Source organism: Podarcis pityusensis, assembly GCF_964106645.2.
Source record: "Podarcis pityusensis genome assembly, chromosome: 1".
In the NCBI taxonomy this organism is placed as follows: domain Eukaryota; kingdom Metazoa; phylum Chordata; class Lepidosauria; order Squamata; family Lacertidae; genus Podarcis; species Podarcis pityusensis.
The window spans coordinates 40291401-40363489 of NC_138028.1; the positions used below are offsets into that span (position 1 = coordinate 40291401).

The 72089-nt window shown below is 40.8% G+C and overlaps 2 long non-coding RNA genes across 3 annotated transcripts in view; one reads left to right on the forward strand and one right to left on the reverse strand.

Moving 5' to 3' along the window:
* Window positions 1-3418, reverse strand: part of LOC308462578 — a 7007-nt gene extending 3589 nt beyond the window's left edge. The window contains exons 1-2 of the long non-coding RNA XR_013979218.1: window positions 3313-3418; window positions 1791-1986 (exon numbers count right to left, since the gene is read on the reverse strand). This is a non-coding gene — a long non-coding RNA (uncharacterized lncRNA). The remainder of the gene's footprint in view (window positions 1-1790; window positions 1987-3312) is intronic.
* Window positions 3419-32924: 29506 nt separating this feature from the next.
* Window positions 32925-46805, forward strand: LOC308462629. 2 transcript variants are annotated; one of them, XR_013979237.1, is made up of 4 exons: window positions 32925-32948; window positions 34174-34213; window positions 40109-40281; window positions 46450-46805. It is a non-coding gene; the product is annotated as an uncharacterized lncRNA (long non-coding RNA). The 2 variants fall into 2 exon arrangements; XR_013979238.1 differs by lacking the exons at window positions 32925-32948; window positions 34174-34213 and adding an exon at window positions 33354-33462.
* Window positions 46806-72089: the final 25284 nt, after the last annotated feature.

Sequence of the window (72089 nt, forward strand, 5' to 3'; positions counted from 1 at the left end):
CTCTGCTTCATCTCTGAACATAACCATAAGTATTTAGAAATCAGTATTGCAGGATCACAAATAGGTGTGTGTGTGTGTGTAGCTGGGTAATTGCTTAACACCCTAATCACAAAAACATTATTTCATTGGAATTTAATTCTGTTTGCCTAATTGAGGTGCATGTTGGAATTCCCTAGATCCTTATTCTGAAACTAGCTACACTGAAGTGCACCTCATACTCATGGCATGCATCTTAACTTCCTTTAGGATGCTGTCATTAATTAGTCCTGCACAGGCAGGTAGCAGCTGCTAAAAGATTGGGCCATTATTGTGCCGCAGTAGTAACCTCCACTTCGCAGAACATCTAATCCAAAATTCTTGGATTTTAATCAGATCAGCTACTGTGGTTTATGATACAATTAAGCTACATTTCTCAGGGTTGTGGATTGGGCTGTAATTTGCAAATCTGTAAACTGTAAAATTGTATTGGTTTGATTATAATTTACTGACTGATCTGTTAATAATCATAAATATTGTTTAATTTACAAATAATTTTATAAGCAAATGAGAGTTTTATTAAATCCAACTTATTTTTCCTACTCTACAATGGGGGGGGGGGGGATACTTGGAGCCATTTCTGAATAATTCAAACCCAAATGTAGATGTATTCTCTCCTAGTTTTGTGAGAAACCCTTAAAGTTAACTTGTCACAGAGACTAAATTGAATCTATTACCTACAGAGCAGTAGAAAAGAAGATGAAGGGAGGAAAAAAAGAGCAACCACGAGATTTATCTGATGTTTGGTTGATGTATGGGTATATAAAATCTTAAGTAATACAGATAATGTCACACAATATTGCAACATATATTTCCAGTTCAACATTCTAAGACAATAAGGCATAAATGGAAATTAAAGGAAAAATCTGAACGGTTGTCAGGGAGCACTTTTTCATTCAGAGAATCATAAACATATGGAATGGTGTGTCAGGCAAAGTTTCTGAGATAAGACTAGTGGAGTAATTACAAAATGGATTTATATCCTGGGAAATAAAAGTGCAGACAATGGAAAAGAGCTTGAAGTCAAATGATTTCAACCCTCAAAAATGTTCTAATCAAAAAGTAACTTTTCCTAAGCTGTAGCTGGGCTTCTCTTCTCTGCACTTGCCACTGTTTGTCTTTCTCTCTGTGCTGATTAATTTTATTTGAAGAAGTTTGTCTCCAAATGCTTCTACAAACAGGGGTTGGAGCACCCTTTTCTGGGTGAATTTGACTCATTTTTCCTTCACCCCTCCAATGACACACAAACTTGTTTCTGTATTGGGCTGTCAACATTCCTTTAAAAAAATCTTCGTTTGATATTAATTATTTTTATTATCATATAACCTGAACATCCAGGAGGTGAGAATGAGTTCAAAAAGGGCTTGTGCTGTGAACTGCCCTCTTGGCTGAAAACACACAGAATGGGTATTCTAGCAGAAGGCGTGTTGAGGTGGTGTTCCTCACCTGGCCATGTCACTGCTACAGACTGGAAGGTACAGTAGATCCGGGGAGAGGGTAAGGTGGTGGTGAGGTTGGTGTCGTTGAAGAACCATGTCAAGAGCACAACATTGACACTGCCTATGAGTTTGTACCATGCTGACCTTGCTGATGGCTCCTCCCTCCCTCTCTACCTTCCACTAAGCAGCAGCAACACAACTGACTGCAGATCAGGTGAGTGGCAGCACCTCATCATGCTGTCAATTGCTGTTGCTTGAGAGAAAGCTGTACAGGTACATAGAGCTGTGTGCAAATGGCCTATCAAAATTCTCTACCTTATTTGTATGAAACTCATTTCATGAAGATTCTTCAGGGGTGTGGAAATTCTCCAACAATTTGTTGGGGGCAAAGCCCACCATTAGTAGTTGCAGTAGCATAGTTTCTTCCTTTCTCTTTTACTGACATTGTTTTTGCTTTGGTCTTGTTGCTGATGATACACCAATTCCATGCTGATGGCAATGATATCACAGGCTAGGGGAAAAGAAAAACACATTTTAAAAGAAGGAAACTCTTTTTTCAATGCAACTCGAAATTAAAGGAGATGAAAATTACAAATAATATTTTGAAATGGCTCCCTTAAACAAGTGTCTCTGTAGATTTGTTTCTTAGAGGAACATTTTATTGTTTAAGACTCAACAATACCACTAGCTGCAGAGATTCCATATTTCCCCATAAACACCCAATTTATAAACACATTTCTCTGTCAGATACAATATTGTCAGCAATATGTACGTAAATACTCTGAAGAGCCATGGAAGCATATGAGTTAGACACAAGAATGTGTGAAAAGCCCGTCCGATAATCCAGTTCAAGAGCATACAAAGCCTCATTTGATTCCTCTCAAAGTCTGCCTGATTTAACAGCCACATCCTTGGTCGCCATATTCACTGCTGAAAGTGCTCCAGCAAATCATTACCATCTCTAAAGGCTTGCATCTAAAGATCCACACACACAAAGAAGAAGCATTTCTGCACACACACTGTGTGACTGTGTGTGTGTGTTAGCTGATTCTTCTTCCCAGTTGCAGCCCTCAACCCCCACAAACGCTCTTTTCCAATTTCCCAAATGTTGTCTCTCCTTGCAAAAGAGGGTGCAATTTTTCTACCTCATTTGAAGAGTTTTAGAATCTTCAATATCTCTTCATAATGATTATGTTCTTATTTATTTAATATAAAGTAAGGTTTTGTAGGCCCAGAGCGTGAGGTTGCTTACTGGTGAATAGGCTAAGGCACAACAACATAGGAACATAAGAATCCACCTTTTAGTTTGTTCTTATCTCCAAAACATAATAATTGGAGATAATATTTAACTCTATAACTACCAATTACTACAATAATTTTGGCAGTTTCAGGGTTGAACTTATCAACCTGAAGTGGCCCAGGCTTAACAATCAGTCCCTCTTCCCAGGGAACTCTGGGAATTGTAGCTTGTTAGTAGGGGTCGCCTAACAACTCTCAGCACCCTTAACAAACTACAGCTCCCAGAATTCTTTGGGAAAAGCCATGACTGTTTAAAGTGGTATGATAAAGGTTTGATACCGCTCTAAATGTATGGCATGAATGTGTCCAAGGCGTGGAAATCACCCTGTACAAAGTGCTCTAGAAATATGTATTAATAGGAAACAATATGGCATAAATATTCAGAGCAGACACATTTTACAGGATAAAAAGCAATACGAAAAAGTCATTTGTATGGTTTGTCCTTCAGAAGCTACAAGGCCACCTGTGTCTTATTATTATTTGGAGCCATCTGTCCTGATCCACCACAGTGTGATCTGCTTCAGATATCTTTTCATACCTTATTTTCCTCCCATTTTCACTGCCACAGCAAATGCGGTCTTACTCCCCTTCCCCTCTCACTTAATTGTAGAATCTGTGCCCCAAGCAGTACTGTAAGAACTGTGTGCTGTCAATTAATAATATATAATACTGATGTATCTATGGTTCGTAATATAGTAACTCAAGTAAATGTATTAGGATAATTGTAAATCTATATCAATCCAGGAGCACACTTTGCAGCATTGTTCTTAAAATGGGACAATATAGGACCAGCCATTACAAAAGCAGCAAGCCCAGGTTGCAGTTAATTACTGGGTTTGAAGGACATAGTGCAGAAGATCAACAGAATTTCTTCACTGGTGGCTTTGTTCATTCATTTGTTCAAGGAATGGTATTTTACCCCAAAATATGGCAAACCATTTTTGCCCTATTATTATTGCATATTTATTCCTATCCCACCGTTCCCCCTAACCAAGGACTCAAGGCAGCTTACCGATGAAATAGGAACAGCTAAAAACATGGGGGGGGGGGGGGAACTCCAATCATTAAAAAATATTCAAACATTCAAAGAATCCAAATTATATAAAAATATAAACGGTCTATTAAAACTTACTCTAAGCAATGACCTGTTACACTAATGCTGATGTGTTATTACTCTCTATGGATAGACCCCCAAAAGGTACTGACTGGCTTCCTTAAGACTGCCCTGTAGGGATGGTGGAGAAATTAATTCAGATCACATTGAAATGTGAACCTACAGAATCTGCATTTTCCAAAACAATTTGTGAACCAAAACACTGTTGTCCTTCATAGAATTATAGAGTGGTAGAGTTGGAAGGGATCTTGAGGGTCATCTAATCCAACCCCTTGCAAGGCAAGAATCTCAACTAGATCATATGTGACAGGTGGCCATCCAACCTCTGCTTAAAAAACTCCAAGGAACAAGAGTTCCACCACTTCTTGTGTGAGTCTGTTCCACTGTCAAACAGCTCTTAATATCAGAAAGTTCTTCCTGGTGTTTAGTTGGAATCTCCTTCCTTGTAACTTGAATCCCTTGGTTTGGGTCCTACTCTCCAGAGTGGAGAAAACAAGCTTGCTCCGTCTTCCATGGGAAAGCCCTTTAGATATTCTCCCAATTTTGCAATGTGGTTCTTCAGCCAACTAATGTGTACAAAATCAGAAACTCGACAGAACACTATTGAGCCTTCAACTGGGATTGAAATTAAGGGTATGTTCACATTACCCTTTGCTGCAGCTCCAGCAGGCTCTCACCACTGGTTTTTTAAGGGGAGAAATGACCTTGTAGTATTTCAAACTGCTAATAAGAACACAGCCTTAGCTTTTCTTCCTAGGTTGAGTTATGGTGCTAGCAGGGTTGGCCCAAGATATTTTGGCACCTGAGGTGAAACACAAAATGGCTTCCCCTCCAGTTGCCAAGGAAGAAGGGGTGAGTGAAGACCTACATCAGAAACAAGGGGGAAGGTGAAGATCTACTTTGGGAACAAGGGGGCAGCAGCCGTGGGCAATGCATTCCTTGGAGGCCAGATGTGCTGCCCCTGTGGATTCTGTTGCCTCACCTTGCCTCATAGGTGGGCTAGCCCTGCATGTGTGCACCAAGTCCAAAGAAGGAGTGGTCTGAAAAAGCAGACGTAGCTCCACTTTTCTTGTGACTGTGACATTCTCTTTCTTAAAATTAAGAGGTGTGCCTGCCTCCATTGCCTCTCTAGATGGAAGACCAAAAGGTCACTCTAAGCCTGAGTGGCTGTGGTAGATGTTCTACATAAGGGTTTTTTTTGCTGCATTTAAAAAGCAGACATGTTTATAGGATACCATTCCCAGACCATCCTCAATCCTTAATATCTGCAGGCTGCAACTCGTTCTCTTTCGGCTACCTGGTTGTGCCTTTTCTTTAGATGCCACAGCTATGACTCCTTCTATAAATAGGGAGTAGCACGTTGCTGACATTTCAGTTCCTCAGGATTTTGAATAGATTTTGGCATGACATTGCTTCTCCTTAATATCCCTCGCAATCCTTTTGTAGGCTATAGGAAACACAGACTACACAAATCTGACAAGTAACTCAACTTGCAGTTCTGGGTTGCTTTGGAAGGGAAATATATATATATGCTTTGTTTCATCTGTAGTGAGAAAAAAGGAGTTACACAGATTTGTAGTGTAAAATCTAGGGAGGAAGTGCTCAGAATTAATGACAATTGTGGGAAATTGTTTGTTTTCTCCTCAATACAAGAAGGGTCAAGTTGTTGTTGTTTTTACAAAAAAAATCTTTTTTAGTTTTTGCTGTTAAATATTGCACACAGCGCATAGAGCTCTGATTACCATATGAATAATCCAGTTTACGAACAGCATCAATTATTTACACCCAAATTATGCCCAAGAGTTCTTCTCTGCATGGAGCACAAAGAGAGCTGTTGACTTTGAAGGTCCTGATAAAACTATAAAGCAGACACCAGTTGTTTATTCTGAAATGCCATATCACTCCAGACTAAATAGTTTTAAACATTAATAATGGAGAATTAGTAGGAAAGGATGGCACTAAGGACTGGGCAGCCTCAAGGACAATAATAATTAGTGAGTGTCGTCCATACATTAGCATGCATTTTCAGAAATTACAATCACAGCCTTTAAACAACATTGCACCACTGACCTTAATGGGGTTATCCTAGAATCTTGGTTTGAAGGCTGCAGTCTTTAAAGGACTACAGATCGTTATGGTTATAGTAACTGGGATCAAACATAGATCATTAGAACTCAGATTTTTATAAACATCTGCCTGTTAACCTCTTCACTTTGTCTCCTGGAGTTCTTCCTTCATAGTGAAAAACCTATCCCCATAAAGGATAAAGTTTTTGTCTAAAATGGTAATTCCTGGGTGAATACAGACTATCATTTACAAGTAGTAAATGATTACAGAGTGCACTTGTAAGCCATGTTGGTAAACCAGCTGGTTGGATTGTACTGCCAAGTGATGAAGAGTCATTCAGCATAAATGAATTATGCTTTATTTTCAGGACCAATAAAAAGGCATTTCTTCACCCATTATCATATGGGTTTGTTGCCATTACTGTGGTGATTGCCAGCGGTATGGGCAAAGTCACGGAGAATAGACCTGTCACAATCCCATACCCTTGCATTGAAAGAACATGTAAGGGAGTTGTGAGGCCAGGGAGCTAGCCCCTGAGGAGATTTCACCCCTCCCATATCCAAGAATCTGCTGATGTTCTCTGCTGATTCTCCAGAGAGGAGGGGCGGTTTCGGCTCTCTACTTATTTCGCTCCAGCCTCACATCAGAGAGAGAGAGAGAGAGAGAAAGAAAGAGAGAGAGAGACTGAGTGTTAGAGAGAGATCGTGTGTATAGATAAGGTTGCTGCTAAGAGCAGCTGCAGACACTCAGTGCAGTTCAGCTTTTTCGTTTAGACCTCATTTAGCTCTGTATATAGTTTGTATGATAGTTGTAGATAGAATAAAAGTAGTTATTCTACAGAGCTGTTCTCCGAGTGGTTTATGCTCTGCTGTACTCTGCTGTGCAATGACTGTCTTCGGAAGTGAATCTGGTGCTCACAGCTCTGAGTTGTGAGTCCACAGCACTTAGACCTGTTCCTGTGCAGAAGGTGGTCTCTGGAAGCCTACCTTGATTTCAGCAAGGCATTTGACAAGGTGCCCCATGATATTCTTGCAAAGAAGCTGGTAAAATGCGGTCTTGACTATGCTACCACTCAGTGGATTTGTAACTGGCTGACTGACCGAACCCAAAGGGTGCTCAGCAATGGTTCCTCTTCATCCTGGAGAAGAGTGACTAGTGGGGTGCCACAGGGTTCTGTCTTGGGCCCGGTCTTATTCAACATCTTTATCAACGACTTGGATGATGGACTCAAGGGCATCCTGATCAAATTTGCAGATGACACCAAACTGGGAGGGGTGGCTAATACCCCAGAGGACAGGATCACACTTCAAAATGACCTTGACAGATTAGAGAACTGGGCCAAAACAAACAAGATGAATTTTAACAGGGAGAAATGTAAAGTATTGCACTTGGGCAAAAAAAATGAGAGGCACAAATACAAGATGGGGGACACCTGGCTTGAGAGCAGTACATGTGCAAAGGATCTAGGAGTCTTGGTTGACCACAAACTTGACATGAGCCAACAGTGTGACGCGGCAGCTAAAAAAGCCAATGCAATTCTGGGCTGCATCAATAGGAGTATAGCATCTAGATCAAGGGAAGTAATAGTGCCACTGTATTCTGCTCTGGTCAGACCTCACCTGGAGTACTGTGTCCAGTTCTGGGCACCACAGTTCAAGAAGGACACTGACAAACTGGAACGTGTCCAGAGGAGGGCAACCAAAATGGTCAAAGGCCTGGAAACGATGCCTTATGAGGAACGGCTAAGGGAGCTGGGCATGTTTAGCTGGAGAAGAGGAGGTTAAGGGGTGATATGATAGCCATGTTCAAATATATAAAAGGATGTCACATAGAGGAGGGAGAAAGGTTGTTTTCTGCTGCTCCAGAGAAGCGGACACGGAGCAATGGATCCAAACTACAAGAAAGAAGATTCCACCTAAACATTAGGAAGAACTTCCTGACAGTAAGAGCTGTTCGACAGTGGAATTTGCTGCCAAGGAGTGTGGTGGAGTCTCCTTCTTTGGAGGTCTTTAAGCAGAGGCTTGACAACCATATGTCAGGAGTGCTCTGATGGCGTTTCCTGCTTGGCAGGGGGTTGGACTCGATGGCCCTTGTGGTCTCTTCCAACTCTATGATTCTATGATTCTATGATTCCATGATTCTATGATAAGTGCTACCCCAGCTCGCCTGGCCCAGTCGGGGCTGAAGTGGATGAGTCTAGTCGGTGGCACTGGCTCAAGGGCGATGCTGACATAGTGTGGGGGGCCCACAGGGGCAGTTGCCCCAGGTGCAAAATTGTTAGGGGCACAAAATTTCAACACCTGGTGCTGCCTCAATACAGCTGTGGGCTTCCATTGCTGGGTTCCATTGAAAACAGCTTTTCTATGCGAACCAGGAAGTGACCTCTCCAGACAAGGGAACGACTCTTCTTATCTCTGTAACTGCAATCTTCTGGGTGACACGGACACCGTCAGGAGTTGAATGTGCATGCGTACTCCACCATTTTCACTCTCTGCTCTCCGCACAGCCCCAGGAGCTGGCAGCCCAGCTTGGGTTGTGTTCAGAGTTGTGCTAAGTCACTGCCCTGTCAGTACAATGATTTTTCCATGCTCAATGGAACGTTCTCCCCCCTCGTCCCTCTGTGTGTCCCATGAATCTGTTCAAGGGGACCCCCCAAAACCTCTGGATAAGATCTGCAGAGGGTTCAGGGTGAGAGGACAAAAGGATGGGATTTATAACTCTATTTCTTTATTTTAGGTTTGCAGTGGCCCTTTAGTCACCACCAGGGATATTCCTGTTTTTCTCTGCGTTAAGTTCTCTTGGAAGTAAGACAGGCAGCAGTCACTCTTTGTGGATTACACTCATATCTTCATAGTGGAGCATGGCTACAGCTTTTTTGCTGGAGCATGGCTATATTTGCCGCCTTTCTTGTGTTTTATGCTATGCCTGATAGCAAGTGTCAAACGACATTTAAAATTATAGTTCATTTACTGTAGTTAAACATAAGGAAGCAAAAGCAATTACCCACATAAAATGATGGAATTAAAGATTCTTCGTCTGACCTAGTTTGCTATTTAGTGTTCAGTGAGTGTTGCAAAAGATAAATACATTCTTTATAGAGGGCTGTATCAATCTCCAATCATGAATGAAAGCCAGTGAACATGATTTAGATATAAAATATATGGTTTGCAAACAAAAATCAATCTTTGACTGTGAGATAAGAGTTAGCTGACAGTATGGTGTCCCTCGCTTGTTTCTAAATAGGAAAAAAAAACCCACATTCTTTAGTAGAGAAGCATATATTGCTTTACATAGCAATTTAAAATGTTATACGTACACATACACACACAAAGGGACATTCCGTTTTAGAAAGACATCAATGCAGATGTTCTACAGGAGGATGGAGATTCGTTCTAATAAAAGAAAATGTAATACAATGGGAAAATGTTAATTAGTTTAATTTAATTACAGACTTAGTACATGCTAGAAGCTTAAATTTAATGGGCTGATGATTCAGATTTGATTGATCATAAAAACGAGTATATGTATTGTTGTGATGACTACCCTAAACTCTCCTTGGATGCAACTGTAATTTAATCTGCAATCACTCTGCATTAATACGCTGCACATAAGAAAAGGTGACTGAATCCTATTTAAGACAGCAAATAAAATAATATAATAAAACAGAGTAAATCTGGACCTTAAACATTATTGCCAAATGTATGCTGTGTTTGCATAAAAAAAGGGCCAAGGAAAGAAAATTGTCAGTATCTGGACACACATGTTAGATATCAGTCTGATTTCTGATAACCGCATTCTTATTATGATTTTCCAACTTGGTACCTTTTCGAGGTTAGCTGACAGATGAGTTTTATTTATTTTTATTTAAGAAGTCCACATAGGATTATTTTTTATTTTTGTAGGTGAGAAGGCGAGTGGCCTTTTGAATGCTTTGTCACGTTGCATGATCACAACCCTACTGCCTCTGTCCTAGCTGCTACCAAGACGTAGCTGTGATTCCTACAGGGGTTTGATTAGATGACCCTTGGGATCTCTTCCAATTTGTACAAATTCTATAGAACAGGATGACATCTAGTCTCAAGAACAATAATTTGCATTTCCAAAGCCAAACCACTTCAAGTACATTATCTTGGTGTGCTATTTAAAACAGCCAGCAATATTAATTCCCACATAACTGATGGGGGTTGGAGAACATGGTGAGGTTCAAAAATTACAGAGAACCATGGTGCCCTGCTAAACCATGGTATGACTAAATCCCAGAGAGTCTTGAGCTGATGTGCTTCCCTTCCCCACTCCATCTGCTGGAGAAGGCCAATGAAAGCTTCCACTTTAAAAACTAAGCAGAGCTCCTCCACATGCAGCTGTTGGGTGACCTGGGGCTAGTCAGACCTCTTTGACGTCTCTCAGCCCCACTCACCTCACAGAGTGTTTATTGTGGGGGAGGAAGGGAAAGGAGAATGTTAGCTGCTTTGAGACTCCTTCGGGTAGTGATAAAATGGGATATCAAATCAAAACTCCTCTTCTCTTCTTCCAAACCTGGAGAGCAGTGTTGTTGTTTTTAAAAAAACTCTTATTAACTTATTAACTCTTCTTAATATGAAGGCTCTTGACTGTGTCGACCACAGCAAACTATGGCAAGTTCTTAAAGAAATGGGGGTGCCTGATCACCTCATCTGTCTCCTGAGAAAACGCTATGTGGGATAAGAAGCTACAGTTAGAACTGGATATAGAACAACTGATTGGTTCAAAATTGGGAAAGGAGTACGACAAGGCTGTATATTGTCTCCCTGCTTATTTAACTTATATGCAGAATTCATCATGTGAAAGGCTGGACTGGATGAATCCCAAGCGTGAATTAAGATTGCTGGAAGAAATATCAACAACCTCAGATATGTTGATGACACAACCTTGATGGCAGAAAGTGAGGAGGAACAAAAGAACCTTTTAATGAGGGTGAGAGAGAGAGAGCACAAAATATGGCCACTGGTCCCATTACCTCCTGGCAAACAGAAGGGGAAGAAATGGAGGCAGTGAGAGATTTTACTTTCTTGGGTTCCATGATCACTGCAGATGGTGACAGCAGTCACGAAATTAAAAGACGCCTGCTTCTTGGGAGAAAAGCAATGACAAACCTAGACAGCATCTTAAAAAGCAGAGACATAACCTTGCCAACAAAGGTCCGTATAGTTAAAGCTATGGTTTTCCCAGTAGAGACGTATGGAAGTGAGAGCTGGATCATAAGGGAGGCCGATCGCTGGAGAATTGATGCTTTTGAATTATGGTGCTGGAGGAGACTCTTGAGAGTCCCATGGACTGCAAGAATATCAAACCTATCCGTTCTTGAGGAAATCAGCCCTGAGTGCTCACTGGAAGGACAGATCGTGAAGCTGAGGCTCCAGTACTTTGGCCACCTCATGAGAAGAGAAGACTCCCTGGAAAAGACCCTGATGTTGGGAAAAATTGAGGGCACAAGGAAAAGGGGATGACAGAGGACAAGATGGTTGGACAGTGTTCTCGAAGCTACCAACATGAGTTTGACCAAACTGCGGGAGGCAGTGGAAGACAGGAGTGCCTGGTGTGCTTTGGTCCATGGGGTCACGAAGAGTCAGACACGACTAAACAACAACGATATGAAGGCTCAAATTGTTGTTTCAGATCCTAGCTTGCTCAGCAACTAGTATTTAAACTAACCCCAGTTAAGATTACTCAATTGTTTGCAATATATTGTACATACTATGCAATATTATTTTCAGAATTTGTACAATGTTCCCATCCAGCGCTATCTTACTTTAAAAAAATGTTTGCACATACCTTGTCTATATTGTTCCAGGAGAAACACTGGGCAGTATTCCATTTACACAATGGGAATTTCCCCTCTACTATCTCTGCATGTCCTGCACCCTCCCCAAATCTTCTCCAGAGGGTTGGGGAAACCCCCAAACAGATCTAGGGGTGCACGGGAGAAGAGAATGAACATTCTATTGTGCACGGATAAATCATTTTGCTGATGGAATGATCACATAGCTCTATGTTGCATACAACCCTTTAATAGTATGCCGAAATAACATAATGTATATTTAAAGGAAATGAAAGCTAAGCATTTAATGTGGTTGTAGAATGTACAAATTCAGCCAAGATATGAACATTCCCCCCAAAACCTATTGGAGATTATGCATAATGACTGGAAAATGTCTAAATTCAGTTGACACAAAAACATTTTCAAGACCCGTTGAAGATTATGTATATTGACCGGAGAATGTGGTCAATTTCCTCTTCATGGAGAAATTGTATGCACATTCTCCATGAAGCCTGAGGAATGTGCACAATGGCTGGATATTATGCACATTAACGGCTCAAGAGTCCCCTTAACATACATATAAACATTTCGTGCTTTAGTTTGATATTCTACTAATCTAGCTGGTTTAATTTCTAATCAGTGGGTTGGATCCAGTGACATCCTTCTGATCGTGCCAGAGATAGGAGCACCTGGTATGATGGGACACTTTCACTAGTGCACACCCACACAATCCAACCTCTGCACCATCCAGGAAACATGGCAGTGATGCCCATGCTGGTGTGTGTGTGTGTGTGTGTGTGTGTGTGTGTGTGTGCCTCTGCAGCAAAACTCCAACTGTGTTAGCTTCTCCTGACCAAAGAGGGTTCCTGGTTTCTGCCAAGTCCCTCTGAAGTAGTAACTTCCTATGACACATTGAATTCCATTCTATAAGGTTTTCTAACTTCACTTGGCGGGTAGGTACCAGTGATCGTAGTACAAAGGGGGGAAAGAGTGGAAGTCCACTTTTGGGTCCTAAGAGCCAAGCTGTTATATTCATTTGCTTGCTTACTTCAGATTCCATTTTTCTTCTCCAATTTCCCAAATGTTTTCTGTCATCCTTGCAGAACGGTTCAAAGGTTTTTTTGTCCGAAACATATTGAAATCCAGTAAATTACACAGAAAAGCCAGGGCAGAGCAGGTTGGAGAGCTTTTCTTTAACTAGCACACAAGGTTGAATATTCACATCTAAACAATGAAACAGACCTCTCACGTTTTGAAAGATTTGCTCTTTATTCTAGCTGTTCCTCTCATTTTCTTTAATGGCAAGTTGGGTGGCAAGCCGGCCTCACAAACTGTTTGAGAGGCAGCAGGGAGATGTTCTGCGCTTTTGCTGTGGGAAGGTGTATACGAGAGACAGGAGACAAATCCAACAGTGCATGAAATGAACTGCTAATCTCAAGGGTTCATGTGCAATTTGGGGTATATTTTCTTCTCCATGCACATGCAATTGTAGATGTAATTGCCACCCTGGAAGAAAAGTAAACCTGAAAAAGATATATATTGTAGCACATAGATGTAGTGCCTGAAATACCTCATAGTCAAATCATTTTTCATTTTCTCCCCCAATGGAAACCTGTTTTTTGTGGAGGATAGGGAGCAAAAGAGCTTTTTATGGCTACCTTAACTTTTTGCGTGTATTAACTACTTTTCTCAATTATATACCAGTATATATCCTTCACTGTGTCTGTTGTTTTTTCAACCCTGCTTAGGAAAGTATCCCCAAGAAGTAGTTTTCACATGCATTTGCAAATTCAGAGCCTCCATTCTGTTGAAAGCATTAAAGCTGTGTGGTTCAGAGGCAAACATTACAGTAAATACTATGTTCTGGATCCAAAGATCTACACAAGTAGTTCTCTTGTCCAGGGGCAATTTGTTGCTTATGTTTCTTGAACAACAATACTACCACATGTGACATAAAATACTTATTTTGAGTCTGACGGGAATTTTAAAAGCAATTAGAAATGAAAAACATAGTTTATTTTTTATTTTCACTGAGCGCACACAAGTCTTCGGGCTCCTCTCTTAATACCTAAGCAGGCTGACTCCCGCTTACTTAATGGCCTTAAGCCAATACAAGAAAAAGTGAGCTGCAGTGTTATGCGTTCAGTGGTTTGTGTTTGCCTGAGCTTGAGTCTGGACTAAGGATTATGAGCCCCATTGTTCTGATTCAATACATGATATCCAATCACAGAGCATTTCAGGATTTGGGCTTCTGCCATTGGCCCTTGAGCTCTGACTTATGATTCGAATCATGTTGGGAGTGGGAGTGGCCCAGGCCTTCAGAAATGTATATAAGCAGTTGCTTTGCCCTTGTTGTCCAGCTCTGCTTGTTCAATAAAGGTTCTTCCTGTTATCACTGTGCCTTGCCTTGTGGGAACCCACCGAGACTTCATGCAACATCTAAATATGACTACATCACATGCTCCCCACTTCTTCAACCAGTGAAGAAATTACAGGGGCAGCATTTACCTGGGTATGGATTAAGAAGAGCCCTGCTAGATCAGATCAAAGTTTCATCTAGTCTAGCATCCTACAGTGGTCAAGCAGCTGCCTATATGAGAAGCCCACAAGCAGGCCATGAATGCAACAGCATCTGCTCAATTTGCAGATCTCAGCAACTGGCACATAGCACCAAAGTGCCTGCAACAGTGGACCTAATGGCTCCAGCCAAAAAACATTTCTCCATTACCAGGCCTTGGGCTGATTAAACAATCTAGGGCCTTTTAAATGCATTTATGGGAGGGGCAGTGTGTGTGTGTGTGTGCGCGCACACTTTGTGTTCTCATTTTGTATTTTTATGTTGTGAGTCACCCTGTGATTTTTGGATGGAGGGCATTTTACAAATTTAATACATTTAATAAATAATAAATACATAGTGTACCACCATTGTTAATTGTTGCCATCAATAGCCTTATACTCCAAGAATTTATACGGAGTTATCAACTGCAGTTGAAGGAAGAAGAAGAAGAAGAAGACCTTTGTCTGGTTTCTCAAAAGCCATAGCATAGGTGCCAGACAAACTTCTCTGGGGAGCACATTCCACCATGAAAAAGACCCTCTCCCAAGTAGCCACCCATCTTACCTCATTTGTTGGAGGAACCTTCCTGGAGAAGGACATCTTACAAAGATCTTAAGGCCCAGGCAGAAATGGCATGCCCCCAAGCCATTTAAGGCTGCGATGGTTAAAAGCAGCACTCTGAACTGGGCCCAGAAATGCACTGAAAGGGCAGAACTGATTTCTCTCCAGTGTTTTGGTGAAAATCAGTGAGAAAGGAAATTTACCACCTCTCAGGCAGGTGATTTCTTACCTGCTATACTGTTCTTATAGTTATGTCTTCCTTAACACGGAACTTAAATGTACCCTGCAGAGTTTAAAGTCATCTCTCCCTGTCCTTTCTGTTGTGTCCCTCAGGGCTGCAATACATATGAAAATGACTTTTGGGCACAGAGCCTGGAAAAATGTAATTGGGCCATGACAAAAGCAGGCTTAGTAGAAAAGCATCAAAATCTCAGGGATTAGCTCCAAACAAGCTAATCAGTAGTCATCCCCTTCACATATATTGCCAGAAAGGTTAATGCTGGAAATATTGAGGAGCGTTTGATGCCTGTGAGAAGCTGTGCTTAGCCCTGATTTTTCAGGAGGGCTTGGTGTATGGAGAAATGAGCGCCTAGCTCCCTGGAAACCTGACCCATCATGAGTAAAAACAACAACCAGTTAAGCAGAGAGCATAACTCATCGAACCATTTACTACTAGTTCCTGGGAAAATGCCTCTCGTTACCTCTCCAGTGACAAATCTCACACAAAATTCCTTGGATGAGGCCTTACCTCATAAAATGTAGCGATATTTATTTACTGCTTGCTATCTCTTCCTGTAATCTTACAGTATTTATTTTACAAACAGAGAAAATGGTGGTGGCCATGAGGGGGAATATTCCGTAATGTTTATAAAAGAGAGGTGAAAGATATTAATCTTATTGCACTGCGAAGGTCAGAGCATGGAAAGCTAGAAAAGAGCCAAGGAGTATATGAAGTTGGGTAAAGCGCTTAGCTGGTGTAAATTGGGGTAACTTGGCTTTATCCGGTCGAACTGCTTGAAATGAGAACGACTGAGCAGCTGGCCCAGTTGTGTCCTGCCTTGTTAATGTGGCCCAGAAAAATGCAGAATTATCTGTCAATTGAGAATAATCAAAGTGGATGGATGACTCAGGACAACACATCAGCCCTGTATGGCTAATGCAGAGCCTCTGTCAGCAGATCATCTTTGAAAAGGTTAGAAACATGGCACTTTCATGTCAAGAGCTCTTCAGAGGAAATGCAAATATGTTGTGAACATTTACTCTACTCTTGTATTGTCAAACCAATGCATTGTTGCATGCCTTCGCCCCACTCCCTGGCATTCCCAGGCATGAAGTGTGCTGCATTCTAACCCTTCAGCTAATTATCTCTTTATTACTGCTTCATATGCATTATACTTGCCAGGTTAGATGTCCCTAGCCACGGAATTGTTTTATCAGCATTCATAGAGAATTATCTGGTCTGGTGGGCAATTTTTCTTCTTCTTCTTCTAAAGAAAAGGAAATGGAAGAAGGCAAAATGCACCGGATTCTGCTGGTATTAGAACTGAAATGCAGTTGGAAGAAATGCTCTCTCACATTTTTAGTGCTTAATTGGAATGTGAAGATTTGTGAGGATCGGACAAGACAGAGTTCAGACTGTCCCTTTTGAATTTCTTGGTGGGGGTTGTTTGTGCTAATGCTCAAATTTTCACCATACTTTCCAACTACTGAAGTACTTCACACAAAGCTAAATATCTGTTTTCAATGCTACAATTTCCCAGAATGTACGTATAGACTATGATGACTAATTTAGCATAGGATAGGATGAATGGGAACCCTCACCCAAGTTCTTAAAAGTAATTTTAGATTATTATTATTTTTTAAAAAGAGGCCAATTATAATGGATAGTTGCTGCTACAGAGTGAAAACTAACTTATACAGTTTATATATTTATTTTGCATCTTTATTTACCTGCCCTTCACCAAAGGTTCCAGGGCAGGTTATATGTATAACATGATGAGAACAATAAACTATAGCAGACAGTAAGCAATTAAAACAACCAAACAACCAACAAAATCATATGCAGAAAGTAGACACTTATTGCACATTGTCCTACTCGGCAAGCAAAAACAAGTAATGTGCAAAAGAGCCCTTCCAAAAACAGATAAATGACTTCTCTGGGGCAGCATTCTATTTCCACAGAACCTGTCCTGGTGCCTCAATCAAGCCCACAAGCAGTGCATGAGTACACTAACACTCTTCATGTGATTCCCCAGCAACTGGAATTCAGAGGCATAAGTTCTTTGATACTAGACATAGCATATAGCCACCAGGAGGAGTAGTCATCGACACCCTTATTTTCCATGAATTTCCCAATCCACTTCAAAACCACCCAAGTCAGCAATTATTGCTAATTCTTGCTGCAGACTGTTCCACAGTTTAACCATACACTGTGTGAAGAAGTATTTCTTTTTGTCTGTCTTGAATCTCCCACCTGTACTGGGACCAAAAATGGGTTGAGAACTTTGAAGTTACATTGCCACCTTGCAGTAGCTGTTGTGTATAAAGAAAAATAAGCACTTTAACTCAGTTATGCTTCCGCACTGCAATTGAGCTATTGCACTTGTGTAGTGTCCCATTCACTTCAGTGGAATGAGCACTCCTCTTTGTCTGCTTACTCATCAGGGTTATGGGAAAAGCCCTAACCATTTACCCTCTTCAGCTTATTTAAGCCCTGGGTCCACAACACATTCATGGAACTCAGAACTCAGAAGATGAGGTTAAAAGATGCCAGCCCAAATTCACAATATTTTAAGTCCCAATAATTTCAGTGGGAGAGTCTTGTGCTTAAGACTTTGCAACTGAAATGAACATGACCTAAAAATGTTTGATTTTGACTGAAGTATAACCAAAATCCTGGTGTTTCTGCTTGATCGAATGTTTCAAGATTTTAGGGAATAGCATCATAAATGTGTTCACTGAAGCAAGTCTCTTGAGGTAATTACCCTGCCTCCGCAGTAATTCTATAGCTATTCCTAAATATAAAATTCTATACAATTTCCTTGAAAGGATTTCACCTCCATAGCAGAGAAGTCCTACAAAGCTCTTGAATTGTTCTTTATAACTATTTTTTATTACTTATCTACACAATAAATGTTTTGTTTTCATAACCATAAACTCCTACCAGTGACTCTAGAATTTCCCTTAAAATCTAAAAGGAAGCTTCTCCAGCATTCACTAAGCCAATGTTTCTGAGGGAAAGAGAAGGTGCAGGGCTTCATAGGTTGTTCGCAGAGGGGAAAACAATTACAAGTGCTTTTGGGAAGTGAGCAGTCTAAGAGAACTACAATGCTGATATTTGCTTAGTTTTAGCTTGAAAAATATGCGATGCCAAACATATTCCACCCATCTGGAAATAATTAATACGTTTCAAATGATAGATGCATTTATATTGTGAAGAATTATCTATTTGAGGGCATTCATTTCCTAAAAGTATCCACAATTTGGCAGGCACAATGATGGCAATTATAGACAAGAGAAGTGATCAAAAAATGCTGATGGACATTAGTCCCAAAATATTCTAACTTATTGCTGTCAATATTTATATCACATATTTCATCTCCTTGCAATGAAACCAGTTGTTGGCTAATAATAACTGGATCAGAAATATTAATAACTTAAAGAAGGGGTTCTGTCAAACAGTGTTTAGCTACATAGTCAAGGATATGTTATTCCTGCCCACTTAGTACTCTTGGGTCCAGTGGCAGCCTGTGGTGCAGATGGGGCAGCTTCTTGCCATCGCTGATGGGTACTGAAAGGGGGAGGGCAAGGCAGTGTGCACACACTGTGGCAGAAATGATAGATTGCTCTGGCGTCACGCCCACACTGCCCTGAGTTCCCTGCGGCCTTGCCCCTTCCCCTCTCTGTAAGCAGCAGTTCTGTCCTGTTGAGATGCCTGGTCAACAGTGCTGCCCTGCCTGTGCTGCCCTGCCCTTGAACCACTTCTGCATTGGTTCAGTGAACCCACTGGAGAAGGGAAAAGTCCAGCAGGGTTCCTTGCTGACTTTCCAGGCCTACAGTCCTTTCTGGGTAGAATTCAAGAGGATTATGAATCCTCTGCCAAGTTAAAGGGGGATACAGTGGTGCCTCGGGTTACAGACATTTCAGGTTACAGATGCTTCAGGTTACAGACTCCGCTAACCCTGAAATAGTACCTCGGGTTAAGAGCTTTGCTTCAGGATGAGAACAGAAATCATGCAGCAGCGGCACGGCGGCAGCAGGAGGCCCCATTAGCTAAAGTGGTACCTCAGGTTAAGAACAGTTTCAGGTTAAGAATGGACCTTCAGAATGAATTAAGTTCTTAACCCGAGGTACCACTGTGCAGACTGTAAATAATGGTTTGGTTAAAGTCAGAAAGACCAGGCAATAGCCCATTGTGTAGCTATGATACCTTGCGAGTTTACAGTAGGGATCTTTGACCTGGAGTTTGAGTTGTTATCATTGGAGTGGTATCTAACATAACTTTGGTCACCATGGCAGAATGCAAACTGAGGGATACACATGGAAACCCTTTGCCTTTCTCTGGCAAATTCCTGTGGAGCCCACAGTGAGCACATCCCAGTCCTTTAAATGAAAAAAGAATGGAACTTCCATGGACATCACCTTGAATTTTATGATGGAAAGATGGGATACAAAATCCATACCTATATCAATCCCACTTTATTAACATCTGCCTTCGGACTGTGCTCATCCTTGTGCAGGCTGGTGTCTACAGAACACAAGAAGCTGCCTTCTATTGCGTCAGATGATTGGTCCATCTAACTCAGTATTGTCCGCACCGACTGACATGGTCTCAGACAGGGAATGCTCCCAGCTCTACCTGAAGATGCGGAACCTGGAACCTTCTGCATGCAAAGCATGTGCTCTACTGCTGAGCTACAGCCTTTCTTCCATAACTGATGAGAAGAACTGGTTTGCCCAAGTGTTTTCTAGACACTAAATCTGTGCTGTTAATAAACACTGGCTGCTGTAGATGTTGTTACACTGTTGTTTTAATACATTCATGTCAGTGTTGTTTTCCCTCAGTTATTTTATAGTCTTCCTGTGAGCTGCCTTGAAATACTCTGAATAGAAGGTGGCATATAACTGTTTTAAAAGAAACAGGCTAATCAATGAATTGATGAGAAACAAAAGGGTTGAGTTTACACTAGACTTTATCCCCATAGTCCTGCTATAGGCTCCTTATCTATCTTTTTGTTTATGGATGCTTAAAGTGCAATCCTATATACTCAGAAGTAAGTGTGTGCAGGTGTGTAAAGAATTTCAAAGCTATTTCAAATTTTGAAACTTTCTCAGACAGCGCACCCAGGAAGCTGACATCAGCAAGGGAAAAGTTGGTAGTGTCCTTTTCTGCTTTTGGAGTTTCACACGCTAGCAAGGTTATGCTTAAAATTCTACAAGGAAGGCTCAAGCAGTATGTGGACCAAGAACTCTCAGAAGTGCAAGCTGGATTTAGAAGAGGCAGAGGAACCAGAGACCAAATTGCAAACATGCGCTGGATTATGGAAAAAGCTAGAGAGTTCCAGAAAAATATCTACTTCTGCTTCATTCACTACGCAAAAGCATTTGACTGTGTTGACCACAGCAAATTATGGCAAGTTCTTAAAGAAATGGGAGTGCCTGATCACCTCATTTGTCTCCTGAGAAATCTCTATATGGGACAAGAAGCTACAGTTAGAACTGGATATGGAATAACTGATTGGTTCAAAATTGGGAAAGGAGTATGACAAGGCTGTATATTGTCTCCCTGCTTATTTAACTTACATGCAGAATTCATCATGCGAAAGGCTGGGCTGGATGAATCCCTAGCTGGAATTAAGATTGCCGGAAGAAATATCAACGACCTCAGATATGCAGATGACACAACGTTGATGGCAGAAAGTGAGGAGGAACAAAAGAACCTTTTAATGAGGGTGAAAGAGAAGAGTGCAAAATATGGTCTGAAGCTCAACATCAAAAAAAACGAAGATCATGGCCACTGGTCCCATCACCTCCTGGCAAACAGAAGGGGAAGAAATGGAGGCAGTGAGAGATTTTACTTTCTTGGGTTCCATGATCACTGCAGATGGTGACAGCAGTCACGAAATTAAAAGACGCCTGCTTCTTGGGAGAAAAGCAATGACAAACCTAGACAGCATCTTAAAAAGCAGAGACATCACCTTGCCAACAAAGGTCCGTATAGTTACAGCTATGGTTTTCCCAGTAGTGATGTATGGAAGTGAGAGCTGGACCATAAAGAAGGCTGATCGCCAAAGAATTGACACTTTTGAATTATGGTGCTGGAGGAGACTCTTGAAAGTCCCATAGAGTGCAAGAAGATCACACCTATCCATTCTTAAGGAAATCAGCCCTGAGTGCTCACTGGAAGGACAGATCCTGAAGCTGAGACTCCAATATTTTGGCCACCTCATGAGAAGAGAAGACTCCCTGGAAAAGACCCTGATGTTGGGAAAGATTGAGAGCACAAGGAGAAGGGGATGACAGGGGACAAGATGGTTAGACAGTGTTCTCGAAGCTACCAACATGAGTCTGACTAAACTGCGGGAGGCAGTGGAAGACAGGAGTGCCTGGCATGCTCTGGTCCATGGGGTCACGAAGAGTCAGACACGACTAAATGACTAAACAACAACTCCTTTGGAATGTAGCAGTGTGATAGTTTTGTTGCTCCGTCTTGGCATCATCCCTGAAATGGATTAAGGAAAAGCTGTGGAAACCTATATACAAGAATGATTTGCACAGAATTTGATGCAGAATATCCTTGAATGTCCTCTTAATAACAAATAATATAAACATGAGCATTCTACAACCTTCAAAGCAGATGAGTGCAGAATAATTTAATCTTAACACTGAAGTAACAAGATCACCTAGCTGCACACAGAATATGCACAGCAATGTCAGATGAAAATTATGAATGTATCATCATTACTAGACCTGCCAGGATGTGTTCACTTTGGTGATACCACACTGAGGATCTAGGAGTGTGACAGAGCAATGAATATAACATCGTCAAAGGATGAAATGTAACCTGATTTTCATGCTCAGTCTGATCACTTTGTTGATATCGTGCCCAACAACCTTCCACCAAAATGCATAGGAAAGCATCTAGAATCAGTTTTGGGAATGTGATATATTTTATTTTCTGTGACACGAGTGGTACGCCTGCTTTGCAACACATGTGACTAAGCTATCAATGAAGAGACAAAATAGCAATGAGCAGCATTACAGCATTGCTCCAGAATTGATTAAGAATTATACATTGATTAGCAACTGATAAAGAACCAGAGGCACTGACAAGCATTCATGGGTTAAATCTATTTAAACCTTGTAAATAAATGACAAAATGAGAGACAGGCATAAGCATCATTTTGAGCCTTTCAGTTCAAAATTTTGCTTTAATTACATTTCAGCTTTTTAATTAACTTGCTATATCTTCTATTGTTTCACACAGTACTTTTTTGTTTTTGTTTTGCAAGCTATCAAATAACTTCTGTTCTGGGGCAGCTATATAAATGCAGTTAATAAATAAATAATAAATAAAACCAGCAACCACGCAGATAGCATCCAGTAACATTATTCATTGATGGAGATACATTTATCTGCACTGTGTATTTTTATGTCTTTGCGGGAAAGCCACAGTTTCTGTTGCACCTAATTACTTTCCCCTGCAGCTTTAAACAGTGCTGGCTTTTAATATTCCGCTGGAGTACAGAAGAGTCGATCCTTTAGTGTAACTAAGAAATGTCTGCAAAAATGTTAGTACGTCTTGCCTTTTGGCACTTGCTAAATAAGAGCAGTGTCTTCTGAAATAAAAGGGATGGCTATGGGCAGGGGAAGCTGGAAATCTGCCGGGTGCTGATTAAGCCATCCATCGGGTGGCCTGGCTGTGGCATAAAATGTGTTGCATCCCACAGAACAAGACTTGCACAGTGTGGCCCACCAAGCTGCATGCAAACCATCGGTCAAACATTGTGGCCTACTAAGTTGACAATGTCCAGGTTTTTGCAGTCCTGTGCTGGTAGCTAAAGTGTTTTTTTATGTGTTGTGTACGCATCACAACACTGTGACACCAGATGGCGCTGTGGAGTTACGTTTTTGCCAACGCGATTTCTCACACAAAGTTTACAATGCGTTTAACTAAAACGCTGCTTTGATGTGTGTAGATCCAGCCCATATATGGCTGAGTTATTATTACTGGGCCAGATTGAACTAAGTTGTTCTGCGAGTGGGAGCCAGCGCAAGGGCTCCTGCTAGTGCAACGTGGCTTCCCTCCTCTTCCCCCCTGCACCTCCTAAACCAGCTCTTGGGGGGCTGGGAGAATCCCCAGGACAGAAAATGGGGTGAAGAGGGAAGGTATTTACGTCGGGCAAGCAGAAGTGTTTGTGCTGATGGAACGCTGTACTACAATGTTGAATTCTTTCCATTGTTATTTATTTCATTTATATACCAGCTTTCTGCCAAGGCTTGGTAGATTACAAAAGGGAATCTGCTTTTATTTTTAAAATCCAGCAGAGCTGTTTCATGCTGCATCCATGACCGTTCACATTCAGCAGCCTGGAAAACAAATGAGTAAATGGTGTAACCCAGAATGCAGTTCAAAGGTACTGGTGGAGTTGTTTTTAATATAATATATGAACAGAAATAATATTCAGGCTCCCTAATAATTCTGCAAGTAGGCCTCTTTTATCTGCAGACAATTTGAGCCAGGATACAGATTCTACAGAGCAGAATCCTCTTTATCTTTAGATTCAGTGATCCTATGCCATTGCCTGCTAAATAGTTTCAAAACCACTGGCGGAGGAAGGGGGTGCAGGGGGTGCGGTCAGCCCCATGTGTCATCCCTGGGGTGTGTGCTATCACTGCCCCACCCCCCTAGGACTCTTGCAGTGGGCAGCACCCCCCGTGGGGCACTCGTCCCACCCCCGGGTGCTCAGCATGTACGTCGCTCCGCCTCTGGCCAAAACTTGCCACAGTTCTTTAGCTTGACCACTGTGCTGCTATTGGAAGGCCCTTTGTGATTCCAGACTATTCCCTTGTACTTGCTTTCTGGTACAGTGGTACCTTGGGTTGCGAATGGGATCCGTTCCGGAGCCCCGTTCACATCCTGAAGCGAACGCAACCCGTGTGCGCGGGTCGTGTTTTGCCGCTTCTGCGCATGCACGTGACGTTATTTTGAGCATCTGCGCATGCGCGTGTGGCAAAACCCAGAAGTAACGCGCTCCATTACTTCCGGGTTGCTGCAGAGCACAACCCAAAAATACTTAACTTGAAGCACATTTATCCCGAGGTATGACTGTACTTCCTAGTTCACCCCATCATGCTCTATCCTGCTTGTGCCTTAGTTTTAACCAGGGCTGGGGAACCTACAGCCCTCCGTATGTTGCTGGGCCGCAATTCCCATCATTCCTAACTTTTGACAACACCGGCTAGGACTGATGAGACTGATGGGATGTGGAGTCCAACAACATTTGGAGGGCTCAAAACATACAGCTGTCAGTTCTGGCTTCCCATCATCCTCAGCCATTGGCCATATGAGCTGGGGCTGAGGGGAGTCATAGTTAACAAACGTCTGGAGGGCTAGTGGTTCCCAACACCTGCTCTCCAACCTGTCAACCCTACAAACAGCCAGGTATTGAAAGTGTGATGGGATGACACCTTTTCTTGCTGTTCATTTAGCTGAAATATTGCACAGAAAACACAGCAGGCTTTGTTTGTATTTAGAGAAAGCCAGTTCATTTATTTTATTTTTTAACCTAGCTGGTGTGAAGTTGTCGTATGAATGTATATAATGCAGTGGCAAGGTTTTCAGACCCAGTGCAGTTTGTTGCCAGGTTTCTGCCATATTACTATGAACCTGATTAATTACTAGAGGAAGTTTCAGATTGCTACCTCTAGTATGAGGTCATGGTTTAAGAAGACCATAATTTTTATCACGGGCAATGATATCACATTATACTGATGAAATACACTTGGAAGTTACTTGGATGAGTGTTATTGATATCTTATAGCCAGTGACATGCTGTCCTGTCACAAGGTATGTTATGTTCCCAGTTGACAGTCTTCTATCTTGTGTTTCAAGCAGATAACCAAAAGTATCCAGCAGTTCTTTTTACATCTGTCGCCCCTTTGGGTAACTGCATTGCATCCTTTGTTCTCAGATCTGCTCACAACGGTATTGAGTGCAGCATGCATACGTTATTAAGGGTGACAATTAACTCTAGAAAAGCTCAGAATAGTGTATTTTAATTCAAAGTATGATGTAAACACTATGTATGTATGCAAGAAAACAAAACAAATCCACACTGTAACTTAATTCTTCTGCATCCTATAATTCCATGGTATCCTTTGAAGTGGAAGTAGAGATGCTCAGGCCAGGGAGCCAATGTTCCATCATGCTTCCAAAGTGCGCCTGAGACTATTTTGTACTGTTTGTATGTGTTAATATTTTAAGGTGCAAATCGCTTTAGATGTCTTTGCAGAAAGGCAATATAAAAAATTTAATAAATAAGCAATGTTAACATTAACATGCATACATACCATTAAAATATAGCAGAAGCAGATGAAAATGTTTGTTAAATCATAGCACCATTAAATTATCCAAAAAAGAAAACCATTTAAAATAATAATTAAAAAGTCTTTGTGGATGTCCTAGGTAAAGGTAAAGGGTAAAGGGACCCCTGACCATTAGGTCCAGTCGCGGACGACTCTGGGGTTGCGGCGCTCATCTCGCTTTACTGGCCAAGGGAGCCGGAGACATTATGCAGAAAATAATGGGTACAAACTGCCTCTACACATGTCTGAGTGTTTGTGTGAATCACTTGTTGATTTGTACAGCTCAGCTACTGTATGCACTGTAAACATGGCTAAACAAACTGTACACTCATTGGACATTACTTGTGAATAACATAGGAGTGTATGGTTCAACTAGAACAGAGATTCCGACTCTGGAGGAACTTTCTGACAGTAAACGCTTTTCAACAGTGGAACAGATTCCCACCAGAGGTGCTGGTGGACTCTCCTTCCTTAGAGGGTTTTAAATGGAGTTTGTATGGCCATCTGTCATGTTCAGATTCCTGTATTGCAGGAGTTTGGACTAGATGATCCTCAGGATCCCTTCCAACTCTACTATTCTGAGAGAAGGGGCTTGGATGTCAATAGATGTAGGCAGTGCTTCAGGTAGCACATTCCTAAACTCCACAGCTTGATAAAAAAGGTAAAGGACCCCTGACAGTTAAGTTCAGTTGCGAACGACTCTGGGGTTGCGGCACTCATCTCGCTTTACTGGCTGAGGGAGCTGATGTTTGTCTAGGTCATGTGGCCAACATGACTAAGCTGCTTCTGGCGAAACCAGAGCAGTGCACAGAAACGCCATTTACCTTCCCGCTGGAGTGGTACCTATTTATTTACTTGCACTTTGACATGCTTTCGAACTGCTAGGTTGGCAGGAGCTGGGACCGAGCAATGGGAGTTCACCCCGTCACGGGGATTCAAACCACCAACCTTCCAATCGGCAAGCCCAAGGCTCAGAGTTTTACATCAAAGCGCCACCTGCGTCCTGATCACAGCTTGATACCAGCACCTTAAAAGGAAAACAAATAGGCAGCCAGGTAAGTGTTGAGAAACAGGGGTGTTGTGAAATTGGGAAGTTGCTACATTCTGCATTTTGCACTCTTCAGACCATCTTTAAGGGCAGCTTCACGTAGAGGACATTTAAGCAATCTGAATTAGTTGCCTAGCACTATTGTAACAGGTGTAGAAGAATGAACGAATTTTAAAAGTTCACGTGAGTGTTGCCCTAAATCTTTTCAGCTTCTACATGGCACCTTTAACAGAGATGAATGTTCCAACCATGAAGCCTTCTTTTTGCAGAAATGCAGCACATTTTGGTACAAGGCAGGGGGACAGGGAAGGGGGGGGGCACAACAACTAGATAGCACTTCGTTCTCTAAAGTGATTTTCCTTCATGGCTTTCTGGGTCAAACCCTCTCTTTGTGAAAGTACTATTTTTAGGTAATAATGATTTCCACTCAGGATGACACCAGCCCTGAATCTGGTTGCAATATGCTTGCGATAAAAGAAAGAAAATGACTATCTTTCTATCTATCTATCTATCTATCTATCTATCTATATATCAGAAGCCGCCAAAGATCCCAATCCCAAAATATTACAAAGGATTCATATGTATATGCATATACGAAAATGGGAAATGAACCAAATATTTAGCCATCCGTTTGCCAGATTTTACATAGATAATGCTTTCCATTTAAAGTAAATTATCTGAAGAAGGGTACCACAGTTTCAATTCCCTCTGTGGTATTGGATATTAGGAGGCGCAGAAATAGAGCTCATAAAATATTTCCATTAATAAGCTCTCCTTTCTGTATCCTTCACCTTTCTGTTATCCTTCACCGGAACACTCAATTCATGGATGTGTGTGTGTGTGTATGCGTGATTTAAATAGACTAACAGGAATCAAAAGCTATACAACACAGATGCTACTCCAGCGATCTGAATCAGGGCAGTTTTTAACTTCATTAAATTGCTGTCATATGGTGTCTGCTGACATGCCTCAGACTTTGGAGAGTTTTACCCATCAGGTATTCTCTAAGATTGTTAACAAGAACAGCAACTCTCATTAGGGGTTCCCCAAAAGCAGCTAATTAAGGGACAAAGGTTGCTCAGATTGTGACAATTACACCTGTAGGTCTCTGTAGAAATACCAAAATCGCACACAAGCGTATGTTTGGTTGCTTAGAACAAGAAATAAAGACCCAGTCCATTAAAAAAAAACGAGAGGCAGAAAGCTGTCAACCATTTGAAAAGCTTTAGGAAAATGATCATCCAATTAGTGGCTATGATCAAATCAGGCATGAACTCTCTCTGGATGGCTCCATAATTTTCCTTCTTGCATGGTGTAATTTCATATAGCTCAAATGAACTCATGAGAGGTAATTCAGTTCCAAACAGTTTTCTCATCACTGCTAATTATACTAATACATTGAAATGCCTCCTACAAAATGCATGAGCCCTTTAAGCCACCTCATTAATGTGATATAATTTTTGCTAGAATATATATATCAAACCTATTATCACCACAGGTTTTCTTTATCATTTTTTTTTCAAGATGTCTATCAAAATCCCTGAAAAAGTAGACTTCTTGGATTTGGCTTTCTCATAATTGTCCTTTTCTTTGAACTGCACTTGTCTACTGTTGCATTAAAAGAAGAAGAAGAAGAATGCCAGTGCTGTTACGAGTATTGGAAAAGGTATCCCTTATACCCGTTGGTTCCCCCTCCCTGAACACTTGATTCCTCAATTTCCCCCCAGTTGTAGCTGATTCTTTAAATGGCAAATGGTGCATGCAGTAATGTGCAAAAATGAGTTATACAAACTGAAAGCAGGGGTGTAAAAAGAAGCATCATCTGAGACTAAAATAAAGACAGATTTTATGGTATTTATGTCAGTTAATTTAACTGCTGGTAGGGGCCTTTGTTGAAACATGAGTTAGTTCCAGTGTTTAACCTTGCAGCATTAATTTATGCTTTATGGCATGAGTACTTCATCACTCCCTCCTTGGAAAAGACAGTTATCTCATTAGCTGGAATTTAATGAAATGCAAGGATACACTTCTTAATTTCAAAGATTACTATAACACAAATCAGGTGTAAATCTCAGGCTGACTGTTCTCTCCCTTTGTCTGTTTTTTTTTTTTAAAAAAAAATACAGCCAAAGAGGTTCATTTTGCAATGATTTCACAAAAAGTTCCGTTGGTGAGATATATGTCACAACTGCTATCGGAAAGGCAGGTCTCATCTGTAAAAGTTGGTTTAACTTCGCAGTGATACTAATGACAATTAGGAGTTCCATAAAAATATAATAATACGAGGAATGCATGATTACTGCCATGAACAGTGAAGGTTACGAATGAATTGTTGATTTCAAGGCGCCCGGAGGGGGGCAGGATCACATTCTAATAATTTGTTTCAAATTCTTTATGTTTGCAAATTCCACAATTCCAAGGGATAAACATATCAATCTTTGGGCTGTTTGACTAGCATATTGTTGTGCCTGGTGCTGAAAAAGTTAGCTTTGTGTTATCAAATATCGCAGGGGGAACCTCAGGTCCAGTGGCCAAAAGCGCTCTCCATGAGTCTGCCCACACCACAGACCTTCCCCAGCCACAACCCTCTCCAGGTCAACCTTCTCTGACCTTGCATCCCACCCTTTTCCATGGTTTTTGTCTGGCTAGAATGTATCCTTAAACTCTGCCTCTTAGTTGCATGGAGGATAGAGAAGGGTGCATGGATTTATGTAGAAACTAGCCTGTGGTGCAAAGGAAATTGGTTCCTCCACCCAGTTTTGCCTCTGGCCACCACCGACACGTTTCTGTGGCTGCCAGAAAGTCACCTAGATTGGAAGATGACCCTCAGGCTGAAAATGGTTGGTCAGCCTGGAGTAGGGACTGGACCTCTTGGCCTCAGTGAGGCAGTCACCTCTGGCAGCAGGCTGGGGGCAGGTGGGAGGGGTAGCAGATCCAGGCCCCCAAAGGAGCACACTGCTCACCGTCTCCAGCATTTATCACCCATGGCTGATGCTTGGAAAGAGCGGGGCTGTCACTGCCTACTGCTCTCCAGCCTCCTTTCTCTATCCTCTGCAGTCTTCAGCATGATGGGACTTCTCTGGGTCACCTCCTGTTGTCTCAGGTGGTGGTGCAGGTGATAGTGATGGGGGACGCATACCATTTTCTGTTTTGCCTGAAGAGGCCAAATGTCTTGGCTTGGACAGGACAAAGGGGAACAATAACCACAGAACTATCTTTGGGCCTTCCGCCTGTGATGGGATATTTATCATGGCTGGAGGAATACTTTGGGAATCCCCTAATTTGACGCCGCTTTCACACAAATGATGTGGTTTACATCTCTTAGCAAGAGTGTGACTTCCACAGACTATTTCGTAGTCCTCTTTTGAAGATCATTTCGATTGCTGAAAAGTGCCATTTTACCATTTCTTTCTTTCATCCATAGCTGCCTGCTTTTTTGGTGGAGATTCATAAGACCAAGGTGGATATGTGATGCCACAGAAAATGGGGAATTTTGCAGCTCATTACCCTATTCATACAGAGTATATGAATCAGTTTATCGGTACTGAGAAACTGGGTAGTGATTTTCCCACCTCTGTTCATGTAGTTTAAGGCAAGAGGGAAATCCACTAGTATACACAGAGCTCCCCCACCAGATCACACCTGGATCTATGAAGCAACTAGTCTTGTATTAAAAACCAGGTAAAATACAGGGTGGGGTTCCATATATTAAATAAACAGCCTTGAAATCACTAGTTATAAAACAATAAAGCATACCATCAAACCAATTAAAGGCTGCTAAAAGCACCAACAAAATAGCTTAAGCAATCATAAACTTAAAAAACCCCTGTAGCAATAAGTACAATCTGCCTACAGGTCCATAGCAAAAGGTGTGGAATCTCTGCCAGCATCTGCTGCTGTTTGGGTTGGTTTTCTTGGTTTTCTTATTTTCATTTTTTAAATTCTATAGTCAGTATTGTCAGTGGTCAAGGAGGATGGGAGCTGGAATCCAACAACACCTGGAGGACCACAGGTTACCCATCTCTGATCTAGTCCACCTGTAACTGCCTTATACTGGTCCATATAGCCCAATATTATCTCCTGTAACCAGTAATGGTACTATCTTCAGTTTTTCCAGGCATAATTCATAATGCTGCTATCAACCTTTAGAACTGTAAATAGCCTGGGATACTTGAAGGCCTGCCTATTCCAATAGGCCCATGCCTGAGGACTTAGAAATCAGAGTTTCTTCTGCATCTGATTTGGGGCAGATGGTTAGACAAGAAAGTGGTTTCAGTGGTTGCCCACAGGCTCCTGAGCTCTCTTCTCTGGAAGGTCCATCTGTCCTCCTTTTCCATGCTTTTGGCCTTCTGAAGAAAGACAAAGACCCTTAATTTAAGAGGACTTTGGGGTGTCATGAAAATGTATACATCCATCCTATGGTAGCAATGGTGGGTGGGACTCCATAGTGGGGCTACACTACTTCCTGAACTCTGCCAGCTTGCTAAACTCTGCCAAAGCTTCTCTCTGTGTTTGTGTCTCCTTTCTCCATGTTTGTGGTCCGTGAGAAGAAATTAATGCAAGCTCCAGGGCCTGTTTTGGGGCATGTTGGGGCAATGAAGTGTCCCACCCCCACCCCCGCCAGAGTGCCCAGTTTCTCCTTGTGGCAGGACACTGGTGGCAGTATGCCCATGTCCTTTCTGCAGGGGTACACAGAGTGCCCCCCAACCAGGGGCCTCCCTCCCTGCCAGCTTCCAGATGCCCTTCAGCCATCCTAACCCTGGCTGTAGGATTGCTCCCCTAATGGTCTGTCATTCTTATTGATATTTATTTCATTGCTTAATTGTTGTGTTAAATTATTATGTACCCACCATAGTGCTTTTAATTATTTTAAATGTATTAGTGTAATTCTAGAACAAATTGTGATTTTGATTGGTTTTGATTTTGCTAGCAGTATTGGTTATCATAGTATCATTCATATCTGTATCATCTATATCTATATCTATATATCTATATCTATGCAAGATAAAAAATACTTGAAAATAAACAAACAATCAAATTAATTATTTATAGTAATCATGCACCCATCACTGATGAGAAAAGATGAAAAGTGTGCTGCAGAATACAAGCAACTGATGTTGTCTATTATGGTATGCAGAAAGCAGCTTCTGAAAAGTATAGAATGTCGAAAGATATTTACGTAGATATTCTTTTATACACCAAAAGTTAACACCAGTCAAATTAGTTTTTCAGAAATTAAGCATCAGTTTTGCTGTTTCGTAGAAGCACCGAAGGCAGAAAGCTACAAGGGTAAAAAAAAAAAAAAAATACCCACAGATGATTCTCATGGATATGATTCAGAACATTAATACCTTAATTTGCATAAAATGAGTTACATATTGCTGCGGTAATTTAATTTGTTTGACCAGGAGTTTGCAATTGTGAAAAAGAGATTCAGAAAGGCCAGTGAATGAGTCTTGCATATTTTCTCCAAATGGTTGATTTCAGTTAATGTGAAATCACAGATTTAATTATAAGGCAGTACCAAATTACAGTGGTGCAGATTTTGGAAGGCGAGAATTATAACAAACGGCTGCTGTGGAAAAACAATGGCACCCTTATGCTCGGCAGGGCTTTTGAAGGAGACCCACGCTGAGAGTTTAATCTTCATTGTCATCCTCCGAGTGGGGAGGAATTTCTACAGAAGGAAATCAGGGAAACATTAAATCGAGGAATGAAATAAATAATGGGGATATGCTTATTGGGGGGCGGGGGGAGCAAAGAGCTAGCAAAATATAATATGGGCACGTAAAGGAAAAGAAGAGACATTATCCAGCCCAAGTAGCCAGTTTATGCCACAATCCTATACACACTGACCTGCAAGTAAAAACCATTGAACTCAACACAAATTACTTCTGAGTAGTCATGAACTCGATTATGCTGTTAAAGCCCCACCAATTTCTGTGTGAGCACATTTCAGCAAAGGCATCTGGGAAGAAGGGAGATTATCAGATCTAGAGAGTCAGTGTGGCATAGTAGTTAGAGTGTTGGGCTATGACCTGGGAGACCAGGGTTCAAATGTACAGTCAGCCATGAAGCTCACTGGGTAACCTTGGGCCAGTCCCTGCCTGTCAGCCTAACCTACCTTACAGGGTTGTTGTGAGGATAAAATGAGGGGGATAAATATGTATACACCCCTTGAGCTCCTTGGAAGAAATAGACAGAATAAATAGATTAAAAAATAGAACAATAAAAGCCACATTCCCAATGTGGCCAACAAAATCTAGATGGTTTGGGAGGTCCTGAACAAAATACCCTTGCTAGGCTGACTTCCTTTTCGCTACTCCATTTGCTTTCCCGTTTCCTTTGGGCGTAACCTTCCCAGAGGCTGGTGCCTCTTCTCCCCCCCCCCCCCAGAAGGGACAACCGAACAGGAAGTGGCAGCAATGAAAAGAAGCAGCAGGGTGAGAGGATTTAGTAAAGGGGTGGCAAACCCATGACTAATGGCCTTATCCAATCTGCCGAACTCTTTATAATAATATAATAATAATTTATTATTTATACCCCGCCCATCTGGCTGGGTTTCCCCAGCCACTCTGGGCGGCTTCCAACAGAATATTAGAATACAATAATCTATTAAACAAGGGACGCGGGTGGCGCTGTGGGTAAAACCTCAGTGCCTAGGACTTGCCAATCGCATGGTCGGCGGTTCGAATCTCTGAGGCGGGGTGAGCTCCCGTCTTTCGGTCCCAGCTCCTGCCCACCTAGCAGTTCGAAAGCACATTTAAGTGCAGTAGATAATATAGCAGGAAGGTAAACAGCGTTTCCGTGTGCTGCGCTGGTGCTGGCTCGCCAGAGCAGCTTTGTCACGCTGGCCATGTGACCCGGAAGTGTCTTCGACAGCGCTGGCTCCCGGCCTCTTAAGTGAGATGAGCGCACAACCCTAGAGTCAGACACGACTGGCCTGTACGGGCAGGGGTACCTTTACCTTTTTTTTTAATCTATTAAACATTAAAAGCAGAGGCTTGACAACCATATGTCAGGAGTGCTCTGATGGTGTTTCCTGCTTGGCAGGGGGTTGGACTCGATGGCCCTTGTGGTCTCTTCCAACTCTATGATTCTATGATTCTATGAAAAGCTTCCCTAAACAGGGCTGCCTTCAGATGTCTTCTAAAAGTCTGGTAGTTGTTTTTCTCTCTGACATCTGGTGGGATTTCCACAGGGCGGGTGCCACTACTGAGAAGGCCCTCTGCCTGGGTCCCTGTAACTTGGCTTCTCGCAGTGAAGGAACCACCAGAAGGCCCTCGGAGCTGGATCTCAGTGTCCGGGCAGAATGATGGGGGTGGAGACTCTCCTTCAGGTATACTGGACCAAGGCTGTTTAGGGCTTTAAAGGTCATCACCAGCACTTTGAATTGTGCTTGGAAACGTACTGGGAGCCAGTGTAGGTCTTTCAAGACCTGCTCCCCAACAGTTGGGCCTCTGTGCCATCTTCCTTTTTAAAAATAAAATAAAGTATCCAGGTACTGCCCTGTCCTCACAATGTTAAGCCCCAGCATGATGATGGAGATCTGATCTGCCTCTCCAGCCGTACATCAGGCTGTTCCGATGAGCAGAGGAAGGGGGCAATATTAAAGTGTAGGTATCTACACTGGTCGCCTGACACGTCTCTGTCTGTTTATGTACACAGAGATTCCTCTCTCTCTCCCTCTCTCTCTGCTCCTTCCAAGGTAAGGCTTTAGGAGAATGTGAAAAGGGCTCCCATTCTTGGTACTTTGGCTGTTGTTTTAGCTACATTTATCGTTCCTGCCCTCATGCAAGTTCCTTGAATGTGTGTGTACAGTTGCCTGCATATACCTATGAATGTATGCATGCCTGTATATCCCTCTTGTTGAGTGCACGTGTATGTCCTATATGCATGGTGGTGGCATGTGTCTGCACAAGTGTAATTTGGCCACTGCCAATTTTGCATGATTTCCAAGGGGACGGGCAGCGTCAATTGTTGATGCGGCTGCTGGGCTGAAAAAGGCCAACAGCCCCTGCTTTTATGGGTGACCACTTACATGGCACTTAAAAGAGTGGAAATGCATCATCAAAAAAGAGGACAAATGAAGTCAGAGATTTGCATAAAATATGCACATCTGTTTAGGTACAGATGCAAGTTTTGAAATCATGATTCTACTTTAAATAGAATACAATACAACACCTGTGTGTCTGCTCAGTCTGCTCCAGATGCTGTCAGGGACAGCCTAGCCCATTTTGCCACCTGAGGAGAAAGAGGAAGGTGCCACGCCCTGCCGCTGCAGCCTCCCTTATTTGGGTTGTGTGGCAGCACCCAAGGGGGCTCCCTCAACATGCCTCAAGGGAGGACAGTCTCTCCTAACTGTTGATGGGCAGCTCCAAAGCCCCAGCTGCTCTCTCTTGATACGGTCCTTTATTTTAGACTAGACTTGGGACTCAGGTACGTTAGTCAAAAAAAGGTGTTTTGAATGCGTTATAAGCATGCAACACCAGATGGCGCTATAGAGCAAAACAAAGTTCTACGCAATTTTCCATAGCGTTTTTTTCTTTTGTTATAATGATTTAATTTCTGGCTTATTTATAGCGTTGTCCTCCCCCCCCCCATGTTTAGATCCACCCTTGGAATAGGCAATCCTTCTACCTGAGGATGGTCCTCTAAAGTAGGATATCCTATTCACAGTAGGCCTCTTGCTCAGGTGTGGGCCTCCACAGGGGCCCAAATGTGTTGCCCCCCCATGCTATTGTTGCCACATAAAACATTTACATTATGAAGCAAAGGAAGGTGCAGAAGATACTAAACAAAAGGGTAGCTGGTTGCGTCACATTGCTTTTGATCCTGACTAGGCTTCTACAAATGGAAGGGCTCCTTCTGTTCACAGACAGAACTGAGAGTCAGCAGAGAATCTCATGCTGCTCCAGTCCTCCAGAGCAGCTGTTTGTTGGGCATAAAGTATATCAGAGGAAAAACGACTCATCAAGTGGATGTTCCCACCAATGGCAGCAAATATTTCACAGCACAGCTTTATTGATAGTAAGGAGTTCACGTGAAAGAACTGCTGCACTTATAGGTACAAAACAGCTGGCCTTGCAGTCACAACAATTAACAAGCATTTCATCAAGTGAATAAGGGGATATATGATTGCAGCTTTTATAAGACTTTATGAATGCTTACCTGGGAGTAACTTTCACTGAATAGTGTGGTACTTGTTTCTAAGGAAGCACACATAAGTTTGCTCTGTTAAATAAGTTTCCATCCCAGCTTTGGCCTTGTTTAGAATTATCCTAGTTTTTGTTAGTTTCTTAGTTTTTTTCCTTAGAAAGAAACTTTTTAATGCTTTCTTTGAAATATATGAACCTTTTAATGTGTGAATAACTTATTCAGCTCCTAAATTTAAATGCCTTGTGGGCGTAATTTTTCTATTTTAGTTTAATTCTATAGCTGCCTTCACTTTGTCTGAAATATATTATTCATTGTCTCCAAATTATAACTGGGCTGATGTGTTAGCATATAAGTTCTTCAATGCATTTCAATGTTTTAACCATTTATATGGCAACAGCAAGTAGTACACTGTTTTCGCAAAGATGTCAGCAGAAGGGAGGCAGAACACTTTTAGTAGTATTAACAAATCTTCTAAACCAATCTTCCCCAACCTGGTGCCCTCCAGATGTTTTGTACCACAGCTCACATCAGCGCCAGCCAGCCAGCCTGGCTCTGTTGTAGTGCAAAACATCTGGAATCTACCAAGTTGGGGAGAGAGTTTTAAATAGATTACATGACAAAGAAGCTGCTGGTTTTCTAGCAAGTTTGGATACCTGTAGAAATTTGGATACCTGCAGATTTCAAAAAGTAATTATATTTTGAACTGCTTTTTTAAAAAGCATAAGTATCATTTTAAATCAGTTATGCCCTGGCCTGATCCTGAGCCTCAGCTTTCAGTAATCCATCTTTCAATGCTTATGTTGGCAAGGAGGGCATTGGTTCTTCCGCAAAGCAAGAGTTTGTAAGCCCAGCTATGACTTCCTTGCTGCAGCTAGAAGTCTCTCTCCCTCAAATCCAACAACACTCACAGAGACCAACATTCCATCACATATGGGTTTTGTGATGTTCTGTGTTGGAATGAAGGCCTGCCTTATGAGGCAAATATCAGGTTGTGACTGGTGCAGAAATATTCTGACTTCTTCTTTAGTAATTAGTGTGAGTGTGCCACGAGTGTACCAACTTTCTTCTTCTTGGGTGGCCTTTAAAAGCCTTAACCATTTGGAGGACGTTTCCTCCCCCAATTTGAAAGAAGCTTATAAACAACCCTCGGTTACTCTAAAAGGCTATGCAAAAATTTCACCCGATTGCTTGGGCATGCCTTAACTAATTGGGACCGTGCTAATTGTACCCATTTTGTTAGCAACATCAAGGTGTTACTATTAGCATACAAAGCCCTTAACAACTTGGGACCAGTTTACCTATGATTACGATTACGATATCTTTATTGTCATTGTCCCTTGCGGAACAATGAAATCGAAAAACTACATAAAACTACATAAAACTACCACAAAACTACATAAAAACTACATAAAACTACATAAAAACTACATAAAACGTTCAAAAACCCCCAAGAACTCTAAAATCCCATTTTAAATTACACTATACTACAGAGACCCCTTATGCTGCGTTTAGAACCAGAATTGCATTAGCGTAAAAACTGTTTCTCAGGCGGCTAGTCCTGGCCTTTATAACCCTATACCTTCTTCCAGAAGGCAGAAGCTGAAAGAGATCATTTCCGGGGTGCGTACTATCATGTGCTATCTCTGACGCTTTCTTATGGCACCTGGCAGCATAGATTTGATCTAAGGTGGGAAGAGTGCACCCACCTATGAGATTGATTTACTCCATGTGTGCACACTCGATTGCTTCGATCAGCGGAATTGGCACTGCTACAGGTACCACATAATGCCCATTCTAAGCCCATTTCTAAGAACTCATTTAGTGAGGCAGTGCCTGCACTTTGGAAATCCCTGCCTATTGAGATCACACATGCACTGCTACCTCTCTTTCCTCTGCTCAGGTAAGCCGGAGGCATGGTCACCACTCCATAAATAACACATTGCATCCAGGCAAAAGCACTTCAGGAGAGCGTGGAGCAAGGCTGTGAGGCTGTGGCCTGGGATGGTCCCAAGGGCCTCAGGTTCCTGGCCAGTGTCTTTGCTCTCTCGTGGTGCACAAGTTGAGGCTGGAAACACAACTTCCTGTTTCCTTGGTTTTGGAGCATGAGGGAATGAGCAGAAGACATTGCTCGTTCTTAAACCAAAGGGAATTTGAACCTGGCATTTCCATTTGTTTCTCTTTATAAAGGAAATGGACTGAATCACAGTCCCCCACACACCAACCTTCACCAAAGTACTTGTGCTTTGATGATGATGATGATAATAAATTTTATTTATACCCCGCCTTTCCCAGCCAAGGCTGGGCTCAGGGCAGCTAACACCAGGTATAAAAACAATTGATTAAAATACAACTTCAAAACAGGATTAAAATACAACATTAAAATGCAGCCTCATTTCAGTAGAAATTCAAATCTGAAACTTTCCTATTCGGAAAAAGTTATTCCCATATTTTGTTTCCTTTGGACCCCTGATATAGGTCTATAGCTCCCATCATCCATGTCCCTTGGCTGAGCTGGCTGAAGATGGTAGGAATTGTAGTCCACCAGCATCTGGAGATCGAGGGTTAATGAATACTTGGCTTGCATTTAACTACTCATCTGGTCACCAGGCAAGGGCACGGAATCCCAACCAGGCGAGCAAGGAAGATGGTAAGGGAGGGACGTATCACTTGGCTTTCATGCTTGCCATGGAGGAAGGCAAGTCCTTTTCTCCATGGCCACTGGGAAAACACAGTTGATAGGTATGAGGAAGAGAGACCAGTCCCTCTACCAGTACAGTCAGTAGATGTCTTTAAAAAACCAACCAACCCACAGTCCATTAATATAACCCACTAAGATAATAGAAGTCTGTTAATAGGCTAGGAAAAATATTCTATTAAAAGTCTAGTAAAATAATCAGGCTAGTCTAAGCAGGACTTGGCACAAAGATGGTAAAAAGCCGTATTGGATTTTAAGGAAAGAGTTGGCAAATTAATCCTAAATCTTTAGGTGATTTCATCTGTTAGATTTTTAGTATGGTTTCCTAATTTTGACTTAATAACTATTAGCCTTTTCAGTTTGACAGTGTGAACTGGCCCCAAGTGCTTAATATATAAATGCAGTATGTTGCATATAACATGAGAATATAAAATAAAACTATGTGCATTTACATGATGCCAGTAATTATTTCTTTTGTTTTTTGTTTTCTAAAAGGTAGAAGGATTGGGACCACAGTAAATTACTATGCATTTTTACCATAGTACACAGTGTGGTTTATAATCGGTACCAATGTTTAATGTCCTGTAATGTCTTTTCTACATGCCACATTTTATTTGATGTTTTTGATGCTAGCGTGCCCCATTGTCGTATTGAAGATCCACAAAAGCTACTGGTTTGATAACCCAGCAGCCAAACGAAGATCTGCTCAGCATAGCTAACAGGCCCAGGTTCTGTTGAATAATTGTCTGATTTGGCAGTAAGTTAAGCAGAGTGAACAACTGTGCAAATGGTCTTTTGGGTCATTATGTTATTGTGCATCATCTACAACCTATTAATACATTTTGAGCTTGTGTGCATGTCTTGTTAAATTTATTTGTTTTTAACAAATCGCTCCTGAAACCAAGCACACTTTATCAAGCCACTTTGTAAATCTAGCATTATTTATCATAAGGAATTTTATTTATTGAATTTTATTTGCCATCAAGAGAGACAGACACAAATATAATGTTTAAAAAGATGTCTATTGATGTGAGAAAAATGCAAGCCGTGTGGTAGAAGCTTACTGAGTGGGAGAAATGTAAATGCTCCCTGCATTTTATCTCACATGACAGAATGCATTATGGTCAAAACAGTGTCTTCCTGAAGACACAGGTTTCAAAAATCTGCATAATATACACTTTTATGTATGCTGCTTATGCAGAATGCAAGTCTTTAGTTAAATGCCCAACAGTCTCATTTAGAGGCCCTTTCACTGGTAACATCACCTTGCCCATGTGTAAACAAGATGTATATGGGCACCAGAGCCCATAAACTCATTACAATTAACTGTGGCACAATATAACACCTCCTTATAAATCCCTGAATGCAAAAAAATGATGTGATATAGTGGTGTGGTATATATGAATGTGAAAGCTTGCTATTCCCATCAAACAATTAGTTGCCTTTGACACAGAACCTCCTTTTCCCACCAATTAGTGCAAACTGCAGGGTGCTTTTCTAGAATTCTACAAGCTAACAGTCAGTGGCGTAATGAAGAATTTAGGACTCTTCAATAACTTCCGAAGCATGGTTTGGTTTGTCTCAATTTATACAGAGCCTGTTTAGTTTGCAAAATGCATTTTGTCTCTTTGTTCTCCATTTGTACGGTTTTAATTCAAACATTTATTTAAAATATATGCCTGTGGCAGCTGATGTCTATTCTTTTTCATCTGTTCTACATTCTTATGATTTCTTAATTTTCCTCCCCAGTATTTAAAAAAGACAGAGCCCAACAGATACTGTCCAGACATTTTCCACTCATGGGTTTTGGAAGTGATGGTGAGCAGAGAACGTTTTAGGGTCACGCGACCCGTTCAGTCGTACCAGGCGCAGAGCCTCAGAGATGCCACAAGGGGCAGCACAGCTATGATAGAGAATGGAAGGTGAGAGGCAGAGAGTACTGAATTTTGGTATCCCTCAGGGCGCTGCTGAAATTTAAGACTCCAAGATCAGCCAGTGTGGTAAGGGAAGTAAACAGAGTACAAAGGAGGGTTACAACTGAGGCCCTATCTGCACTGTGCATTTAAAGCAGCATCATGTCACTTTCAACAATCATGGCTCCCTCCCACCAAATCCTGGGAACGATTTGTTAAGGGCGCTGGGAGTTGTTAGGAGACCCCTGTCCCACACAGAGCTACAGCTCTCAGAGTTCCCTGGGAAGAGGGATTGACTTTTGTGAAGGCACAAAAGTGAAGGCACTTTCAAGTTCTGTAGCTCTGTGAGGTAAATAGGGGTCTCCGGGTGGCGCTGTGGGTTAAACCACAGAGCCTAGGACTTGCCGATCAGAAGGTCGGCGGTTCGAATCCCCGCACCACAACCCCAGAGTTGGCCACGACTGGACCTAATGGTCAGGGGTCCCTTTACCCTTTACCTTTAACAGTCTCAGAACTCTTAACAAACTACAATCCCCAGGATTCTTTGAGGGAAAGTCATGACTGTTTAAAGTGGCATACGACTGCTTTAAATATATAGTACACTTATTTTTGTGTATGTATCCCTAGACTTGTAGCAACGCATCACAACAAAGTCATGATGCCAAACCACCACTGTGCTCATGTTGTGTTGGCCAGTGTTGAGGTCAGTTTACATCAGAAAAGGGCAATGAAAAACTTAATAAGCAAAAACATTTCCCCCCCCCCCATAAATGTTTCCTCTTACCTAATTAGTAGCATCAGAACTCGGAAAGGACTAAATATTAACTTGAAAAATTTAAGATGTGGTGCCTCCTTATGTTGTATGGCCAATGGTCAAGGATGATGGGTTGTAGTCCAACAACTTCCAGGAAAATTAGGCTCCTTTGAGCATTCTGCTAAATCTTGGAATCCATCCCTGAGAGGTTTCTTTCTTTGAATGTTGGACTGCATGAATGGTCTTTTGCTCACCCATCCCTAGGCTGAAGTCATTGACTAATATTTCTGACTCTCCCCCCCCCCCCGCCTTATCCAAAGACATAGAATCATAGAACTGTAGACCCTCAAGGATCATCTGGCCCAACCTTCTGCAATGCAGGGATCTCAACTAAAACATCCATCACAGATGACCATCCAAACACTGCTTAAAAACCACCAGTTCACAACTTCCCAAGGGAGCCCATTCCCTGGTCGAACAGCTCTTACTGTCAGAAAGTTCTTCCTATTTATTTGTTTGTTTCATAACCATATTACCTCCCGGTCCCTAGCCAACGAAAGTGAACTGATATTAAAGAAGACTTAGGAAAAAAACGAGGGCAGATTATTGACTGCAGCTACTGAAAACTCTTTCTAAATGTGGTAATAGCGGCACATAGTAAATACAGTGGTGCCCCGCAAGACGAATGCCTCGCAAGACGGAAAACCCGCTAGACGAAAGGGTTTTCCGTTTTGGAGGTGCTTCGCAAAACGAATTTCCTATGTGCTTGCTTCGCAAGACGAAAATGTCTTGCGAGTTCCTGCGGGGTTTTTTTCCTCCCCCCCCCTTTTCCCAAGCCGCTAAACCGCTTATCAGCTGATGGCTAAGCCGCTTAACAGCTGATGGCTAAGCCGCTTATCAGCTGATCTTTAAGCCGCTTAACAGCTGATGCTAAGCCGCTTATCAGCTGATCTTTAAGCCGTTTAACAGCTGATCTTTAAGCCGGCTAAGCCGCTAATACTGTAGCGCTAAGCCGCTAAACCTCTAATGGGCTTGCTTCGCAAGACGAAAAAACCCGCAAGACGAAGAGACTCGCGGAACGGATTCTTTTCGTCTTGCGAGGCACCACTGTATAGCGTGCAGGATTAGTACAACCCAGGCTTTCCTCTTGATGGCTTTGGGATGGTTTGATCACCCTGTTCTTTGCAGCAGTGAGCAATGGGTTAGAGTTGTGCATGCAGCTTTGTATGCCGCAGCAATGGGCAGCTACAAAGGACAATCCAGCAAGCATCATTGCTTCTACAGGATCATCCTCATAAGTCAATCCAAGCCTTTCCCATAATCATGGAAAGCAGTGGGGGTGGGAATCCAAAGTTTTGCAAAACTGTTAATTGATTTTATCTATTTATTTTAAAAGCTGCACCTAGCAGTCAGACAAAGCAATGTAGGAGACCCCTTAGAGCAGGGAGAGAAAACCTATGGCCCTCTAAATGTTATTGGATTAAAACTCCCATCATCCCTGACCAATGTCCATGCTAGTTGGGTCTGATGGAGTGCACAGGTTTCCCATCCGTGCTCTAGAAAGTGAGCATGAGACCATAGCAACTTGGTCCACCGGGCTGCTCATTTCTGGGCTGAGGTCAGTCTGAACTGGTAAATCACACTTTTCCTTAACACTTGATTGCATTACTAAAAACTGCATTTGCACTCGGGTACAAATAGCTATTTTGGGATGACTTCAGCATATGCAGCAACAGCAGCTTCAGACTGCATTACGATCCCAAAACAGTTTCCCTGGGGTGATAAAATAAAACTGTGGCTCAGAAATCTGTGTGAATGACCAATGAACTTCTAAAATTAAAAACAATAAATCAGATCGCAAAGACTGCAGGCGTGTGCTATCACCAGGTCTCCCCTCAACGTCCAATTATCCTTTTTCTTGCTTAACAACAAGCCACGAGTTGGGTACGCTTCAGCTTATTTACATCAATGGACAAACATGACTGTTCTATGTTGGATCATGGCCCCTCTGTTTCACTATTGAATATTGAATATTCTTGTGTTTTCTTTGCTCATGATAGTCTCACGCTATGGCAGTACAGATCATTCTACATTAACATTGCCTTATAGCAATTATTTTTAATGACTGGTCATTTAAAACAGGTTTTGTGTTCATTGCATAAACACAATATCTAATCAATTGGCACAGTGACATTGCATGAAAATGCTACAAATGTTCACCCACAAGATATTAAATTCATCCACAGCATTTTCAAAAACAATGGGTCGGGGAGACAATTTAGACCAAACACACACATGCAAGTGCCTATTCTTTCCTTTATTATACAATCAGAGGCAATTGAGATTTTAGAAATAAGAGAATTGCAATTCTTTGAACGCTTGTACATTAGGAATATTGTGGTTGGATTATGAATGATAAGGTAAGTTTGTGTGTGTGTGTGTGTGTGTGTGTGTGTGTGTGTGTCTAAGTGCATGTGTGTGAAGACAAAGGCCCAAGGCAATTTATGTTCGGGTTTTGCAGTGGTTTTGCTGCAAGCATGCAGAACTAACTGGGTTTAGATTAAGGGAGTCTAATTAGTGTCATGTCAAACTGGCAGTGATCATAAGACAAGAGAGGGGTCATTCTTGTCATCTTCTTGGTCTTTTGCCCTTAAATATAGAGCTGCATAAAGCACAATCTCCATCTTGTTAATGGAAGCAGAATATGTATAATCTGCACACGAAATGAAAAGAAAATGTGTAAGGAAATTTCTTTTTCCCATTTCCTCGTCAGAAGCTGTGAATTTTAGTGAGAATTAAAGTAAGGCTAATTCTGCAGTCATCTTCTGACCTGTCAGGTTAGCTGTCACCCTCACGTCTCTCAGTGCAGGTCTTTAGCTTCTTCTTGCTGAGTGCAGCCTTTGCCAACTGACAGAAAAATACAGACCATGACAAGAAAAAAAGAACATAATGTCCTTTTCACCCATCACTACTCAAAATTGCTCAATCTTTACTGACATATTATTATACATTGTTTCTCTGGGAGGGGGGAAAAAGAAGAAGAAGCATTTGCTTTCTTTTCTATAAGAAGTGTGAAACTTTCAGGAGACAAGCAACCATTCCCCGAAAAATATTAAAGCCTGTAATTATTTTAAATTGTCTATTAATATGCAATATGCTGCCCTTTAATAGGAATAAGTTGCAGCCTATCTGAAGTTATTATGATGGCGCCCACTAGTGTCATGTTGGCTAAGGGGGTCTATCAGCAATTCCATTATTTCCCAAGTGGCCATGATGGGGTGCACTGCAGGAGACTTTATATTTTTAAAGGAATAAAACACAGCTAAATCTCTGCTGTACCATTATGGCAATTTTTTTTTATAAAAAAAAACTTTCAGAAGCACTATATCAAGCCGTCAGAGGAGAGTTTATTTAGAAATGTTTATCTTTCCTTTTTAAAAAATATTTAAAAACCCACAAATCTATTGTCTTTTTACCTCCAAATCGTGTCCCAAATTAAGAAGCCTGTTTACGCTACACTTCATTGGAAAGATCATGTTATTAATTAATTAATCTTTAAAAAATATATTCAGCGTGGCAGAACAGGCCTCTCTTCATTTTTGTAACTGTGACAAACGGTTTTGAAAAGGGCGTGTGGCCTCGTGTCCTATTGATCAAAAAATATCAATGCGTCACATGAATTGATCAGAAGGAATCCAGCAGCTTTCACGAGCACTCTGAGCTCTAATATAAACACGAATGTCTGTGCGAATTCAGAGGCTGCACTATTCAGTTTGGCATCAGGGGATATTCCGTGTATACATGGCCATGCAGCTTTGGATCACTGAGAAAGTTACTAGATATGTCTCACTGGGACTTGCTGCTGAGTAAACACTATCGGGTTGGGCTGCCAAGCTGCAAGCCTAGGCACACTTAATTGAGCCTAAATCCCATTGAATTGAGTGTGGTTTCCTTCCAGGTAAACATGCATGCAGGTATGCGCCCTAACCCAGGAGCCTAGAGGTGTTTAAAAGTGTGAAAATTACCACCCATGAATAAAAGGACAATTTAAATATAAATTACTAAAATACTTCGTTGCATTAAAAGTATCAGTTACCTGCTTCATTCCAGCAAGCCAGCCCAAACAAGAAGAGGTTACTAATTGGAATGTGAAGGTTTCTCAGAGAATATCACAGGTCCACGGAATGTAAGGGACTACCTATTTTCAGAGTATGTTGCATTGTCTAAAGCACAATGTCCCTTAAGTCCTCGATGTCACTTCAGTCTTAGGTGTATATTTCTTTTTTATATATAAACACACACACCACACACACACACACACACACACAGGCGATGTAATAGGAGAATCTAAGCTACTTATATTACACTAAAACAGAAAGATTTTTTAAAAATTGCTTCTCGTAATACCCAGCAGTACAAATCCAAGTAACAAAATGCATTATTTTCTTCCCTCCCACTTCTAAAATTCCCTGGAATTTCCCCCCCTTAGCAGGGCTCGTGCTACTACATCACATGACATTGCTTTGAAAAATCTTTCCTGTCTCAGATGTGGACCTTAATGCATTATGCAAAACCCAGGGATTTAGATTTTTGACACTGCATATACTCAAAATATATTCTAAAGGGAGACATTATATGCTAACTTGTGGAATCTTAAAGCAGCTGCTTGGTTAATATAATATGATGAAAAATATTTATGTAGTTTGTTTTCTTTTCTGTCAAGCCTAGTATCTTATGAAATTTTTTCAAATGGCCAGTAGCTGAAGTAGTGACTTTAGTTTGACTTAATATTATGCCACATTGACAGATGAAAACTCCTTCTAAAAATGTCATTTGAGTGCTCTACTAATTTGCATTTCGCTCGAAAGCTTTTAGTGCTTTGCACATTCACATTATAAACATTTGGGTGAACATTAATACCCCAGCTAAACAAAAATGCTATTCACTTCAACCATTTCTTCCACTACATAAAAACTATAAATGATTCTTCTACAAAAAGAAAAAAAAATGAATGCAACCCGAAAATCAATTATAGTAACTATTTAGAAATGTAAAGGAAAGGCAGTAAAAATGTGACAAAAAATCTTTAATTGTAGGGAAATTGTGCATCTTTTTTTCCAACATGTGAATAAAATGCATTTCCTTCTTTAACAATCACAGTTACAATAGATCTATGCATCTCACAGGAAAAAATTGACAATTTGATTATGACTTGTACTTTTTGCCGGGGCCATGAAAGTGGTTTATGTTTGAAATGTATCAGCTGGAAGGTACTTATTACTCATAAATGCTGTGCTATTTCACTTTCTGCAAAGTGAGCTGTTAACAGATACAATTTGAGCAGAATAGCCAGAGGAGGCCTTTTGATATGCAGAAGAGCTGACCCTCGTGCTGAGCCTTTAATTGGGTTTTTAATTTTCCAGGCCATCTGACAATATCAAACATGATCCCAGTGCTTGAAATGTTGATTGGAGGCTAAGCAGGATCTACTCCAACATGGCATTAAGAAGAAAAAGAGGAAAGAACCCAGACAGAGAGGAAGACATGGAGAGACTTTAAAGAAGAATCTAGCTTTTCATGTTTGCTGTTTGGGAGCATCCGTCTTCAGCCGTTTGAATATTTCTTTTGGCAATATTTTCACTAATGCTCACCATCAGCTTTTCTGACAGTATCTGTTAAAAAGAACCAAAACAACATTTTGCGAAAACAAAAAGCAAACATACCCAAATAACTCTAAATCTGCAAATTTACATATATAAAAAACAACATCCTGGAAACGTTGGTAGCAGAAATAAAATAAATGAATTGCTGTTTTTAACATCATCACTTTGGCTGTTATTTCATATGTTATTGCAGATTCTGTAATGTTGTTTAAATAGTACATTGTTAAACCACAGTATGATTATACATTGCAATGTGTTTTCCTGTCTTGCTGCTGTGAAACGGATTGAAGATCCATCATGTTTCGGTTATGCAATCTTTCAGCAAAACCGTGAAGCAAAGAATCAAATCTCTGTTCTCATTTAATTAGGGTCACACATCTTAAGTTGTAGACTTAAGAGATCTGTATATCCCTTCCGCACAAAGCTTGAGGAATGGTTTGTTAGGACGCCATAAAATGCCAAACAGATTTCCATAAGAAATCCACATCCTCACTAAATAAATTGAGTCATAGAAATCTCCCAGACCGAATGGTAAAAACGCAGAACGTGAGATGTCAAGACCCTATCTAAAACACACTTATCCGGAAGTAAGTTCCATTGATTTCAAGAAAACACCACACAATTAGTGAGCTGAGAATCTTGCAGCCTTACGATACAGTCCAGAACCCACTTATATAACATTATTTGAATTTTATTTTAAAGTTGCATTGATATCAATGGTGCTAAATCAGCCCAGTCTTAACACTGCAGTTTGGCTGGGTTCTGGATGAGACTGCATGGAAGGAACTGTCAACCTTCATGTCTGTAGAATCTATAGCTGCACAAAAAGCTAAGAAACAGGAGACTATTATACACACCTATTATGCATACATAAGGCAGCCCCAGCATGCTTTTTACAAAGAAACGGTGTTATTTGTGAGGTAACAATAGAAGAAAATAATTTCATCTTGATTGTCCTCAATGGCAGACCTTGGGGTTTCAAATTTCAGTGGAGCCCTGTGCAATGGCAAAATTCATTGCCCCCCTCCCTCTCCACTTTTCTCTCCTTCCATTCTAGAGCATAGTTGCAGTGCCCCCAAGGCTCCGCCCCCAGTGCAACTGAACCAGTCGTGCTCCCCTAAATCCGCCTTGGTTGTCCTTATGCAATGAATGAATAATAACAACACCCACTGCTCAATGGAAGAATAACACATTTGGTTAGCTTATAGGGCTCTATAGTTAATAGTTATTCTGTTTTTAGCAATCACATTGTACAATCTTATGCAAAGTTAGAGGGCATTCAGATGTGAGGATTATTGCATTTTCCAGGTTATGATGCTAGCACACCTGTCCTGGTTTCTGCTGTCCCTTTTGCACTGCAACACCAGTTGCACTGTGAAACTGTGGCATTTTGATTGATATACAGGACCACCAAGTTTCATTCACACCAGTGGGTGTGGTGTGACATGGCAATGAACGTCATCAGACATGTTGCTACTCCACTTAGTTTGCATGCGCACTTCTGTTCACCCATGAAAATAGCGGGAAAGGCCTGTTTGCAGGGACACCACCCCTAATTTGATGTATTACAGTATTTTAATATTTTTTGGAAGCCGCCCAGAGTGGCTGGGGAAGCCCAGCCAGATGGGTGGGGTATAAATAAATTATTATTATTATTATTATTATTATTATTATTATTATCTCATCCCACAATTTTCCAGTTTAACAGGGCTGCAAATGGACCCCTCCCGGAAGAATTTACACAGAAATGAGCACTAAATTTCCACTAGATTCTGCTAGATTTCTAGAAGTGGCTTCTATGACATTTGAAACATTACGTAAAACATAAAAAAATCAGGTAAGGCAATGTCAGGAAAATGCTCACAGCCTTAGAGCCAGTGAAGATGCTATTGCAACTGGTCATAATGTAGTGTAGTGAACTCCCATGTTCAACATCGGTGGAATCTACACACTATGAAAAACACTGTGAAAATGCTTTTATAAAAAGTTTTGAAAAATACATTGAATTTTGCATAGCTCACTGTCACCATCTAGTGTCACATTTGCATGTTGCACTGCACAACACATTTAAAACATTTTATTTGCAGCTGTGTAGCTGAGTCCATTATGTCAGAAAAGGGGATTCATGAATCCTCTGTGATTAGAATGATACAGCACCTCCACCATTTTGTATGAATTGTGCAGGTAGACACTTCCTGGCCACTTATTTCAAAGAATAGCTGAGATCTAGTGACAACTGCACCAGTTCAAATGAAATTTAAATGTTTAAAAATGTCAGTGGATCAGAACCAGTCATCTTCCGATGCATCACACTCACTGTGATATACTGCTTCTGTTATTAGCATTATGGTTTATGATTTAATTGGAATAAGATCATTCAATCAGTTTGTGAATTGATTTGAGCGTTAATTTTGACACGAAGAAGGCCTGCCATTTAGACTCTTATACTGTACTGGAATGTAGAAAATTAATTCCAGGCCATATTATGTTCAGACCACCAAATGGCAAAGGTGGTCTCAATTTTCAGTTAAATCTGAAATAACTGCCTTAATCTAAAACCTTAATCTAAAATAACTAGTAATATTTCACTGAATCGCAGCTTTGGCAAACTTATCTAAACAAGCATGCTTGCTGAATTTCTTGTCTCTGTGAGTAGACATACCTGGGATTGGACTGTAAATGTCTCATATATATTTATTTACAGTGCAACCGTAGTTACGTCTACTCATAAATAAGGCCCACCAAGTTCAATAGATAACTGCCAGGTAAGTGTGCACAGGACTGCAACCTTAATAGTATTATTTGCCATCTTACCAAGCCTTTTGAGCTATTCTGCAACATCAGGGAAAATATTAGCATACTCTCTGGAGAGCTGAATACATTTCAAATGCTGTAAAAACTAGGAACACGGGTTAGACTTCTGCATGTGTTTTCAGTGTTCGTTAAAAATATATGCTCAAAATGTTTTGAAGCTGGAAATATAACACAGAATATCTCTGCTGATCATACTCAACACATAATTGTCCTCCTCCATCCCCCAAGCAAAAATTTACTGCTTTCTCTCACATAGGAAGATAAAGTTTCCTACTGTTTCTTGATGATGCCACGGTGCATGTATGTGGTGATTGTGATGCATCTGAAGATCCATCTGTGAAGGACATTATGATATTAAGGCAGTGACAAAATTTTCTTTTCAAGTCTGTAGAGACCATATTACTATGTCAAGACGATGGCAAAATTATGCCAATGTAAGCCTATAGAGACCACTTTCTATGTCGAGAAAGTGGAAAAACAATGTTATAGGAAATGATTGAGAATACGTTGCAAAGTTAAATTATGATGCCAAAACCTTGTCACTTCGTTGATATCTGGTTCTGGCTTCTAGATAATGGCAAGGCACCGAGAAATGGCAACAGAACAAATAAGGTCCAATCATCAACTCATGTAAGATGAAGCTTTATGTATTCTTCTGTGAAGCTCTGTAGTGCTGATCACACAACCCTTACACCTTCTGCAAGCTTTTAATAGCCACCTGTGATAACACTACTATGAAAACAAACCATTATCACATGTGGGATTGTGATTACGCTCTACCATTATTTAGGCTGGTTTCTTGTCAGGTCTCAAATACGTAGCCTGAACTTATTACTCAGAGGTAAGCATTCCAAAGCAGTTTACTCCCTAGTAAATATGGCCCTGAAGGGCCTAGGCCCAAATATATGAGGGCATGCCTTATTTTCCACATCAGCCTTCCCATGCATTAAATCAGCGAAAGAGGCTCTTCTGGTAAATAAGAAATGTTGTGTGGGGATCAAGAACCTTAATAGTACTTTTATGATACACTTCATTGGGGAACACATCTGTGAAATGACCTCCCCACAGAAGTGTGTCTCACCCCAACTTTTTATTTTTTTAAAACACCACATTAAAAACCCACCTTTTTGTTAGGCTTTTGGGGGCTGATGGGTGAAGTCATTTTTATGATGCTGTTAATTATGTCATTTATATATTTTTTTAAAAAAATACTTGCTTATTGTGTTTTATATTAATTTGTGTTTTTGCATGTATGTGTGTAAATTGCATTATGACCATTTTTGGTGAAATGATGTATAGAAATCTCTTAATAAAAATGAATGAATAAGAAAGTATGCAGAGTTAGGCTGACATACTTGAACGGTAATTAATTATTTCAGCTTCTGAAATCACAAAACTCCCTTATTTGGGAGTAAGCCCCACTAAATTTAGTAGGACTTATATCTAAGTAGACATGACTAGGGCTGCACTGTTAGTATTTTCACCTAAGGTCCACAGCAATACCTGAATTTCAATTTAATGCTGTGCTCCTGATTTATAGGCACCTTATCATGCTTATTCAGAAGGCATCACTCCCTGCAAATTAGATGATGCTGTATGGATATTTTGCCCAGTATTCAATTTGACAACAGCGTTGAAGTACAAGCACCCCACAATTATCCACTTGTACACTAATGAAATGAATACTTTCAAAATTCCATCCATTGGATTCAAAACTTTTATTAAAAGGGAAGATGAGCAACACCCAACCGGTAAAAGAAATGTTGCAGTACAAAAGCACCTGCAACATGAAGGTCCAATCCTTTTGTTCATCATTCATTATTGCATCTGTAAGAGATTTTGTACATGGTTCTGAAGATGTATGTGCACAACAGATGGATCTACTGTACCTTGCCTGGAATCACTGGCAGAGGAAGAGGGGTGGGGTGGGGGAGCGCACTGCCCCTGGCAGGGTGATCCCGGTGGGGTGCCATCATGGCTGCCCCCCGCCCGCGCTGGGCGCCACACCCCCAGGATGCATGCCAGCCCCATCCCCAGCCTGCTCTCTGCCCCCTGGTGCCAGAGCATGAATGTGACCTTCAAGCTATTGTGTTACATTGACTTTAACCAAACTAGAGTGTGATTTTCTATCCTTGTCTATTTAAGAGAAAAGACCCACCGGGACTTAATCCAAGCAGGCGTGTATAAGTGCAATGCCATTTGTAGAATTCCAAATTCTTTTTTTACCTGCGCCTGTTCTGTAGCAGCATGATCAGAAGATGGCATGTGGCAATAGCTGTGAAAAGTGTCTCCAGCTGACTCTTGTACAGATTACCCTCAAGGAATTTGCCATTCAAAAGAGACAATGTTTACTTAGACAAGTAAACAACAGAAAAAGGAAGGTTGTGAATATCCACTATGTCTATTACTTACTCTTTGGAACACACTAAATTGGTCTCCTATCAAAATCTGTTCGTATTGCATATCTTAGACTAGGCTTCATATCATACGGCCATGCTCCACAACCATCAAAATAATTGCAGTGTATGATATCAAATATCATAAAACAATTTTACAGTATCTTTCTACACAAAGTTCAAAGTGGCATACCATGAGAAATATGAAACTTTTGAAAGTAGCCTCATTCCATTTTCTGTGACACCATAAAGAAGTCTTATTAGACTATGCACTAACAGCCTCCCCAGGTTGTTGAAATTATTGTAAAAGTCATAGGGTATTATAAGTGCTGCATAAACTGTTTGAGATGTTTAATTATGCACATATTCAGTTCATGTATCAGTTTCAAAATGACCACTGTACATTCTGGGTACTTAGAAAATTATAGGTTCATACATTAAACCATTTTAGTACAGCAAGGAGACTTGGTTTAAAGTCAAGCTGGTAGCCTGAATGTTTGTTCATATTTAAACTTTTTTTAAAAAAAACCCTAATAAAGCATATACTGTAAGACGAAATAACTCAAGATCAGTAAAATTTAATCACTTATTAAAACTTTAAATTTGTAATAAATATTTTAGGGATAATGTTTTAAATGCAGATAGAAAATGTATCCAGTTCCACCCCCCTTTTACAACTGAAGCCTTTCAATGCAGTTTTGCAATTTCAAGTTCCACAGAGTTTCAGGTATAGACAAAGGAAGGAAAAGGAAGGGATTGTGGTGAGGTGGGAGGGAGGGAGAGTACATATAACATCCATGCACGGGCTGCATAGAAGCACAGCACTTCACTGTAATTAAGAAATGAGTTATGTCAATGTCTTGTACCCTGAGCAGTCCGGGTATGGTTGAGGGACTAAAATAAAATTGTTTGCCAGGACGGATGACACCGAGCAAATTCAACCTACCTTGATTAAGACAGCTTTGTAGCTTTGTAGTGTATTTGGTTTTACCCATGGATTAGAAACTTTTTACAAATTCAGTCTGGGGAGCAAGCTGTAACGTATTAAGGTAGTGTTCTACTTTATGCAGGGGCGGAGGAAGGGGTGTGTGGTGGGTGCAGGCCGCCCTGGGTGTCACCACTGGGGTGTGTGTGACAAAATGCCTGGGGTCACTAACTGTGTGGCCCAAGCCACACCTCTTTCCTGGGAGTGACATGGTGGCTTGGGTGCGCGCAGCTTCTGTGCTACCCAAACGGTCCGCCCACTACCTCCCCCCCAGATCTAGGGCAGTTGAGTGGGAGGAGGCAGGCAGACTCCAGAGGCCCCGCAGTGTGTGCCGCCTCTGGGCGCACTGTCCCAGGCGCCCGAGTGCCTTCCTCTGCCGCTGACTTAAAAATACTTGTTTCATTCCGTCTACGGTTTATTGTTATGCACACTGCTTAGAACTGCTAGTGGTTGAGCTGTAAATAACCGAAATACAATAAATCAGCCTGCTATGATTTGGATCTGGCAAACATCATGCATGCCAGAGAGCAAAATTTAATGCATTATTTATGGTGGTAGCTTGGATGATGTCTCCAAGACTGGAGCTGGTTCATGAGCAGTTCCTCAGTTCTTGATAACAATAAGCTGCTGAGATTGTATGAAGCCAGTGCTCCAGAGTCCACCTTGACTTTTCTAAGCATCTTCTCTCTGAAGAAGATACATTGAACTCAGTGGTGCTTACTTCTGAATAGACATGTATAAGATTACACTGTCATTGTCACAAGATAAGGTGGTCATCTTGGGGAATTAGTTTTCTTCAGATTCATCATACATATCTGATGGCTCTGATGACATATGAGTCCTGTTTTCACACATTTCTCTTTTTTATTCTGTCATAATTTCTACAAGAACCCTCTCCATAGGTTATCCTGTTGCATGAAGTTAATTGAACATTGGTGTATAGTGATGCCTGTTCCACAGTTCTGTAACTTTGCAAGCCTTAAAACTCAGTCTAATAATTTTTGGGTTTTTTTGTGGCTAGAATTAAACTTCGGGGAGGAAGTGTGTACTCATTCTAATGTTTTAGGTATTCATTTTCTACATCACTTCCAATTCAATTGTTATCAGCTCCAGGCCTTTGTCACTGGCCTGAGATGAACCCTAACAAGTGACTGGAAAATGCATACAAACCCCTAAATTTGTTTAAGAGGGAATTCTGAAAAAAAGCTGCATGTTATCTAATGCTTCATGAAGGATTATGAGACAAATAGGGGAGTTAAGTGTAGAAGCTTCCCAAATGTTAATTTCTCTTTTCTATCCTGAGGAAATTGGCTTCTGCAAAAGAAGCATTTCCTCTTTGTTTGAAAACATTTTTCCATGCTGGAGTGCTTAGCTTTGTAGATTTATTCTTTTTCATCTCTTGTTTCCATAAATCATTAACCAGAAAGGAAACAAAATGTCTAACATGAATCAAGATGGCTGTCTCTTAGTGTTTCTGTTTGAGATGGCAATGCCTAACTTGCTCTGGAGTACATCCACTCTTTTAGAATCATAACCAGCTCTCTTTTTTACAGCAAAGTCCCACACAAGATGAACAAATCTGTTCATTTCACTTTCTCTCGGTTGGTCATTTTTCTGCTCTTAAATTCAGTACTCCACATTTTATCCAGATGAAAATTCAGCAACATTTTAGTGTGTATTTCTTTTAATATACACATATTTTTATCCCACATTGCCTAATATGTACATTTTTTGTTCAAGGCAATTTCCCCATATATAATGAATGCATTTTGGTATGCTAGTTTCATTAATGTATGCATATTTATTTATTTAGGACACATCCTGTTCAACTTGCCATTGAACCACATTGCAAAAATTGTACGAGGTCACTGTGCTTTGTTTTGCATATTGTTTTAGAAACAGCATATTAGGGAGGTTGACTTATAAATCTGAATGGAATCACATTTCTCCCCCATCCGTCTGGTGGCTGCATAGTCCAAAAATTCTCCTCCATTTACATGGAATTACCAGATTTTCTTCTTCTGTGGACAGGCCTTCTGTTGATTTCCTTCACCTGGGCTTTCTGAGAGATATTTATTCCCATTCACGTCTTAATTTAAAATCCAGCAATACATTGAGATGAAACACGCTTTACATCCTAGCACCAAATTTATCTCTCAGTGATAGGCACTGTTTTTTAATTACCCTTTAAGCAGTTGAAAGTTCCCCATTTCAGACCACAACTTCTTATAATTGTTACTGTAGGAAAACATTGCTCTATGTTATAGGAGTTTTAAATTTCAAACTTTAAAATATTCATAGATAGATGCATAGATGCTCCCAATGCAGTAGCAAACCATAATCTCATATTGGCTGTTCCTGCTTGCCAGATATTTCACTGTATACTTCTGTGAAAAAGCTAGGAAACAAGGGACCTTCCTTATTCACTGAGTCTTTTGGTGGGGGGGGGGGGAAGTATGAAAGCTGCCAATATTTCTACATTTGCTTATTTTATCTGAGGAAGGCCAGTGTAGAGGCACAGCAAAATAAGACTTAGTGAGCCCAGAGGAAAAATATACACTTGAAGCATTTAATGGATTTCCTCTTAAAGATTTTTTCATTTAGCTACAGAAACTATTTGCAGTAAATGCCTTAATGTTGATAAATGATGCCTTTTCTTTCTAGTTTCACATCAGTTCCTAATATTTTTTTGGGGGGGGGAGTGGTGAGGTGGTTTCTGTATTTCAGATAAGCATTTTGTGGATTCAATTTTTATGTATTTCATCTTTCCCCACATTATCTAAAATGGCTAGAACAGTGAGTTAATGTGGAAGGACCAGGTACAGTTCCTGTTTCACCACAAAGCTCAATAGCTGCATTCAGACATAACACTAAACCATAGTTTAGTGCTATGTGAATGAGCCTCTGACTCATGCACTCTCCCTTCCCCTCTCCTCTTGCACGGCTGTGAGGAGACGGAAAGATTCACTTCCATTTGCAATGAATCACGGTTGGTCATTTCATCCAAACAATGACAAACTATGGTTAGATTGAACTATAGTTTGTCCAAACAACCCAAACCATGACTTATGATCCTGGGATGTTCAGAAAAGCCACAGTTAAAACTAACTGAAGCTCCCTGTTCAGGTGAGATGAGAAACTGTGGTTAGTTTCTGTTTCTGATCTGTTCCTCACAGTTGTGCCAGAAGAGGAGATGGTAGTGGGAGCAGAATTGGGCATGTGGCACTAAGCAAGCATTCAGCATTGTATTTAGACCAAGCCAAGTGTTGCCATGGGCAGCTTCTACTATATACTTGATCAATCTAGAGCAGCCTTTGGAAAATGTGTGATGCTCATACACAGTCATGCCTTAAAGGACAACTAGGCAGAAGATAATATATCAGATAATATATCACTAAAGAAAGTGATGTCAATAACTGCTAGGGCAGGTGTGTGTATTACTGTGCATTGTTTGGTGACTGACCTGGGCGATGAAGTATTCGTAAATTCTAGAGCAGTTTTTTCCCAACCTTGGGTCCCCATCATCCCTGATAACTGATCCTGCCAGGTTGGGAATGATGGGAATTGTAGTCCAACATCTGGGGATCCAAGGTTGAGAAAGGCTGCTCTCGAGTGACTCCATTCACTCAGGCTGGCTATTGACTTCCACTTATCTGGAACTACTGTTATTAAGACAAGCAAAATTAATTCATCAGGAAGAAGCACTAAAATTGCCTAGCTCAACTCTCTATGAATTACACCAGTGCTGATTACACAAGTTTCTGAAAATGTGTGGCTTATAGGAAAACTGTCTGTTAATGTTTCCAACTTATAATTTAGAAGTACCAATGTTTTCCCCCGCCTCCCCCTTGTCCCATAAAGTTGCACACAGTAGAGGGGGGTGGGTGGGCAGGAGGCCTCATAAGAACACTGCTTTTGAGATTAAGACAAAATACAAATTCATTTCAGATGAAGAAGAAGAGTTTGGATTTGATATCCCGCTTTATTACTACCCGAAGGAGTCTCAAAGCAGCTAACAATCTCCTTTCCCTTCCTCCCCCACAACAAACACTCTGTGAGGTGAGTGGGGCTGAGAGACTTCAGAGAAGTGTGACTAGCCCAAGGTCACCCTGCAGCTGCATGTGGAGGAGCGGAGACGCAAACCCGGTTCCCCAGATTACGAGACTACTGCTCTTAACCACTACACCACACTGGCCACAAATGTACCTCTCTCTCTTCCCTGCACCCTGGGAGAAGAACACATGCCCAGTGTCAAAGCACTGCTGCCATATCATTGCTGTTCATGAAAATAGTTTTGTCATTGGTGAAACAGGTAATGTCAAAGGAGGCTCACAGTAAGGATTGGGGTCTGGGGCTTTAAGTGTTTTAGGACCACAGCCTTAGATTAAACTGAAATGAGGGTGGAAAATCCTACACTTTTTTGGCCAAGAATAGCCATGGAACAGAGATCTATTTTCACCCGTCAAATAAATCAATAAAATATACAGTACTGATATCGTAAATGTTTCACACTTAGTACCACCTTCTGATCCCTCTGGGCCAATATATCATAAAACAGAAATCTCAGTTTTACATGGAAAAATTAAGTGTTTTAGAATGATAGGTGGAAGCTGGCATTACTTCCCCCCACAGTTTTTCATGGCTAAAGAGATTTTAAATTTTCAGAAGCATTTTGTGTGAGGAGGTGCATTTCGAACTTTTGGGAGGGCTGCTTTCGTTGCAGTTTTTATATTCTCCCCTTTTATTATGTCAGTGTTTCTTAGAGGTGTGCACTGGCTCTGGGTAGAGGTGAAACAAAGAGGAGAGCTGGGGTGATTCTGGGATCTTCCTCACCTTGAGTTGACGTGCAATGTTAGCAAAGCCGCTGAGTTGCTATTCTGTACTGTATTTCCAAAATATCTATTAGTCCATGAGTTTTACAATAAGTGAGGCTGTCCAAAATGTTGCCAGTGAAACACTGAAGCACTCTATCTTGCTTTTTGCTAAAGCACAGCAGCAAAGGATATTTTTTTTTGAAAAAATGTTAAAACATTCATTCATATTTTTTTAAAAAAACACCTATGCTGCTCTGCTTTAACAACCCAGAGCTCTTCAGAACTCTGCAAGGAACATTCTTGACAGCCTCACACTATAAGCCCTATCAGAAACCTGTAAAGGCCTATTGCAACATTTTTTAAACATAGAAGCAAAAATACACGCCACTCAGCTACTTCTTAATTAGTGAGTAAATATATTATGTAAATGGGCCCATAACTGGAAGAATGTTTGTGCAGTCGTACCTTGGCTTTCAAACAGCTTAGTTCTCGAACTTTTTGGTTCCCGAACGCTGCAAACCCAGAAGTGACTGTTCTGGTTTGCGCACTATTTTTGGAAGCCAAACGTCCGACGGGCTTCCATGGCTTCTGATTGGCTGCAAGAGCTTCCTGCAGCAAATTGGAAGCAGCGCTTTGGTTTCTGAACGTTTTGGAAGTCGAACGGACTTCTGGAATGGATTCCGTTCGACTTCCAAGGTACGACTGTAAGGGAATCTATTTCATTGAGTTTGAGGCAAATTGATAAGGAATTGAGTATATGTCAAGGGCTCATCCTCAAGGGTTTATCAGGTCTCAAAACAACAACATTAAAAAGCATTGTAAACCATCAATTTGTAATAGGTCTGCTTGCATTATTCCAGAAACGCAATGCTGAGCCATGGATTTGGCTTTTGCTAGTCACCTTGGAACGTGAAGTAGATGGATTGGAGTACATGACCCTTTGGTCTTTCTAGTCCTGTACTTTTGTGATTCATCAAGATTTGTATTTAGTAAGGCAAAATCAAGGGCAGGACCCAGCAGGAGTGCTCACAGCACAGTGGGACTCCAGTTCTTACTGCTATGAAAGAAGTGTGACAGAAGAACTCCAAAGCATCTGTTCAGCAGGGGATCCATGGTGAATGAAGAGGAGGCAGAGTTGAGAGACAAGGAGAAATGGCCAACCTGCTCAGTTTCAATCAAATGTCAGCACACCTGATCTTCCTGCTTCCAGTCCGCTGTCTGCAAAAAACATTCTACGAAACACTGACTGCCCCCATGAAGCTGAGACCATACAGTCCTGAGAGCTGACTGTATTTAAATTTACAGTTGCAAATGCTTGTCTACTATTCTTTATTTTACTCAATGGGAAATTCAGCTTTTATTTCAGATGAATGAATTAATATGAGGGACGGCAGTCTGATAGAGTCCTCTGATTCAATCATTGACAGCACAGGTCTCTTGGCCTCAGATAGCTGCTGCTATTTTGAGTTGTTTTTTACACTGGTTTGGCTTCCACTGGGTTGAAGAGGACCAGGCCATGTCCCCAATGCAGGCTAGTTTTCACAAGGGACATAGCACAATCCAGCAGGGTTTTGTTTTTAATTATCTTATTCAGCAGCACATTAGCAGCCCACCAAAAATGAGAGGTGGGGGCTGGGCTTTTTTTGCTGCCATTGAATTATTCCTATTCAGTGGACCTATTTTTTCTGTACCTTATTATTGGGTGATAAATGTTTGAGTGTTCATTGTAGTTTCTTGAAGTGAGAACTGAGTGAATAGCTAGATATGCTGGGTGCAAGGAGATAGTGCCATTATTGAATGGTTGTGTATGTGGCAGTTGTGCGTTCAGATTAATTTTGTGTAGTGTGAGTGTGTAGGCAAATGATTTTAGAAATTGTGCTATTACATGTGATGGCTTTTTTGGAAATATTTTTGAGATTATCTAGATATACACTATAACTATTTCGCATCTTGATGTTGTATCTTGATGTGTTTTGATGTTTTGAATATAATTTTGCTTTAGTCAATTTTATTTTACTTATGTACATTGGTTTGAGATCAATTGTTGCCAAATTATACTACTTAAAACATGGGATTTATTATTATTGTTAAGTATCCAATCTGGAATTGTCATCGCTGCCAATCTGTCACTTCCACTCTGTATTGATTTGTGTTTTTCTTAAAGATTTTTGTTGGGATACATAAACTGTTTAGAGATTTCTTCTGAAATAGAAAGTGTTATACAAAAGAAAGAAAGAAAGAAAGAAAGAAAGAAGGAAAGAGATGTAGCTCAGGATCTTTTCATTCTTTCAATTGGCAATCCATAAGCTCTCCTGCTTTTTTTGCTCATATTTCATTACACCAAGTAGATATGAGCTGATTCATCTTTAAATGCGGAACTTGTATAATGAGGAAAGTTTAAGTATTAATTACAGTGAGACCAAAGTGCTTTCTGAGAGGTATGTGGCATAAATGGTTCCTGGATGGTCATGCCATAAAACTCTTCGTCTGACTCTGACTTGGAGAGCTCCTTACATCCTAGAAAGGCATCGTTGAGATCTGAGAGGTATTCAGTTTTAAAGTTCTCATCATATCCACAAGCAGTTCACTCAGGAGGAAATATTTTCAAAAACCAGATAAAGTTGAAAGACCTTTCATTCCTATCTCCCAAAGTGACTGTAATTGATAATGAAGCCCTTGAAACCTTTCCCTCCCCACTGTAGACAAAGAATGAAATGTAGCCTCTATGGGTTGCTTGACTATCACCACAATATGCATTCAGAAAGACGGATGAAATGGCCACTAAGAATCATATTCCTTTGATATGACTCATTTTGTTTTTGTGAGATTCACCCCCCCTCCCAAATCTACGGGCTCCCTCTCCTCTTCTTGTCTTCTTGTATCAATTGAGCAAATGTTTCTTAAGCTGTAGAAGTTATTCCTTTCTTTCTTTACGGACTTTATAGCTCAACTTTCCTCCCAAGGAGCTTGAGGTGGAGATGTGCATGGTTCTTCCCCTCCTCATTTAATCCCCACAAGCTTCATGACGGAGTAGGGATTCAAACTCTGCCCCCTCCAGGTCCAAGTATAGTACTCTATGCATTAACTTACACTGGCTATCAATGTTAGTTGTACATGTAGACCCATTGAAATTAACAGGTCTCACCTGAGTAAAATTTAGCTGGAGACAACTGTAGAGTATTAATAACACCTGACATGTATTTAGCAACCTTAGGTGGGGGAGGTATTTTGTGTTGCATTCTCGAACACAACCTATTGGAGAGAAGCAAGAGAGCTGAAAATACAGGCAGGGGGTGCTCTTAATATATGGACTTTATTGGGCAAGCTGGGTTTAAATTCATTGTACCTAGGATTTTTCTCTAAATGTCAAATAAATAATTTTCTCTTATGTGTGTAAAAGCTCTTGCTTACTATATGTTATGAAGGGTTTAGGGTATATTGTCAGGTTTCAGGGAATCTGATCCCTCCCATGGTGGACAGCCAAGGACTAGATAAACAAGAAGAATTCTTACCAAGTTTTTTATTCAGTGGAGAGAGAGAGAGAGAGAGAGAGAGAGAAATGAAGTCTCTCTCGGATAATGGTGTTGCTCCAAATAAAGTCCCCTCTCCTCCATCTCTCCTATTCTATGTCATTCCTTCATCGGCTGATCTGTGCTTTCTGCCTCTGAGCTTTCTGTTCTCCTACTCTTAATGCTCGCCAAGTCCTGGGAGGTGGGTGGGTCAGGAATGCTTTCTAAAGACATTGAGTCCGTCAGCTGTCTCTCCCCTGGTGCCTCTTCTTCCTGCTGCCCCTCTCCCAATATTTCCCAGCTTCTACCCTCTGCGGCCTCTGAACCTTCTGCAAACCACTGTCCTCCTTTTCTCAAGACGGTTCAGGAGTGGGGGAGGGGGCAGTTTCCACCATTCCTTCTCAGTCCAGTCCCTGACATATATTTATTTCGGATATGACCCTAATAACAATGTTCTGAGTATACAAGGCCAGATGATAATTTGTCTGCCACCATTAACATGTGAACTTAAAACACATTTGTATTTATAATCAGCCCATACCCAAGGCCCTCCCCATTTCAGGACCTACACCAGCTACTGCCAGTATTAAACACCACTGGGGATTAGGACTGTCTCTGCCATGGTTTTTGCAGCTACAGTGGAGACCTCCATGATGGCAAAGTCTTGCTGCTCTGGCCGCACACCCACTTAGGGTTTAGGAATTCACATTTATCTATTTCCCCAGACATTTTAATATATCTTAGGTTTAGAAAGTTTTTTTTTAATTTTCTGCAACTAGTGCTCTTATGCTGCATTGGACTTTTATTGCGATTTGTTTTATTGTTATTGAAACGTGTGTTCTTTTATTTCTTGTGAGTACTCTTAGACAGGGCAGCTAATAAAGATGGCTTACAAACAAACACAGCAATGATAATGATGATGATTCTCAGCTACAACAAAATGGCAGACCGTGAACAGAAGGACAACATTCTGAAATTGCAAAGAAATTATTCTTTTTAGTGCAAAGATAAAGACTCCAGCAGGACTGAAGCAGGATATATCCCCCAACATCTCTAAGCTGTGAGATAATGGAGCAAATTTATAATGTTTGCAGTTCATCTTCTATTTGAGTGTGTGCCAGGCAATATAAACACGCACAGGGAACAACACACTTGGGTTTATTATTGAAAGGATCCACCTGGCCAAAGCTTAGCTGTATAAGAATGCTGAATGAACCAGTGATTTGAGAGCCTCTGATCTACATGGTTTTGCCAGAGGAAAACATTACAAGCGCATTTAAACAGTATGTAGTAAAAATTAAGTCCGTGTAATTTCCTACTTTCACTACTGAGGATATCATTAAGGAACATCTAAGGACTAAATTTATTCCAATAATCATTACAATGATGAAAAAAATTCCTCTGCTTCAATAATTGATTTATGCTTCATTTAAATGTACAGAGTAGTTCCAACATCATTCCTTATTAGCTCTAATGACGAATTTTAAAATAGCATGACTCTGAAATAAAGATGAAAATTCCTCCTAAAAGTTATTACATTTAAATGGATTTAATATTTAATATTTAAAAATCATTTGATGCAAATAGCCATCATGAATCATGGCAAATATACTTAGATGTAATTAAATGTTCTTCTTGGGCCATATCAAGTTCTTTCATGAAAAATATTTTCTTCCCTCCTGTTTCAGGCTTGGAGGTTATGTTTAACATTTTAAAATGAATGGAACAATATTAGTTTTTTTCACAAACATCAGTTGCACTAATTCAAATGTTCAAAATTGTTTTCTCTAGAAAGTCAGCCTTAGGGTAAAATTTAATCATTTGCCACATTACTGAAATAGAAGACGCTAATGCCCTCTTTGGTCAGATTACAGATTCAGCTGAGCAAGTTGCACAAAGTGAAAGAAATGTGCTGTGTAATTACAAAATATCCATCCCAACAGCTAGAAGGACCCCTTTGTCCTCCACCCCACATGGCAATCCCTGGTAGAATGGGGAAAGTGTGGCTATGGGAAGCTTGTGGGCTTCCCACAGGTATCTACTTGGCTGCTGTAGAAACTGGGTGCTACACTGGCCTGATCCAGAAGGCTCTTCTTATGTTTCTATGGCAGTTGCTGGGATTTCTGAACATTGTATGTGCTATGCAGAGCCTCCGAGCTGCAGTCCCCAATATCTCATTTGAACTCTGACAAGAAGCAAGCACTGGGTCTATATACAGAAGATACAACTCTACACGGTAGGTTGCCAGGAACAGATAAGACAAGGAAAGTTCTTACCAATGCTATTTATTCAATATTCACACAGAAATGCAGCCTCTGGGAGTAATGGCGTTGCTCCAAGTGAAACCCCACTCCCTCCATCCCTCCCACTTCTCATGACTCATCGCTACGGGTGTTGAAAAGTGCCTTCTGCCTTTGAGCTCTCTGCTCTCCTACTTTCAAGGCATGCTGTGTTCCGGAAGAGGGGAGTCTGGAATGCTTTCTAAAGACACTGAGTTTGTCAGCTGTCCTTCCCTGGTGATGCTTCCTCCTCCTCCTCCTCTCCCATTATTTCCCAGCTTTCCCCCTCATCTTCCTCTGAGCTGTGACCTCCCTCAAACCAATGTTGTAATTCTGAACTGTCTCCTTTTTCTCTGGAAGGTTCAGGCTGGGGAGGCAGTCTCCACCATTCCTCCTCTGCCCAGTCCCTGATAGGTATCCTTCTTTCTGGTAATTTGTTTGGTGTAATTCAGTTACCGGTTTATGCAATGTTGGCCAGTCATGCCATGCTTTCAGGAAACACACAAGACGTAACCGGCTGTGCATTCACACAAACAATACTCTTCTATATATTCTTATCACAATATCAAATGTTTATCTTGCACATAAACAACACATAAAGTGCAATAATATAGACGGAAGTCCCAATAAATCAGTTCATTGATAAAGACAAAATGCCTGCTAGTTAGAATATGTTATGTTGAAGTATTAGAACCTTGGTATCACAGAGCTAAACTAAGATCGTGGCCGCGGATCCCATCACCTCCTGACAAATAGAAGGGAAAGAAATGGAGGCAGTGAGAGATTTTACTTTCTTGGGCTCCATGATCACTGCAGATGGTGACAGTAGTCACAAAATTAAAAGATGCCTGCTTCTTGGGAGAAAAGCAATGACAAACCTAGACAGCATCTTAAAAAGCAGAGACATCACCTTGCTGACAAAGGCCCGTATAGTTAAAGCTATGGTTTTCCCAGTAGTGATGTATGGAAGTGAGAGATGGACCATAAAGAAGGCTGATCGCCGAAGAATTTATGCCTTTGAATTATGGTGCTGGAGGAGACTCTTGAGAGTCCCATGGACTGCAAGAAGATCAAACTTATCCATTCTTAAGGAAATCAGCCCTGAGTGCTCACTGGAAGGACAGATCCTGAAGCTGAGACTCCAATACTTTGGCCACCTCATGAGAAGAGAAGACTCCCTGGAAAAGACCCTGCTATTGGGAAAGATTGAGGGTACAAGGAGAAGGGGACGACAGAGGATGAGATGGTTGGATAGTATTCTCAAAGCTACTAACATGAGTTTGACCAAAATGCAGGAGGCAGTGGAAGACAGGAGTGCCTGGCGTGCTCTGGTCCATGGGGTCATGAAGAGTTGGACCACTCATCTAATTTGTCTGAAGTTTGGCATGTTTCTCACTTAGGGACAACTCTCTCATGTCTGCTTTTTTCAAACTACTGGTAATTGCCCACACTAGGGGAGTGATTCCCTTTTGATCCACTCCAAAACTGCATAGGCTGCCTCTGTGTGAAAACCACTACAGCTATCTTTCTGAAATTTGCCTGGATTCATCTCCTCAGAAGAGTCCAACACACCAGCAAACTTCATCCAGTCTTGCCAGAAAATACAAAAGTTACAGTTTCATTATTATTTTTTAAAAAACCAAACTTTAAAGGTACACAGCACACACAGCTCATGAGTTATTTTCCTGTAATTTGGCAGATTAATCCACTTTGGAGAGAGTACTCTACCTGCAGATTTAAACTATTTTTGTCAAAAGAGACCCCCCTTTTTATTTCTCAGTAGTGAATTGGGTGGTTCTTATTTTTCCTGATGCAACCTTGGCCTTGACCCCGGGGCCAAATCAGGCAGTCTGAAAAGTACTTTGGACTGAGGTTAGCTTTTTAAAAAATAAGGTCTGAACCAAATATTGTGGTTAGTGCACACTCCTAGCAATTTCAATTATGTATAAAATTGGGGGGGAAATCACAGTGGGATGTATCCAGCTCATGAGCAGAACAGAATTCCACTCATGCAACAGAACTTCCTCTCCTACCACCAGCAGCGCTCCCATGTGCCCTGAAAATATGTTCTGTTGGGTTAGGAAGCCCCATTATATTACTTGTACAAAATTATTCATTACTTCTAAACAGTGTAAAACACAGCAAAAAACCCCATAATTATTAAATTGTAATAAACACACAACCAAACATGCTCGAATACAAGGGAGACACAGAGAGAAGATCCAAGGTCATATCATTGTTATTTGCTCTTATGGGCACGGACAAAGTTTGATTTTAATAGTTTTGCTGTTATGTGTAAGTAATCTGGCTGTTTTCAGCCATTCCCACATTAAACTACGTACCCACAGCAGTACATTAGGCTTATCTCTATCAATAACAGCAGCAGGATTTTTTGTCAGGTGTCAAGTGACATTACGACTGAAAGATGGTGTAATGTTCAATAACTTGAACATGCATGAATGACACTGATTAGTAGAGATGCTGTAACCAGTTGTTTCCAATGGTTTTATTCGGAAAGTCTGCATTACACTTTGAATCAATCCTGCCTGTCAGGTTTATATTTCATTCTAACATCGTAAGAGATGGGTGAACGCCCGCCTTTTCGATTTGGAATGGGCCTTATATTTCTTAGCTTTTACAAAGAGAAACCCCATTCAAGTCAGAGAAGAAAATGAAATCAGTATCAATTAGGATTTAATGTTTTCTGCAGTGGATAATTCCTCTTGCACAAGTTTTTTTGCCATTGTGGTTGAAAATTCAGTTTTATTGTTTTCATCTGATGAAGAAATTTGGTCTGATGATACTTCGTTAAACCTTGACCTAATAAATAATAATAAATGATAAGGACTAGGGATGGCAGAGGACTTCTGTCTGTTCCATGAATTCCTGCCCCTCACCAGTCCTGTTGAACCAGTTTTGGAATGGAATCCTACCATTTACTTCTGAGATGTACGGACCTTTATGAGGGCTAGTTCGGCCATTGCACTTGCAAGGTGTACTGAGGGATGTTCTGCCTCCCCCCCCCTTACTTTTCAATGCGTTAATCTGCTTGAAGTTTGTTACGGAAATTACGGGGGGGGGGCACATCTTTAAAGTTAAATATTACAAATATTATGCCTGAATATATCCTTCCAACTTGACAGCTCAGGGAAGTCACCTAACCTTAAAAATAATATAAAATCATCCCCTTTCCCAGTTCCCCCCATTCCAAAGCTATTTTCCCCTGGCAAAAGGACTCCAGGAAGTTCTCAGAGGTGAAAATTGCTGGGCTCATTGTTAGCCAAAGGAAGCCAAATCTCATCACCTGACTCGCCTCAGGCTCCAGACATGCAAAGGAACTTCTATTGTACTTTTGGGTGGTGGGTACTTAAGACATATTTGTCTATGCTAATCTTATACCTGAGTCTTGCCCTCCCATGTCTGCTTATGCTAATCTTGTACCAAGGTCTTGTCTGGACATGTTTGCCAAGGTTAACCCCTTCCCTTCGAACTGTATTCTGGGATGTGGTGGGAAAGATTTAAAAGTCTTTGTCACCCCATCCTTGGGGTTCAAAATTTGCTCTTTGAACCTATTGCGCAATAAACTATGGTCTACAGCTATTTGCTCTGGTTGGCTGGACTCCTTCCTTTATTCTGCAGGGACCTGCGGGCTCTGCCCGACAAGCTGGGTGACTGAGCAGCCTCACACCTAGATTTTTCCTTAACAAGTTTTACCTCTAATGCACCAGGCAAAAACATTACAGAAAGTGACTGTGTGTTACTTCCTGTGTAATTCTATATGCAAAGGGTAATTGTATGTACAAAAATATGGTTGCCTCCATGTTGTACTAACAGCCATTTTGTGTGTGCAAATAGTGGTCATTTCAGCATAGAATTACAGAGAAGTGACTTCCTGTATCATTTTAAAAAACATTTTTACTTGGAGTGGTGGACATGCTGAGCTTTAAAGCTGCTCCAAGCAGCTGTTAAAAGCAGGGGAAAAGGCAAACAGCTCTCAGTACACCTCTTATGAACTCCTCCATTTTCGGGTGCAATTTCTCTGTGGGGATTTTTAAATATTTCCTCAGAACTATCCAAAAGTCCACACAGAAATAGGACACGACATACTTTAAGATGGCTGCATATGGAAACAGAGTGGAATAGACTTGGGCAGATCTGTCCATCCCTAGCAGAGGAATTCCTTTACTTCATTTTCATCATTATTATTTAGCCACTCAAAGCAACTTACAAAAGCATTTTTTTTAAGTGTAAAAAAAGAAGACTAAAAGAAACCAAAATGCAAATACCTCAATGATCGCCAAACCACAACTGGTTACAGCTCTTAACAAATTTATTATAGCATTACCTTTTGTGGCCTAGAGTCAACCTCTCTTGATGGAGTGTTACATCTAATGAAATGAATTCTAGTCCATGAAAGCTTGTGGCTTGTACCACTAGACTCTTCACTGTATTAACAAGACAGTGCCCTGTTGCTATTATCTGGAAGAGACGAAAACTCTGTGTTCGCCCCACCCCCACCCCAAGAGGTGCAGAGGATGACATCCTGAAAACAGGCCTTCTCAGTGATGTCACAAGGTGTAATTTTGTTTGCTTTATTTTTATTTTTACACTTTAAAAATGCTTTTGTAAGTTGCTTTTAGTTATTCTTTTCTGGAAAAAGTGACTAGATGATGATGATGATGATGAGGTAAATACCTTCCCCTACTAACGATGGACAAATCTTTGAAGGATAAGGTGAAATAGTGAAACCAGTAGAACTGAAATAAACCTCATAATGTGAAATATAAAGAAAATTTCTGGATAAAGAAAATAACAAAAAGTAAAATGTACAATGTGATTAATGTAACCTATGGTAGTTGTAAATGAATATTGTATATACAGGAGGATTTATTGACTATAGACACTCTATGGACAAATACGAAAGAAGAACAATAATATACAAAATGGATGAAGACAATGCAAAAAAGTTAGATGTGATATAAAAGGCCAGAAGAGAGAAGAAGGACCCTTGGACTGCCTTCCACGGCTGTTGCAATTATGCTTTCTGAACCATCATTAGCATGTCATGCATCTGGGGTCAGGGCTGCTACTGGCACAGAGAATCTCAGCCGCAACACCTTTCTTGGAGAGAAGGAGAAGCTTCAACTGGAGCTTCAACCAGTGGCGTCAAGCACAAGGAGGGAGCTTGGGGTTGGGGTCTGTACCATTCCACTGAAAGAGGATGGGGAAAATGCAGTGCTGGAGGGAGAGTGTGCAGGTCCCATATGCTGGGGCAGGAGGAAACACCCTCAAAAAATAAATTAGGTATTTTTAATATGTTTTAGTATTTTAACTTTTGTATGTTTTAAAGTATTGATGGTTGTGATTTTTTCTTGATTTTACTGCGATTTTTTATTTGTAAACGACTTTGAGGGTTTTTTTTTCTTTTTTGCAATCAAGCAGTGTACAGATTTTAGGAAATAAATACATAACTTTCTTTTTCCAATTTCTTTCTGTTTTCCATTTTGCTCAATAGGCTGCCAAGGCAGTCTTCTGCTGCCTGTAACTTCTGTGTTTCCTAGCTAACCAACATGTCTTCTACAGACCTTTTCTTTCTCCTTCAAGGCATCAGGCCTGACAAATTTCAGAATGGAAAAAGGGCAGATAAAACAGCCATAAGCACACAGCATAATTGCCACCTAAATTAATTAGAATTGTAAAATTCTATGCTTTGTGTGGGCTGTTCTAGCCTATTTCCATCTTTATTCCAAAAAAAGAAAAAGAAAAAAAGGAAGAAGAAGAAGAAGAATTAAATGGAGAAAAAAAAAGGATTATTCATTTGGAATCCATTCATTTTTTTAAAATTCCAACCTGTTTTTATAATTCAAACAAGCCTCATTCATTTCATTTTTCATTTGTTATAGAAGTGAATGCACATCCCTACTCACAACCCAGTACTTTTCTTAACCACCCCTGGATTATATCTGACTCTTTTAAAGAACACAGGTGACAGTCCATTATCCAATCATTGCATGGAATTCCATAAGAAAGCGAGAGCTTTTTAAAAAGCCACACATTCTGGCATATAAATTAGGTTTCTTCCTTTTTTATTATTTTGTTAAGATGAGTATAAAAAAAAAAGTTTAGCAGTACACTGTGAATCATTTTGGGTCTTAAATGACACAATATTTAAAGCATATTTCAGCTGTGGTCTATATTTTTGAGCTGATAAAAATAATTTGAAAGGCGTCAACTTGAATCATATAATGGTGATTATTTACTAGAATAAGGTGGAGGCAATCTGATTGTGTAAGAAGAAAATGCCTGGACTGATGTCGCACCTTCTTGTGCTTCTAACAGTGTTCTCATTTTATCATATTTTAAAAATCCACACCTCATATCTTCTGCTTCCTTGTATGGAGGGTGCTAATGACACACATAGTAAACCTTCTATTAGCTTTGTACTTCAATAGGATTTGTTTAGTTTCAGCTGTCAAACAATGTCAAGGGGGGGGAATCATTTTCTTCTAACCCCAGGAATTTAAAAACACACTAGCAACAGGAAAGCAAATAGTTTGTGAAAAAGATCTTTCCTGGCCACATTAATGCTAAAGAAGACAAAATGCATGGATATCTGAATACCGAAAACACACAAAAAATGTTTAAGCTGAGGTAGTTAGGTTATGAGAAAACCACAATCATTCCTGGGAGCGAACTAGAAGTTAGTGAAGGTACATCAACATTGTTATGTTATATATTACCTGCTTCCAGTTCCATTAGTGGCTTGCCCCACCCCAAATTTGGGTTAGGTACAAGAAACAACCTTCCTATCAAGCCAGTCCTATCACACCATCCCTCAAGGTCCACCTACTGTTTTAAAGCAGAGGTTGGATGGCCATCTGTCATGGATGCTTTAGCTGAGATTCCTACAGGAACTAGATGATCCTTCCAATTCTACACTTCTATGATTCTATTATTCTCCTCAAAGATCGTCCCACCTGCTACAGCCATGAAAGTGCCTGACAGCAACCATGAGAGCTTCTTCATTCATTCATTCATTCATTCATCCATTCAAAAGATGTTATGCTGCTTTTCTACAACTCAAAAGCAGTTTACAAATTAAAACTGATAGAACATTTAATAAAAAAACAAATATAATATAACAACAAAGAACACAAAGTGAAGATGGCAGCCATCTAACATCTAACCCATTATCCCAAAAGCTATCCCTTACAATCATATGGAAGGTAGAAACAGAAAACAAATGTGTGTGATTAATTACAGTTTGGGACACATTTGTGCAACCTGTTCAGTATTCTACAATGGGTTGGTTGGGAGAATTAGATTTGCATTGAAGCTGTCATTTGGTAACTTCGCCGTATTATAAAATACCTCACCAGGAAGACAAAAATTACGAATGCAGATTCGCTGTGGTAGAATGGCACAAAAGCAAAAACTGTCCCCTACCCCACTATCTCCCATGCTTCAGTTTGTTTCTCTCTTTTTATTTCCACTTTGAGGTATGTGTTGAACTATTAAAATACTATATAATCTGCCTGCATCATTTCCTTCTGGTCTGAAGGCAAGCGATTAGTGTGGATCTTTATGTAATCATCCTTTTACAAATCTTTAGTGGTTTATAAATGATTTTAAATCAATCTATCATTCAAGCCTGAAATCAGCCCTGAGTGCTCACTGGAAGGACAGATCCTGAAGCTGAGACTCCAGTACTTCGGCCACCTCATGAGAAGAGAAGACTCCCTGGAAAAGACCCTGATGTTGGGAAAGATGGAGGGCACAAGGAGAAGGGGACGACAGAGAACGAGATGGTTGGATAGTGTTCTCGAAGCTACCAGTATGAGTCTGACCAAACTGCAGGAGGCAGTGGAAAACAGAAGTGCCTGGCATGCTCTGGTCCATGGGGTCACGAAGAGTCGGACACGAGTAAACGAGTAAACAACAACATCATTCAAGCCACTCAGAAACATCTTGTTTCCAGGCTCAATCTAGCGCACCATGGTATATGATAGAATACTGGTAACTATGTATAGTCACATGCAAAAAAGATTTTACACTTACAAATCTACAAGTATGTAGTGGAGGTGTTTGCTATATACTATAAACAGTAAAGGCCTATCTATAAATTACTCTGAGGCAGAGCTTTCCAAACTTTTCATGTTGGTAACACACTTTTTTACATGCATCATTTCGCAATACAGTCATTCAGCTTTATTAGCAAACTGGAGGTTAAACAAACCCCTTTCCAACCACGGGAGGAGCGCTGGGTGTGTCCACATGACACACCTACACACTGCAGTCGACACACTAATGTGTCACAACACACAGTTTGGAAAGCTCTGCTCTAAGGCAAAGTTTATTATTATGCGGGAATATTTGTCCAATGTGGGGATCGAACCCACAACTGTGAGACTGAAAGTCTCATGCTCTACCAACTGAGATATGTGACAACCATTCTTTCAAACATTAAGAAGAAGAAGAGAAGAAGAGTTTGGATTTGATATCCCGCTTTATCACTACCCTAAGGAGTCTCAAAGCGGCTAACATTCTCCTTTCCCTTCCTCCCCCACAACAAACACTCTATGTGGTGAGTGAGGCTGAGAGAC